The 70,136-nt window shown below is 50.3% G+C and overlaps 2 protein-coding genes and 1 pseudogene across 3 annotated transcripts in view; 2 read left to right on the forward strand and 1 right to left on the reverse strand.

Annotated features, from left to right (window-relative positions):
• Positions 1-6,361: 6,361 nt before the first annotated feature.
• On the reverse strand, positions 6,362-49,063 carry Flt4 (fms related receptor tyrosine kinase 4). 2 transcript variants are annotated; one of them, XM_052195162.1, is made up of 30 exons: positions 48,929-49,063; positions 33,770-33,866; positions 33,051-33,295; positions 32,698-32,810; positions 32,441-32,603; positions 32,108-32,247; positions 31,661-31,829; positions 31,263-31,380; positions 28,077-28,231; positions 27,822-27,984; positions 26,160-26,286; positions 25,012-25,120; positions 23,888-24,250; positions 23,431-23,577; positions 23,202-23,333; positions 22,946-23,052; positions 22,499-22,634; positions 21,880-21,984; positions 21,633-21,746; positions 21,335-21,423; positions 21,054-21,204; positions 20,805-20,899; positions 20,328-20,450; positions 18,380-18,491; positions 16,595-16,694; positions 15,390-15,495; positions 14,495-14,643; positions 12,914-13,034; positions 10,917-11,002; positions 6,362-8,219 (listed from the first exon to the last, which is right to left on the reverse strand). In XM_052195162.1, the coding sequence occupies exons 1-30, from the start codon at positions 48,984-48,986 to the stop codon at positions 8,021-8,023; spliced, it is 4,092 nt and encodes a 1,363-aa protein (XP_052051122.1). In that variant the 5' UTR covers positions 48,987-49,063; the 3' UTR covers positions 6,362-8,020. The 2 variants fall into 2 exon arrangements, with proteins under 2 accessions (XP_052051122.1, XP_052051123.1); XM_052195163.1 differs by lacking the exon at positions 10,917-11,002 and having other exon boundaries at positions 8,142-8,219.
• Positions 49,064-62,684: 13,621 nt separating this feature from the next.
• LOC127694454 (40S ribosomal protein S28-like) lies at positions 62,685-62,956 on the forward strand (annotated as a pseudogene).
• A 3,425-nt stretch (positions 62,957-66,381) lies between these two features.
• Positions 66,382-70,136, forward strand: part of LOC127694456 (uncharacterized) — a 4,963-nt gene continuing 1,208 nt past the window's right edge. Inside the window, 4 exon segments of the mRNA XM_052195972.1 lie at positions 66,382-66,421; positions 68,286-68,572; positions 68,574-69,828; positions 69,865-70,136. The exon segment at positions 69,865-70,136 is cut by the window's right edge and continues 202 nt beyond it. Coding sequence (XP_052051932.1) covers positions 66,382-66,421; positions 68,286-68,572; positions 68,574-69,828; positions 69,865-70,136 — 1,854 coding nt within the window.

Genomic DNA, 70,136 nt, shown 5'->3' on the forward strand with positions numbered 1-70,136 from the left:
AGTACTTGTCTCACAAAAGGAAGGCCCTGGATTTGATCACCAGTGATGAAAAATGGCAAGAACAAAACAAAATTTCCCAGCAACACCCACCCCACCCCCTTCCACTTCCTGACTGAATAGTTTGAGCGACCCCTTTTCTGGCTTCCCATGAGCCTGTGGTGTGACCACGGGCCTTCGCATGCTTGCCAAAATACATCCTCACAGCAATGCAAGTCATCACAGCTCGCCCCACTTTTCCAGCTGTGTGAGGGTCACTCAAGCCTCGACTTATGCCCATCGGGCCCAGTCCTTCACCTCACCCTGGCATATAGAACTGGCCTTGTGACCATCGTCAGTGCCAGTGAGGATAGTTGGGATCTGCCTGCATTGAGGGGCCTGACGGTGCCTCAGAACTAGCTTCCAGAAGTTCAGTATCACTGGGTGTTGGCGCACTCCCTCCGGAGCCTGTGGGAAGGTTCATCCTTGGTTTCATCTCGCTTCTGGCATTCCTTGGCTCTGGATACATCTTTCTAATGCCTGTCTCTGCCATCAGATTGTGTGTGTGTGTGTGTGTGTGTGTGTGTGTGAGAGAGAGAGAGAGAGAGAGAGAGAGAGAGAGAGAGAGAGAGAGAGAGATAGAGAGAGAGAGAGAGAGATCTTTGCCTATCATATGACTACGTGTGATTGCATTTAGGACTGACCTGGATAAGCCAGGAGAATCGCCTTGTCTCAGAATAATGAACTTAATTATATTGTCAACCTTCCATAGAAAGTGACATTCAAAAGACTCGGCAATTAGTTTTACCATGTATCCTTCAATATCGGTGTTGCTTTGTCTCAGCCAGTGGAGCATCGCCAGTGGGTGTCAAGGCCTACCTGGCATGTGGGAGGGAGGGGGATGGACAGGGGTGGTCAGCATCTACTCTGGACTTTCCCACCCAGTTCCTGTATGCCTGTTCCCTGGGGGGCCCAGGACTGGCTATGATACTGAGGAAGTGTTTGGCACTTCTTCAGAAAAGAGGGTCAGTTTGTCCCAGGACATGTTTGCAGGACATCCTATGAGCCAAAACAAACATTCACGCCTTGCCTATCTTCTGGGAATGCAGGAAGTGCTGGATGTAAACAATAACTTTGAAGGCCCTGAGCACGGGCCAGATATCAACCTTGGAACTTGGAAGGGCCATGAGGACCTCCAATGGAAGCTGGGTGCTCGGTCCATGGGACCCTTCAGCAGATGGAGCCATGAAGGGTCCTTCTTGGGTCTTCCTCATGGCTCCTGGTCTCAGGAAGCATGAGGGGAGGTTGTGCTGCCACCACACTTAGTGCTGTGCCCCACAGCACGTTGTTGCCAGCCACAGAGGCCTGTACCATCAACACGCCCTCTGCTGGAAAGACCAGGAGGCCTGATTGTGCTTTCCTCCATGCTGAGATTTCTGTCTCAGCTGACTCTCGGCTTGGCTCCAGAATCTCCTTGGTCCATGCTTGGTGCCCTTCATTCTTGTGTACGCACCTGGGCCCAGAGTGTGGCTGTCGAGAGCACGTAGAGATGGAGCATAGGCATGTAGGCTTAGACAGCCAGCAAAGCAGCTCCATGAGCCCCTGGTTGGGGAGGGTCCCAGAAGGTCTCTTCTTATTTTTTTCTTCTTTTGTATTTGTCAGTCAGCACATCCATCATGAAGACTTGCCACATTCTCTCTCTCTCTCTCTCTCTCTCTCTCTCTCTCTCTCTCTCTCTCTCTCTCTCTGATACTCAGGCTAAGTTCATTATTAATCAAACTAGGGACTCCCCCCCCCACCCCCCAATTCCATCTCGCAGTGAGCGTGTGCTTGCCCTGCCGGAGCAGGTAGGACCAGCTTCTCTGCCCTTCAGACCACAGACCGGGCATCTTGATTGTCATACATGGTGGGAGTTGTGTGGGGGTGGAGGTGAGACGTCCCCGATGACCTTTTCAGTTGTACCCGTGGCTCATTGCCGTGTCGCCTTGCTGTGGACTAGTTAGGTTAGACCCCTGCCTTATGATTATTTTGTGCTGGACGGGTCTTGGATACATTTCTCCTATCTCTGAGTAAAGCACATGAAGGCCAAAGCTTACACATGGGCTGTGTTGACTTTCTTTCATTCTTCCTCCGTTCTTTTCCCACCAGGAGGTGGAGATGGATGGACAGCCTTTGGGCTAAGTCAGTACCCAGCTTCTTCCCAAGATACTGGCTTCTTCTTCTTCCTTTAAAAACATTTTTTATTCATTTTTTTTGGTGAATTTCACATCATGCACCCCAATCTCAATCATCTCCCCTTCTTCCATATCTGCCCTCCAACCTTGCAAGCTCCCCCCCAAGAAAACAGAAATTAAAAATAAGAAAAATAAGAAAAAAGCATCTTGCTGTGGAAGCTGTAGTGTGTCACGGTGTGTCACACAGTATATCCTTCCCCCTAAACAGTTTTATTTGCAAATGCTCGTGGTCTGGTTCGAGGCCTCTAGCATTTGCTACACTATCAATACTGAATCCTCACCGGGACTCTTCTTGATATGCTATTGTTGCGCTGTGTCATGGAGATCCTGCAGCTTTGGTGCTGCAGAGCCTTCCTGCACTCCAGCTGTTTACTGATGGGGTAGATGTTGGGGTGGGCCATCTCAGAGCCCTGGATCCGAGCCTGTGTTGGTCAGCACACCTGCTCTGCTTGGCTTGTGCCACCAGGGGCCAGCTCTACTGGGCTGCCCAGGTGAGGGGTAGGTTAGCTGTCCTGTACTCACGACACTGGGGCCAGCTTCCCCCTCCCCCCTCCCCATGCCACCAGGATCAGCTCTGCTGAGCTGTCTTGACCCTTCTTAAGGGTCCCATGGCAACTTCTGATCTCAGATTCTCTTTCTTCCCACCAATATGGCTTCTTGTCATAGTCCTGGGCCATGACAATTGCATGGCCAAGGGATGTATCCTTCTGTCTCTTGCTTGCTTAGTCACCTCAAGGTCAGGTAGGCACAGCCAAGCTTTACTAGCAGCTAAGATGAAGCCATGGCAGCAGGGCTCTGGACTTGTTTAACACCAGGTATAAGTGGCTTGGGGAAGAAGCCAGGATCTATCGGTAAGCCTGAGGCCAGAGCAGAGAGGGCTGCTGAGCTCTCCTGGAATCCCTGGCACACCTACTAGGTACACAGATGTGCTGTTCCCTCCTCAGGGGCCTCCTTCCTCCTTCCTCATAGCTCAGCCATCTGGGCCCTGGGGTTCCCGGCGGAGTCTCCAGTGTGTCCTGTTAGCACTTGTGTGAAGGCCTCCACTTTGGTCAATATTGATCTGGTTCTCTCAAGCACTTCATTTTTCCCCTCTCCCAAGGCCACCTACAAAGGGCCCTACAGTGGAGAAGGTGGCACAGTACAGTCAGCATGATTCTTGCTGGGGGGCAGGGGGCTCGGGGCCTTGCTGAAGGAGGCAGAATGCTGACCCCGTGGCAAGCAGTAACTGAAGTCTGTGGAAGGTTCTTCCTTTAGTCAAAACTCGAGCCAAGCTCAACTGGTGTCAGCAGGTCCTTGCCTTTTGCAGCTATCTCTCTGGTCCTGTTTTTTCACATTTGTCCTTTCTGTCTTATTCCCAGTACCCTCATAGGACAGGAAGGTCCCATCCACCGGAGTCCTCGGCTGCCTCCACACACTGGGACCCGGGGTCATGTGAGATAGTGGGTTAGATAACTGGAGAGATCCCATCCCAAACCCCAGCCCAGTGTCTTGCCCACATCAAAGAGAGTCATTGCTGTCTCAGAGTGAGACTGATGCAATGGCTTAGAGTGCAATAGTTCAGGAGCAGCCTTTTGGTCACTCTCCTCTCTTGTGGGACACAGAAGGAGTAGAATGAATGAATGAATGAATGAATGAGTTCCAGCCCCCTGAGGAGATGCTATATCCTTTTAGAGGCAGGAAGTGCCCAGGTGTCCTGCTGCACACGGAGGCTCGCAGAAGTTTCCCAACACTGCCTCAGTAGCCAGACAGGATAGTAAGAGCCACGTGTGTCTACCACCTGCAAAGGATTGGCCAACGTTTTCAAGGATGCTCTCCCCAGACCCATTCTAAAATCTCACTTTCTCCCTCTGCAGCGCCCCCAACATCCCGAGTTTTCCTCTACCCCACTTTAGCCCCCTCCTGACGCCTCCTATATTCTCCTGATGCCTGTCTGGCTGTGGCAAACTTGACCAGCCCTAACTGAGTAGCGGAGGGTCCTACATCCCCCTGCACCAGTGTCTCTGATTGCAAGGTGGTGTAGATCATTCAGTCCAGGACAGGGAAGCAGGTCCTCTCCCCTGCATTGGTGGTAGCAATCATTTAATTCCCTCGATCAGAGACACTCACAGCCCCCTTAGCTGCAGGAGCCTCCTAGCTTTGTGCAACAGGAGGACCACAGGTCCTACTGATCTCCATTTCAACGCTAAGCTTCAAAGTCAGGCTTCCCACCGGTCCCAGCAAGGCCCTCTGTTACTCTCCATGGCTGCAGACCCCAGAGGTGTGTCTGTGATTTTTTGAAGGGTCGTTGTGGGGAGATGAGAAACCCGCTTACTCTGATGCAGATGGATAGGAGGGTGGTGACCCCGTGGGGCTTTGTATAATGAACGACTGATGGCGGGCTTGGTTTAAACGCTACATTCCTTCACGGCTTGCAGTTCTGCAGGCGGAAAAGCCCAAGGTGAAGAAGCAGGGACGGTTTTGTGTCTGATGAGGGCTCACTTTCTGATCTGTGGACGTGTTTTCATACGGTGAGAAGAGGGTGAAGGAACTCCCTCTCGGGGTATGCGATCTAACTTTATCCCTTGGTGTGATAAGCTCTCATGTAAGCTCTAAGCTGCTGCCTTACGGCTGTGCCTGCTTGCCGCCATCCTCCTCACCGTGATGGGCATGGACTCTAACTCTCTAAAACTGTGAGCTGTACACATTTTTTTTAATAAGTGGCCGTAGTCACCGTGTCTTCCCACAGTGAAAGGAACTAAGATGCTTGGTTCTTCTAATAAGGGAAAAGCCCCACTGTCGAGGGCACCACTCCTTTTGGCCTGATTCCTTCCCAAAGGCTCTGCCCTCATATCATCCCCTTGTGATAAGGGTCCTGAGGGGCCACAATGGTTCTGCCCATTGCAGACATCTAAGAGATGAATGTGTATGTGATGGATAATTTAATCAACTTGACCGGACTGAGATAATGCCTACAACATGACATTAGTAAGACATGCCTCTGGAGGTTCTATGAAGGTTCCCCCCCCCCAAAGGATCTAAGGATCTAATACGGAATGTGGGGACGGGCATACTCCACAATATGGTCATTTCTGGCACCGTGGTTTTCTCCAGTGCTCTCAAGGCAGCAAGTCATGGGGAGACCCTTAGAGTCTGACCACTGTGGATCTATGCAGGCTCGTCCAGCTTCGGGGAGCCTCATCTGCCCACTCACTGACTGCCCTCTGCCTTGCACAACCCACGCTTGGTCTTGGCTCCTTGGCTAGTGAGAGAGGAGATGCAGGACCCGGTGACCGGCTTCTGCTCTGGGGCTGATTCAGTGGCCAAATGCAACTGATTCTAACACAACATTAAGTGTCAAGATATTTGAATTTCATGCGAAATTTTTTTCTATTCAGATTTAGATGTATTATAGAAGCCAAGACAAAACAGAACCCTCCAGCACTGGGAGCTGCCTCTGCGAGGGCAGGGAGGCTCATGCCACCAGAATGTGGAAAATTTGAGGGGACCACAGGCATCACCAGGCAGGCCCAAGATGTACAGCCGGCCCAACAAGGTGGTGGCCTTCTCTCAGGCCTTTGTTGGGCTCTTTTCTGTTCTCTTGGGGCGAACTATGCTGGCTGACTGTTCGTGGGCGCTTAGGTCCACCTCCAGTCTGTCCAGCTGGCAGGGCTGCTACCTCCCAGTGGCCATCGCTGACTTTCCCTCCTGGACCCCTGGGACAGCCTGATCTGACGACAACCTCAGAGGTCTATTGGCCCTGCTTCCTCCATGTTATTGGAAGAGGAAATAAAGAACTGGTACAGAGGACTTGCCTGGAGCTGAGCTCCCATGTCTACCAACCGCTGGTGATCGGGGTCAACGTGTGGCTTTGGTGGGTGACAAGAAAGCACTGCTTTTCTTTATAGATGAAATAAGTATTACGAGAACACGAGAGCACGTTTGGAGCAAACTGGCACAGACAGACTCCATAGAAGAGTAACAAGTTTCCTGATGTCTCTTTTACGCCCTCTGCTGGCCGTTTGGGGGATTGTGAGCTGAGTTAGGGACGATGGGGATCTGGGCTCTGCAGTGGCACGGTCAGGGGGACCACACCATGTTTCCTTTGAGCCTAGAGGCCTTTGTGAGCTGTAAGGTTAAGGTCAGAATTTGACAGACAGCCTACTTAGAATCTATTCATCATACCTCAAAGACTGGCATCAAATTTATTATTATCTTTCGTTAAATATCTTAGGTCATTTCAGAGAACACTGCCAAAAGGGGCAGAACACGTTTTTTGCTTCCCCAGTACATTTCGTATGTGTGAAGTTACAGGTCAGGAGAGGGGACGCAGACAGGTGATACGTAAGGGAGGCTCGGCAAGGGCTCTGCAGCCCCATCTGCAGCCTTAGGTCCTCTGAGAGAACAGTCTCTACTTCCTTCCACTCGGTAAGCTTGAGACTCAATCCCACAGACAGGTTGGGTGGAGAGGAAAGGGGGTGGGGGCTCCCCAGGGACAAAGAAGACTACAGTCATACATGCACTCAACATATCATAGGAGAGCAATACCCTTGGTGGGGAGGGGCTGCTGAGCAGACCCCTGCTTGCTACGTGGTCGCCTGCCCTGCAAGCATTCTTGTCGGGACGGGGCTAGGGGTCAGTGGAACTCATCTTCACCAACCTTTCTACTGGTGGTGATGGGGGCACAGCATGAGCGGGGCTGGAGGGGTTCTTGGCAGCCCCAGCTTCCATGGAGGGAGGGATCTCTCAGGACAGAGGTTTGATTTGTGTAGGTGTCAATGTCAGGTAAAAGTATAGGATAAGCTGAAGGCCGGGGCTTGCCTCCAAGGGGCTTAGGGACACGGGGTGATGACTGAGTGGCTTCCCCAGCCATGGGGTCCTCTGTGCCAGCCCCTGGAACTTTCCCTGACAGAATCCACAGATCAAGGAAAGACCCCCAAGCAAGAAGGGTTCCGAGCAGCATCTGGTCTCTTAGGTTCTAGACCAGGCAGGTGGAGCCTGGGCGCCTTCGAGGGGCGGGGGGAGTAGGTGAGCTGTGGTGACTGGCATGCTATGTCTGCCCTTCAGTTGTTGGGGACTCAGATTCAAAGGGCTGTCCTTGGACTTCTTTTTCAGATGACTTTTGGATGAGTGAATTCTTTACGGAAGCGCCCGATCTTCTGATAAAAACAAAAAAACAAAACAAAAACAAACCCGGTTCTTCTCAACACTCAGGGGCAGAGGCGTTGCCTCGTTGTGATTAGTCACTGTGAGCAAACATCTACCACGAGCTAGATAGATGTTCAGAGGACTCCTCCTCCTCTGTCCATTCCTATGTTGTGGCTCTGAGATAGAAATAGCTTTCTTCAGCCCTCCAGGGCCAGGAGAAGGAAGCAGGATTAGTTGGAAGTGGCGGACTGTGTGTGTGGAACGGATGGTGTTGGGCCAGGACATGGTGGTCTGGTCTACCTCTTCCTTGATTCATCGTGTGACTCTCAGACATCTGTATTCCTTATGAGAACCCCATCACCCACCAGGGCCACGAAAATGGGTGCTGGAGAAGGATTCTCTGCCAGTGTGCTTGTTCCAGGGCCAGCATCTGTGAAGGCTGAGCTACAAGGCAATTGGATGTGAGGGTGAAGGTGGCTGCCCGTGACGGGCACAGGAGTGGTACGAGTACAAGGGAGCCCTCGTGTCTGAGTTTGACTCTTCCTGGATAGGGAGGCTGTAGAGGGGGCGGGACATAAAACACCTCCAGGGCTGGGGCCAGAGGAGTTGAATTCCCAGCCTGGGCCTTCAGCTCAGCTGTCAGAGCCGGGCTGCAGCAAGGGGCAGGAAGCCTTGCCACGAGTTCCTTAGTAGCTGCCGTCTGCGAAGAAGGCGGAGCCAGCAGACGGGCCGCAGTCACCTTCTGTACACGGCTGGGAGACCTCCCCGTACTCGTTGTTGTAAAACACCTTGCCTCCTTGTGCCCCTTGGGTGGGCCGCCGCCGCCTCCCCTGGGGGTCAGGGTGTCCTCTGGGAATATCCATGTGCTGGCCGGAACCTTTACAGCTGCCAAGACAGGGGGCGTGGTGTTAATGAGTAAAGTGAGCGGGCCCTGGGTCAGGGTCGGATCGAATCACTAGACGCAAGCAGAGCATGACGCAAGCCCAAAGGCTTTGTGACCAACCCAGATTTACATTAGGGACACGGCAGACCGATCTGATGTGATAGTGGCAGTTTTCCTGCCCGAAGCCTGGACCCAGGGCTGTGGAAACGCCAACTTCATCCCCTCCCCGCCCCGCAATCCTGTTTCTGTAGGCCAAGTGATCCTACTTGCCCCAGGGCAGGTGAATCTGTTGTGTCTCCTAATGGATTTTAGGAAAACCAGTGCAGTGCAGCGCCCTCTGCTGCCACTTACGTGGACGTGCAGGGTCCTTAAAGAAAAGTCCGGTTTGTCTTTGAAAATTTGATACTTGCTTCCTTAGGATTCTTACTTTCCCGCCACTTTCTTCTTACCTCACCACAAAGCGTCAAAGGCATAGACAGCCTTTCTGGCCACTGCCCATCCGGAAACAGCTGGGTCCCAAGACAGTTACCCCTGTCTTGCCCATCTCAACAAATGACATCTGTGTTCTCTCTAGCTCAAGGCAAAGCTGTGACTGTGGTCCCTGATTGTCCTCAGCCTTCATATTCAGTCCACCCAGATGTCCCCACTGACACCTGTTTACTCCCAGGCCCCTCCTCTAGGGTAAGGCTCACTGTTGACTCATAGGTAACCCTCCCCGCGTGTCTCTACACCCACTCTCACTTTCCTCTCTGGAAAGCGTTCAGGGGTATCTTTTAATGTGACATCAGGGCCTCCTCTTCCACTCCCTCCAAGGGTCGTCCATCACTCTTGGGATGAAAATCTAGCGTTGGGACTGGGGGAATGTCTCAATAGACAAAATGCTTGCCGTGCAAGGATGAGGACCAGGGTTTGAATCCCCAGCACGCATGTAAAAGCAAGAGCCAGGAGTTGTGGTGGCCAGCCTGCAATTTCCGTGCTCATGAGGGCAGAGATGGGATGCCTGGGGCCAGTTAGGTAGCCGGACTGAGTGATCTGGCAAGCTCTGGATTCAGCAAGAAATACTGCCTCAGTAAGTAAAGTAGAGAGATCAAGTAAGACACCTCATGTCAACTCTGGTTCTCATATGTGTGCACACTCGTGTGCACCTAAACACACACACACACACACACACATACACACACACACACACACACAGGATACATATGCATGCATACAATATGCATTAAAAAAGAGCCCCTAGCTTCTTACTAGAGTCTATAAGGGCTTTGAGGCTCCAGCCCTTGCCTGCTCCTCCTGATTATCCAACCTTATCTCTTATTTTCTTTAAGGTTTTTATAAAATGGCGATTTAATGTTTTTTTGTAACATATCAAGAAAACCCTGATACTGTTTTTTCATTGCTAGTAACTTTGTCTTTCTTTTTCACGTTTATATATTTGTTTAGTGCGTGCGTGAGTATGTGTGTGTGTGTGTGTGTGTGTGTGTGTGTGTGAGAGAGAGAGAGAGAGAGAGAGAGAGAGAGAGAGAGGTGGACTTTAGAGGACAACCTGTGGTTCTCTCCTTCCATGTGGGTCTTGAGGACGGATCTCAGGTCCTCAGGCCTGACAGCAAGTGCTTTAATCTACTAAGCCGTCTCTTGTCCCCAGAACATTTATTCCTTAAAACCAAATTGTTCTAATGGGAACTATCCCAGAGTTTACTCTTCTAGGTCCATCTACTTAGGTACACTTAATTTTCTTAAAGACTTTAAGTGTGTGTGCATGTGCGTGTGTGTTTAATGTATGCAGTGTGTGTGTGTGTGTGTGTTCGTCTGTCTGCCTGTCCGTCCATCTGTCTGCCTGTCTGCTTTCAGAGGTAGGAAGAGGGCATTAGAGCCCCAGAGATGGAGTTACCAGAAGTTATGAGTTGCCAGATGGGGGTGTGGGAAGAGAGCTCAGGTCTTTTGGGAAAACAGTCTGTACTTTGAACTGCTGAAGCATCTTTCTAGCCCCTGGGCAAACTTCTAATCTGTAGATTCATGTCTTCTTTTATTTATTTTTTAAAAAATGAAAGCTTGTTTTTGGCTTCTCAGTTTAAGACAGCACGGCCTGACTCACACTGGCTGCGCTCTCTTTAGGGCAGTCCCCTCCACCCCCCCCCCCCCGACTGATTCTTTCATCTCTTTATTCGGATCAATTTCATTTTCTTGGTTCCTTTCATTCTTCAGTAGACTGTTCCTGGAGTGCCCTGGTCTTCATTTTCAAGAGGATTTATCTCCCACTTACTCTCATGTTGTTACTATGCTGTATCTTCACACTGCCCACTTGTATTCTGGGCTGTTGAATTTCTGATTCTTGGTGCAGGCCTTGTTTCTTTATATATTTTATTCTCATTGGCATACTGGGCTTAATGTCATCTCTTAAGATGTATTTATTTTTATTTAATGCACGTGAGTGTTCTGCTTGCATGAATGTATGTAAAGCGTCTGTGAAGTGTCCATAGAGGTCAGAAGAGGGAGGGCATCAGTTTCTCTCCACCTACAAATGGATGGAGCAGTGATTTGCGTCTCAGAAACATTACTCACTTTCACCACACAAAGAATACAGAGAGGCACAAGATCTTTTGTGTAAGGAGTGCCCGAGCACGGCCAGGCCCAGCTCCTTCAGTAGACTCCCACTCAGGGCCTTCCCTAGGATGGCATGCTCACTATTGGGTCCTTACCTGAAGCTGCTTTCTTGTCTATGCCTGCTTTCTATCTCCTCAAACTCCTCTGAGGCCAGCACCATGCCGCTGTCTGTCTGGTTATCCTGTGGGGAGAGAACCAGCCAAGCCTGTGGACCACATCTGAGGCTTTCCTGGAGGCAGCTGCGTCCCAGCCTGGCTAGGTGTCGAGGAACCTAAGCCTTGCTGGAATTCATGGGAACTGAGTTAGGTGAGTGGTTTCTAGTCCATCAGAATTTGCAGAGACGGTCACATGTCTGACATGAAGGGAAAGACTGTGGCCTGAGCAGTAGGGGGCCGGGGCGGGGGCGGGGGGCTGTGTCTGGCCAGTGACAGGAGCGCAGTGGGCATGCACTCATTCTGAGTCCCCCTAGGAGGCAGAACTAGAATCTCAGCGCTGTTCCGAAAAGTCTTCATTGGTCCCAGAGACATAAGCTTAGGTATCTGTGGTCTGCTCAAGGCTCCCTCACAGGTGACCTCATCAGCCATCCTCCTCGGACCCCAGCTTCCTGACTGGGTCCAGGATCCAGGGCCCCTTCTGGATGGACTGAGGTCTGAAGCTATAACCATTGGTCATCAAAACTCAGGCCTAGGGGCTCAGTCTCTTCGCTTACAAACGGACACACTTGCTGAGCCTCTCTGAGCGTCACTGTTCCTTCAGCTGAGTGGAGTCCTGCAAGCTTCTTGTTCTATACACTGCAACCGCTTCCAGTGACACTTGCACCCTCTGGATTGGTGGTGCCAATCACCACCCTAGGGGCATTGGGGCCCAGGCTGACTGATGCAGTGTGAGTGCTCTCTCTCTCTCTCTCTCTCTCTCTCTCTCTCTCTCTGTGTGTGTGTGTGTGTGTGTGTGTGTCTGTCTGTCTCTGTCTCCCTGTCTCTCTCTCTCCCCTTAACATTCATATATATGCATAGATACGAATATACTTGCACATCGCAGTGTGTGTCTGGAGGTCGGAGAACAACTTGAGTGAGTCAGTTATCTCCTTCCACCAGGTGGATTCTGAGGAAAGAGCTCAGGTTGAAAGCTTATCTACGGAGCAGGCTCACTGGCTCCGAGTACCCCGCCCCCTTTAAAGAGCATGGTATCAGCCAGGTGGTGGTGGCAGCCATGGCTCAAGCCTTTAATCCCAGTACTTAGGAGGCAGAAGACAGGTGGATCTCTGCGAGTTCTAGGATAGCCAGGGCTACAGAGAAAAACTCTTGTCTCAAACAACAACAACAACAACAACAAAAGCAAAACAAAAAAAAAAACCCCAAAAACACAAAACAAAACAAAAAAACCCCACAAAAAACCTAATATCCCACCACCACCACCAAAGCCATGGTCTCTATACAGCTGGGATAAAATGATCAGGGAAGCCAGCAGCTTTGAGGTCACCTTTGAGTGACCACCAAGATGCAAAAGTACTTGGATTCAATATTTTCATGGATTTCCGCCAGGAGACGCCTTTGTGTCCATGGATCGTGGGATGACTCACAATAGACAACCAACTACCAGCCTAGATGTCGTCAACAGAGGACAGAACAGGAGAATGTGGTGTGTGGACACAGTGGGGTTTCATTCTGCCCCAGAGAAGAACAAAACACTGTCCGCAGGTGATAGAAGGAACTGGAGGATGGCTACATTAACTGAAGGGTTAGTTACATTAACTGAAATGACCAGGAAGACGGGTATAGCATGTTCTCTCATGAGGGAGCTAAAAAATGGCTGACATGGAAGTTGAGCAGCCATTAATAGAGGTTGGTTGGGAAGAGGGAGAGGAGGTGGGTGAAGGGAGGCTGGATTAATGCACCCTAGATGAATGTCTTGAAATGCTGTATCCATTAATATGTACAGTGTACACAGTAATAAAAATTAAGTAGAATGCCCTAGAAGTCTTGTTTGCTTCTCTGTTACTTGTGTTGAGGATACCTAATGCTGTCCCCCCACCTCTGACCTTTCCTTGGCCCCGTCTCAGCTGCACAGCCCTCCTCCCCTCTCCTTCCCTTACCACGGAGGCTTTGTAGGTTGTAGGGGTCATGGGCAATTCTTCAAACGTCTTCATCCTGGAGGAACCTGGAGTCTTAGTGCCTCTGGCCAGGCGCCCAGGAAAGGACACACAGTTGTAATATCTGTGGGAAGGACACAGAAGGTTCTGATGAATTCAGAACCTCCCCTACCTCTCAGGCTGTTTCTCTTCCCGATGAGAAAGGCCTTCCGGTGAGAGGCAGAATATGGGTGGGACTTGGGTCCAAGGTCTGGACTGGTCCTCAGATCCCACTTTGGTGCCCATCACACAGCTCACCTGACTTCGGCATGCCCCTCCTGCCCTGCCCTGTGCTTCCATGCCTCTCCTGCACAAGAGAACTCTGAATCTGCTGTGGCTTTGAGGTGGAAGGAGAGTGGGGCAGTCACCCCCAGACTGAGTGTGGCGTGGAACGGAGGCTGGTATGGCTTTCTCTTCAGGGCGGCCATCTTCCTGTTACTAACCACTGACTGGCATGCCCACGTATACACGCGTGTGCACAAGGGTCAGCACGCATGGTTTGTGCACAGGTTATTGTGTGCATGGTAGAAGCAGCCTGGCAACAGCCAGCTTGCTGTTCTGTCCCCAGACATGTCACTGCCCTGAGCACACAGGACAGGAGCCCTGGAGTCCCAGCCTCTCTGTCACGCTTGTGAGAACATGGACGGTACAACATATTAGAGGTGTAAGCTACCAAGGGTAGGAGAGGTTGGGTCCAAAGTTCTAGAAACAGGCCATTTCACTGCGGACTATGGCAAATGTGTATGTGGTCTGCACTGCTTTTAGTCCTTGCCATGGTCCTGGGGACACGCTATGGAGTTGAAACAGAAATCACACCCTGGGAGTATTCTTGGCCTAAACACAGTCTATTTTGTGTCTCCAAAGAGAGAGAGAGAGAGAGAGGGCCCAAAGTGGGTGCTCTCTTGAAACTTCCTCCCAGAGAATTGGAGGAAGCTGGTTGCTGTGATTTGGATTTGGCTAGAGTATATCTCCAAGGTCCATGTGCTAGAAACTTCATCCCGTATGTGGGGGCACTGAGGTAGGGCCTAGTGCATGGGAACATCACCTCAGGACTAATGAAGGTCTCTTGGGACCCTGAGATGTTGTATGAAGAGTCGTAAGGGCCTCTGGCTTCCTCTGGCTTCTGTTCTGGGAAGGGAGACTTGGAGGATATATAAGTTAGTGTGTTGGTGCTCAGCAGGTGCTAGGAGGTAAAGAGATGTACTACCATTATGTTTGGGACAGCATTGCCTGCAGGCTCAGGCAGCCTTTATTCTTCATATACTTCTGCTATCATGATGTCATCTGCCATGAAACTCCCAGAGACAAACAAAGGATAGTGCCATGGTTTTGAATCTTCACTGCTGTGAACTTAATGGACCTCTTTTCTTGATAAAGCACTCAGCCCCAGGTCTTTTGTTACAGCAACGGACTAAAATGCTCATGGGAAGAGATCTCTCACGTCACTGTAAGTTGCTTTTCCTTAAGGACTTAGAAAATATTCCACATCCAAGCTGCTGTCACCATTAGACCCAGTCCCAGACCCCGGGGGAGAGCGAGACTGACCTGGCTGCCAGGCTGTGGCAATGCATGCTGGGTGGACTACCCTCAGCGTCAGCTTCGGTGATGTGTAGAGCGGTGGTGGAGGCCTGCATGAAGCCATCCTCCTCTGAGCTCTGGGAGCTGTGCAGGGCCATGCCTCCCTCTTCCTCCTCCTGGCAGGAATGGGAGACGTTTCCAGGGTCAGAGGCTACCGCAAGCCTGTCAGGAGTCTTAATGCTGCACTCAAGACTACTGTGGTCCTGACCTCTACCATAGGGTCAGGGTGGGTTACATGCGTGACTGTGTGCTCTGAGGAATAAGTGGGGCCATGCTGGGTCCTAGCACACTTTAATGCTTATGGTGGGCCAGGCATGGAGTTTGCTAGATGCCTGCTGGATTAGCCTTGTTTAGTTCCCCTAACGGCCCTTCCAGGTCCAGGCAAGTGGGACAGGAGGGGCCTCTGCTGGGCATTCAGGTTCTAGAGCGTGAGGTACCAGCCCCGAGCTGCTACCATTAGGAAGTACCTCTGGGAAGGGAGACTTGGAGGATATATGAGTTCAGTTTTGGTGCTCAGCAGGTGCTAGGAGGTAAAGGGATATACTACCACTGTGTTTGGGATAGCATTGACTGCAGGCTCAGTGTGAACCAGCCTAGGCCTCCCTGTGGACAAAGATGGCCTCTGACTACCAGTATGGCAGCTAGAGCAGATGCTGGTGGTGTTTGCCCAGCTTCATGTTGACCGAGTTGGAGCTGTGGGAAGTGGGAGGACACGCCCATAGGCCTGAGGCCCAGAGATGTGTGACCTTTCCCTGGTAGCTGACAGGTGACCAGGACTTAGAGGAGTTTGGAAAGACAGACAAGGTGGGGACCCAGGATAAGGGCATGGGTTGTCTCAGGACAGGACAAAGACGGGGCTCACCTGCCAGCCGCCTCCCTGAAGCAGGTCCCCCAGGATCTCCACGAGGTCAGAGAAAGCAGGTCTTGCTTTAGGGTCTCCAGACCAGCAGCTCTGCATGATGTGGCGTCTGTGGGATGCAGATGGCTGTTGGTCTGTGGTCTGAGTGCACCATGACCCTCCCACCAGCCCACCCCCCCCACTCCTGTATCTCCTGGATCACTGTGGCAGTTGGGATACTTAGTGTGCCCCCCCCCCCTCCAAGGTTCATGGATGGAAGCTTGATCCCAGAGTGGTTGACCACTAGAGGTGATGGACCTTCAGACATGGTGCCCACTGCAGGGCCAAGGGGCCTTAGGAATGGACTAATGCTGGTCTCTAGGGGTAGGGTCTCCAGAGAGCAGGCTGTTTTATCTAATTCCCTTGCTTCCTGTTTGCAAAGTGTCCCTTGCATGTGCTCCCAGCATGATGCCATCTGTCATACTGCAATGCAGACAGGAGGCTGTCACCAGAGCTGAGTGACAGAGAGGGAATGCCAACTCCCAGAACTGAGCTAAACAGACATTCCTTTTCCTTATGATGTGTCCTGTGCCCAGTACGTTATAGGAATGCAAAACAGACTCAGACTTCTGTCCCTCATACTTGTTCTGTTGTCTCCACTTCAGATTTAACACTGGCCATCCCCCTGCCTGTCTCCCATCATCCTCTAGCTGTCTTCAGTCCTTCGAGTACCTCCTCAGTGTCCTCTCTTCCCCTGATCATCTGACTTTCTAGTGCTTATCAGGTGCCCCCAGGGTGTCTGTGTCCCATCTCATAATGTGACTACCATTTGTGTATCTCCTCCAAGGAGGAGGCCTGGCCTGCTTTATGGGCACTGGACTTCCAGGGGATGGCACAGCAGTGAGGTTCAGGATTGGGAGCATGCTAGTGGATGAATGGATAGGATCAGTGTTGGAATGAGACAGTGTCTACTATGTGTGTTATACCCAAGTGCTATCTCCCGCCTGCCTGCTCTCTTTCCAGGGCTTGAATTCCATCTCCTGCCCCACAACTTCATGACCCTCTTCCACTGAGTGTCTCCATGCCTGCCCTGAGGGCCTCCTCTGTGCACGGGGACTTCTCTGTCTTCCATCTCATGATCTGCACCAACCCTCTCCGTTACCCGTTACCGCACAGTTCTCTCTCAGTGCCTGGTGCCCAACAACTGAGCGGCCAGCCAGGAGACTCACATGGCAGGAGTGGCCAGCTCCGGGGCTCTCATACGTGTGCCATCCTTCAGCCGCTGACAGAACTCCTCATTGATCTGTACCCCAGGGTATGGAGAGGCCCCTGATGGAAGAGAGGGGGTGGGGTGGGTGGGGGGGAAGTCTGCCCCTTCAGCCTGGCCTGTCTTATCCCTTCCTCTTTTGTACATTGCTACCAGAGTTAGTAGGCTGTCTCTACCCAGGAGCTGGGCTAGCTCCCTCCTCTATTCCAATTCTTCATCTAATTAAAAGAGGCTGATGGGGCTGGAGAGCTATCTCAGCAGTTAAGAACACTTGCCGTGCAATCATGAGGACCAAACTTCTGATCTCAACACCTATGTGACAAGCTGGGCATTTGCCTGTAACTCTAGATTCAAGCAGGGCAGAGATAGGAGACTCACTGGGGATTGTTGGCTTCTAGAACAGCCCACAAGGGGAGGAAGAGATGGCTTGGTGGTTAAGAGCACTCACTGCTCTTCTGAAGGTCCTGAGTTCAATTCCCAGCACCCACATGGTGGCTCACACCTGCCTGACGCCGTCTTCTGGTGTGCAGATGTACACACACAGTACACATACACATAAAACACATAAATAAATCAATCTTAGGATAGCCAAGAAAATGCCAGCCCCAGGTTCTGGTCGGGTACCACGCACATCCACAGAGGCAGAGTACATTTGTGAGACTAGTTACTGAGAAGGGCATGCAGCCTCACAGAACAAAGTCCTCCTGCATCTCCTGACCACTCTGCCCATAGCTGTGGTCACTTATAACTTATGAGGATCACTGTCCTGGTGTCCTCTTGCTCCTCCCGGGCCACTTGCCTCCCTATTACTTATTTGTGGATTATGTTGCGAGAGACTGAATGCCCCAGTGCATGCTAAGCCCACTGAGCTTCTCTCTAAGCCCTCCTCATGTGACCCAGCTCCTCCCCAGTCCCTGCTGCTGCTCACCCAGCAGCCCAGGGGCCCCCGTACTATACAGAATCTTTCTGTTCCTGTTTTTAATAACTTTATCATGGCCGCTGTTTGGTGACATTTATGTTTTGTTCATTGTCTTCTTTTACCCTTTATAGGGTCAGTTTGTGTGTGGGGTTTATGTAAGCAGGTGTGACTGAATGAGAATCGCTCCCGGCAAAGGCTCATGCACTCATGTATTGGGACGCTTGGTGACCAGGGAGTGGACATATCTGAAAGGATTAGGAGGCGTGGCCTTGCTGGAGGGTGTGATGCTGAGGGTAGCCTTTGAGGTTTCAAATGCTCACACCAGGTTCCAGTCTCTTTCTCTGTCTGCTGCCTAAAGATCAGGATGTAGCTCTCAGTGACTTCTCCAGTGCCACATCTACCTTTACAGTCCTTGCTATGTTCTGTGCCATGACAATAATGGACTGTAACACTGTAAGCGAGCCCCAAATTAAATGCTTTTCTTTATAAGAGTTGCCTCAGCGGTGGTGTGTCTTCACAGCGATGGAACAGTGACTAAGACACTGCATGAGCACTGAACTTTCTTTGTGACCCGTGGTGAGTGAAGAGACTGCTCTGCTCAGCATCAAAGTGTTGCCAGGAGAGCAGGGAGCTTTGGGAGGCTGTGTTCTCTGGCCAGCTGGGCCAGGCTGGGCAGAAGCAGGTGAGCGGTGGGCTTTCTGTGATCCACCACTTGCCTCAGAAGGCCCTGGGCTAATAGATCCAGGCACAGTTGCAGTTGTGTGATCAACCTCTGGAGACAAGCGACCCCCTCTTCTCTCCCTGGCGGGCTCTTTGCTCTCTACTTACCCAATGAGAAAATCTCCCACAGCAGCACGCCGAAGGACCACACATCACTCTGCGTGGTGTACACCTTATCAAAGATGCTCTCGGGGGCCATCCATTTCAGGGGCAGTCGGGCCTGGGTGGGCAGAAAGAGATGGCCCACGGTGGAGGAGAGAGAGCTAAAGTCAGACACCAGGATACCCACAATCCTCCGTTCCCTCTGTGAAGATTGAAGGTGTCTTCCCTGTAGTTGTCCTATCTCTCTCTACCCTGCTTCCTCTCTTCCTCCCTCTCTCTTTTCCCTCTCTTCCCTCCTTCCTCCTCCCTCCCCTTCCCACTTATATCTTCTCTCTCTCCCTCCCTCCCTCCTTCCCTCCCTCTCTCTCTCCCCCTCCCTCCCTCTCTCTCTCTCTCTCTCTCTCTCACTCACACACACACACACATCTATTCTTTGTTCCCAGTTATCTTTGTTCCCCCTTCCCTACCTCCTTTCTTTTATCTCTGTCCCCTCTTTTCTGTCTCTCTCCCCCCCTCTTCCTCCTCCTTTATCTTCCCCCTCTCTCCTCTCTCCTTCTCTGCTTCCTCCCTCAAGCTCTTAATGAGGCTTCTCCGCTATCAGTCTGCCTTCACCTTGTGGTTTCATCTGAGAGCCCTTCCAGACCAGTGCCTCCAACCCAGTGTTCCCAGTCCTCTTTCTTGAAATCTTATTGGGGGGGGGTGCACATCTTCTCTCTACCTGCATTTATCTCCCACAGCTATCAGTAGCATGAAGGACACAAGCCTCCCATAGGGTGGCCACTCTGGGCCAGGTGATCATCGCATTGCCCGAACTCACTGTGATCATTTTCTCTCTCCAACAGTCTTCCGTCTTCCTGCCTCTCCCTGGCATAAGCTCTTACTCATCTCTGCTCAATCATGCAAACACCCTCCTGTGAGCCCTATCACAGCCCTGACACTGTCTGTGGACCTGTTTGTAAAGGATTATCTACAATAGGCTAATTGAGATAAGAAGTGCCAGGCCAAATGTGGGCTGTCCTAGTCCATGTATCCCAAGCTGAACAGAAGGAGACCAAGAAGAGAGAGAAGTCAGCCAGACACTGAGCAATGGAAGCCAAGCTGAGGTGAGGAGAAGCATTCATCACCGTCTCCTTCCTGACAGACAGCCTATGTGATGCTTGGTATATGCTTGGCCTCGGGAGTGGCACTATTAGGAAGTGTAGCCTTGTTGGACTAGGTGTGTCTCTCTGGGTGTGGACTTTAATACCCTTGTCCTAGTTGCCTGGAAGCCAGTATTCTGCTAGCAGCCTGCAGATGAAGATGTAGAACCCTTAGGTCCTCCAGCACCATGACTGGCTGGATGCTGTCGTGTTCCTGCCTTGATGATAATGGACCAAACCATGTAACCTGTAAGCCAGCCCCAATTAAATGTTGTCATTATAAGAGTTGCCTTTGGGCTGGAGAGATGGCTCAGTGGTTAAGAGCACTGACTGCTCTTCGGAAGGTTCTGAGTTCAAATCCCAGCAACCACATGGTGGCTCACAACCATCCATAATGAGATCTGACACCTTCTTTTAGTGTTTCTGAAGATAGCTACAGTGTACTTACATAAAATAAATAAATAAACCGTTTTTTTTTTTTAAAAGAGTTGCCTTGGTCATGGTGCCTGTTCACAGCAGTAAATCCCTAACTAAGACACCCTAAGAGCTGCACCCTCCTGTTCCGGACACTATGCCATCTATGCTATGAGTACTGCATGCTCATTCGGTCAGGTGTTACATCACAGCAATAAGACATGGAACCAGCACACTCGCTGAGCTCCTCAGAACAGTGGGTCCCCCAGCAGCTGGGCATGTATCCTGGCAGACCAAAGGTTCCTGTCACCGTGAGCCAGTGTTGCCCAGAGGACAGTTGGCCTGTGGTCTCACTCTGCCCGTCCACCCCGAGTCCCCTGCGCCGCATGACCTGTACTCACACTGCCCTTTCGGACATAGTCAGGGTCTTTGTAGATGTCCCGAGCAAGACCAAAGTCGCAGATCTTCACTATGTCGCTTTCTGACAGTAGGATGTTCCGAGCAGCCAGGTCTCTGTGAATGCACTAAGGGTGGAGACAGGGCGGTGGCAATGAGTTTAGCTTTAACCTCCAGGGTGACATCTTAGCCTAGAGATCTGAGGTCCCCTAGGTATACCCTGCATCTTGCTCATTTGGAGAGAGAAGAGTGGAGGACATAGAAAATTGGGGGCAGTGCAGCTAGTTAGGGACCCAGCCAGACTGATTTGATGGTCACTGTTTAATGTAGAGAGGTGGGGCTGAGTTTCCCCTAAAATGGGGCAGATTTGAATTGATATTAAGGCCTCTGTGGGGTAAAATTATGACTGGGCATATCTATGGCAAGGGAGGTGTACCCTTCTCCTCTGAAAAGGACCTACCTGGTAGGGTGAAGGGACCTACCTTGCGGGAAGCCAGGAACTCCATTCCCCGGGCCACCTGGAAGCTGTAGCAGACAAGGTCTTCCATGGTCAGCGGGCTCAACCACAGGTCCTCAGCTGCACAGAAGGAGGGGAGCTCAGGAGGCATCTCTGCCAGAATTCATCTTCCATCTCAGCTCCAAATTTTAACATTTGTGAACCCCACCCTGGCCAGGTCCCTGGAACTCCAGACACTATGTGCCCTCACCATACCTGTTACCTCCATGCTTACCTTCCTGGACAAGTGGGGCTCGCCGTGCACTTCCTTTGCCCATCAGGAACCTTGTGAACAGGGCCCTGTCGTTGCTTCCAGGTCTCCTCCTATCAGCCTTGGCACCTTCTACCATCGCGCGGAAGCGCCTGCGTTGCTCCGGAGACTTCTCCTGCCAAAGAAAAGTGAGGAGCTGGCCCAAGGTGACCACCCTAGCGGCACCCTGGATCTCCATCCCAGACAACCTAGTGCCCACCCATTCTCTAACTGGGCTCCTGCAACGGGCTGGGGTACCCACTTACCGCGTAGGGGTTGAACGCCTCCCGCTTGACGCGCAAGAAGTTGGAGAGGTTGCCGTATTTGCAAAACTCCACGATCACCATGAGAGGGCCTAGGGCACCACGGAGCAGAAGTCAGGCACTCAGTCGGTGATGCCAGCTGCGCAGGGGCAAGGCGCTTCTACCTCTCTGGTCTATTCTTCCTACTCTCCGCTAGGCTCCAATGTAGCGCACCCCAGGATCCACATGGCTCCTCCCACTCGTAGTGAGAGTGCCCACGCCCACTGCCCAGTCCTTTCCCCAGGGCATCTCATTTTCATACCGTTGGGCTTGGTGCACGCCCCTAGGAGGTTGACCACATTGAGGTGGTTGCCAATGTGAATTAGGATCTTGAGCTCAGACATCAGGGCACGGTGCTCGCTGGCAGTAGCGCCCTCTGGAGGAGACACAGGTTCGGTAGAGGTTTGGGTCCGATTCCCACCATTCAGGTTTCCCTTCTTGCTCAGTCTCCCCCAGAGTTCATGACACCCCCCTCGCTGCACAGAGCCTTCTGCCTGTGAGCCCCGTACCTTTCAGCATCTTCACGGCTACGGTGTCACAGCTGCTGCCTTTATTGATGCCAAAAGCTGAGGCTTCCACCACCTTCCCAAAAGCCCCGTGGCCTAGGACTCTCCCTGTGGAAGCAGGGGGCCAGTTCCAGGTGAGCTGTGCTGGGGGGGAGGGGAGGGCTGGGGAGTGAGGATGGAGAAGGGTGGACAGCAGGAGTGACCTGTCCCAAGAGCTTGGGGCAGGAGGAAAATGGAAGCCTCTTCTGCCAAACAGGAAGGGGACAGGGAGTGGAGTCTTAGAGAGGGAAAGTTGGAGAGGAGAGGAGAAGAGAGGAGAGGAGAGGCAGACAGGAAGATCCCAGCATCCTCTCCAGGCAGGTGGGACAGGTCCACCCTGCTCAGAGCAGCAGGAAATGACCTCGGGGGTGGGGGCGGGCTGGGAACTGGGAGTCCTGGCTGTGGTTCTGGGGATTCTGGCCCAGCTGGAACTGCTCAGGCCAGGTGGGGACCAGGAGGGCCATCCGGGCACAAGTTCTGAGTATGGAAGGATCTCCGTTACTTCAGCCTGCCTGACCCTGTGGCAGCTGAAGTGCTGCCAGGCAGTGAGTGCTGGGTGGGGCAAGCTGGGTGCTGGCCTCACCGAGGTGCAACCTTTCCCTGGGGAACTCCCACTGGCTGGCGTCATAGGACAGGTATTCACACTGCTCCTCCAAAGGCACCTCCCCGGGGTCCATGATGATGGACAGGTAGCCCGTCTTGATGTCTGCATGGGCAGGCTGGGGGTGGGGGTGGAGACAACTCATTGATTTGGACATACCACTGTGGCTTGGATATATTTTGCCTAGGACAAATGACCTTTGCTTCTGGGTTCTCAGTCAAGGAGAAAGGGGCAGGGCAACAGACAACTTCTGCTCCAGTTTGGAGCCAAATATGGGAGAGCAGGGAGGATTCCTAGGGCAGGAAGTTGATAGGTGAACCAGGATGGGAATCTTAAGGGTTTGCTGGGTTGAGAAGGGGGTGGGGACACAGGAAGCCCGATTCAGCACTGGAGAGAACCTCTGCCGGGGTGGGGGGGGGTGACCCTCACCCTTTTCATGTTACAGAAGATGAACAGGAGGAGGACCCAGAAGAAGACTGCGATGACGCCAGTGCCAATGAGTATCACAATCTCCATGCTGCCTTTATCTTCAGAGCCTGGGCGGGTAGACAGTGGGTACATGAGAGGGAAAATGGACGGAACAGGAAGTGCCTCTAGTGCTTGGGAACTGCTTCATAAAATGGCTGCAGGACAGCACCAATTGGGTGTGTGAGGTGGGGTTGAGCAGAGCCAGGCAGGGACGCACCTTCCACTGCCACGCTGGCAGAGGAGTTCACGCAGCCTTTGGCATTGCACACACTGCACAGGTAACGACCCGCGTCCTCCTCGCGCACGCGCTGAATGCTCAGCCTCTGATTGGAGTCTGCCAGGTCGATTCCTGCAATACAAGGTAGGATGCCGGCTCCAGCCCAGGTTGGTATAGGGACATCAGGCTTGCAGACCTCTGGTCTGTCACCTAAGACAACCTTCCCTACCCGACTCTTTCTCCAGGAGCCTTTCATCTTTGTACCACACAATACTGGGCACATGCGCTCCGGCCACCGGGCATCGCATCTCCAGAGAGTCACTCACGTTCACCAGGAGGTCGGTCAAGTTCTGCGTGAGCCGAGGAGCTTCCAGGGCTAGGGCAGGGATGGAGAAGGAACTACATGAAGGCACAGAAACCAAGAGGGTACCTCGGGATGGGGCGGTGAGGGGCTTGAAGTAGGGATAGGTGCAGTGGCGGATGCAAGGGTGGGACAGATGGCATAGCGCGGAAGGATGATCAGGGACTGAGCATGCGAAGGACTTCAACGGCTAGGCTGAGCCGCAGGGGTGCTTCTGAAGACCCAGGCTTGGGATTCGACCACCCAGGGCTGTGCTGGACTGAGTGCAAAGGTAGAGGCTAAGAAACGTGGCCCCGCCCTCTCCGGCTTGCCACGCCCACCTCACCCTGCACGGACAGGTACTTCTTGTGGCAGTGCTTGTCCTGGCTGCGCCTATCTTGCACCTCACACACGTAGTCACCCTCATCCTCGGGCGCCACTCGGGGAATATTCAAGCTGAGGGTGGCGTGGCGGGCTCCGGGCTCTGCCTCCTCTAGGTTGGCCTCTAGGGGCGTGGCAAACAGGTGCACGTTCTTGCAGTCCAGCAATAGGGGGTTCCCTTGAGCGTCGTGCAGTGTGGAGAGGTTGAGCCGGTACCAGCGCAGATGCTCATACGTGTAGTTGTCCGCCCGGCAGCTGAGGCGCACGGACTGGCCTTCTAAGGGATCCTCAGAAGGTTCTGATTCGATACTGAAGCCGTCCGGGATGGCTGAGAAGGGGAGAGGAACCCGAGTGACACTGTCTCCGTGTTTACTGCCGCAGTGTGGGTCTCTCTCGTCACCACTCAGTTCTCAATCAAGGGTGTACATAGAGGGTAGCCAGCTTTTCACGTTGTCTATAACCCACACCCAATCCCGATTCTTCCTCTCCCGATACAAGCTAATCTTATCCCCTCCTGTATTTCGTTCCCACACTCCAAGCCACAAGCAGGGAGCTGTCCACAGGCTTTCTGCCACCCAGGTCCTGGAGCTCTTATCCCCAGACCCAGGTGTGTGTGTGTGTGTGTGTGTGTGTGTGTCGGGTGGTGTTGGTGGTCCTAGTTCTCTTTTGCTACTGACCACACCCTGACCCTGGCTTCTTCTTGGAATGATTTAATTAGCTTTTGTCAGCGCCATTCTCACGATTTCCACCCTGCCCTTTCAGGTGACTTCATTCATAGTCCTGAACCCAGTCAAGGATCTCCTCCTGTGACCCCTGACTCTCTAGAGGTCACTGACCTATTTGAAAATCTGAGTATATGATGGGAGCAGGCACACACGAGCCACGGGACTCTAAACTGAGAACGGGTGCCAGTCTATAGGCTGAGAATCCCTAGCTTTATCTCTTCCATTCTATGTTGAGGTCATGTGGCGGTGTTTGTTCCATGGGCTGGGTCCTCCCATGATCACCAGAAATCCAGTGAGCTCATTCCTGGCACCCAGGCCTGCCGAGGTGAAGTGGCACTCCCTGGGGGACAGTCTGGTTACTCACTGGTCACGTAGAAGTAGATGAGTCGCTCGTCCTGGCCCACTTTGTTGAAGACCACACACTTGTACATGGCTGACACATTGGCGTCCTGGATCACCAGCTTGCTCACCGTCTACCCGGAATAGAGGCATAAAAGCTCCATTGTATACCCGGACCGTCCTCCTCTTCAAAGAGGTTATTGTGCTCACTAGTGATGGGGGAAACTGAGGCTTGTGCTGGCGATGACCAAAGTCTAGAGCATTGTCTGGAACAATGAGGCAAGGTCCTTGGCAGTAGAGAGGCAGCATCCCAGAAAAGCCAAGAAGCAATGTATAGATAGCTGCCGGCCTAGGTTGCAGCTGAAGCTGGGAAGAACCCATAGGCAAGACCAGGGGACTTGTCTGTGCCATGTCTCAGACCGTAGCTGTGTGGAAGGGTCAGAAGCCAGGATGGCAACTCGGCCTGTCTAAGCAAGGGTTAAAAGCCAGGCTGTAATGAGTCACATCAGGGCCAGCTACTTCTGAATTGTGGCTTAAGGTCAGTAGCTGGTCACTGTTCAAGTCTTTGTGATGTGCCCGCATTAGTCCGAAGGCATGTAGCATTTGTTTAAGGTCCAGCGTAGTGGAGGAGGTGCGTATACGTATGTGTATGGAGGTCTCCCAAGGTTCTAGAAAAATTCTGCTCTCAGGGACTAGGAAGTTTGAAAAGTAGGGGAGGAGAGAGGTCCATAGGCCCTGCCTATCATCTAAAGACCCCCACCCCCATCCCAAGCCGGGCACTTCCTGGCCGGGCCTGGAACAGGAAGAGGCTCTGGAGGTGTGTAGGAAAACAGGAAGTGACTGTAGGAAGTGGGTGCCTTTGTTCAGTCCCCCTCCCCCTCCTGGTCAGTAGCTCACCAGCCTTCTATGGAGACCTAGTCAGCCCCCAGCCTCATCCCCTCCCAGCCTTGGGACTTGTGGGCAGCTGGGTTCTCCTGGATCTCGGCTTCCTTGTCTGGGAAAGCCCAGCTCACGTGCAGGCAGGGGAGCTGAGGTCCAGAGATGGCCGGGAAGTCACCTGCCTGTCAGCTGTGGTCCCCAGAGCCCTGCAGGCCAGATGCAATCTCATCACAAGCAGGAGGGGCCTCATTCTCTACCCTGATTGCCACAGCTTGTCTGGACCTCGGTCTGTACCTTATTCTTCCCCTCCACAAACTCAGTCCAGCTGTCCAGGCTCTCGATGGGGTTCACAGCGTCCTGAGCGGTCACCTCCTTCCAGTCTCGGCACTGTGGCATGCCATCCCGCTGCTGCCGCCTCCGGCTGCCAGGGATGAGGAGGGACAAGGGTAGGTCAGGAATAAGGAAGGGAAGACATAATGGGGGACGGGGATAGGGTGTCACACCTTTGTTATGTCAGACGTCTCACACCACAGAGGGTAAGAGATCCCCCTTAGGTCTGGGACTAAGGACAACGAGGGGGTAGAACATTGTTATAGCCCTGCAATCCTTCCTTCGCACAGACACTGTTCTGTCTGCCATGTGTCCTTCCTGCAAAGTCCATCTGGGATGTGCTCACCCAGCTTCTGGGAGGACCATAAGTCCCCCATCACTCTGCCCCATGAACCCCATCCCAGCCTTTTCCTCTCTTTTCTCCTAGGCATGCTCAGTTCTTCAGTCTTCTGCTGGTATGGGGCTAGACAAGATCTTGTGTGCCCCTATCTGAAGAGTGGGGAGGGGACATCCCAGGACTCAGTCATTTGGCTCGGAACGTAATAGTGGACCACTAGAAGGGGCAAACTTGGAGGTGCCAGTGTGAACTCCAGGCTATGTCTTTCACAAGAGTCTCTTAAGAGCCTTGAATGCTTCAGGCTGGCTCACAGGCCACTTCTCCTGAGCCTCCCCACTGATCGCTCTGGAGCCACTGCCCCTGGGCCAGCAGGTGGAGCTAGATTCCTTTCCGGCCTGGGTTCCTGGCTTCTGTTCATCCCCTCGCATGTAACCACAGAATCTTTCACTAAATGGCAAAGCTGTCACTCTGCTACTTGAATGTCCTTCATGGGTTCTGTAGTGCTTTCAAAGTTCCTGCTCATGGGACACCCTCTTCCTCCTCTCCTGTTCATTTTGTGTCTAATTTGTCTCTATCTAGAATGTCCTTCCAGGTTCTTTCTTTCTTTCTTTCTTTCTTTCTTTCTTTCTTTCTTTCTTTCTTTCTTTCTTTCTTTCTTTCTTTCTTTCTTTCTTTCTTTCTTTCTTTCTTTCTTTCTTTCTTTCTTTCTTTTTCTTCCTTCCTTCCCTCCTCCTCCTCCTCCTCCTCCTCCTCCTCCTCCTCCTCCTCCTCCTCCTCCTTCTCCTCCTCCTCCTTCTCCTCCTCCTCTTCTTTCTCCTCTCCTCCTCCTCTCCCTCCTCCTCTCCCTCCTCCTCTTCCTCCTCCTGTTCCTCCTGTTCCTCTTCCTTCTCTTCCTCCTCCTCCTCCTCCTCTCCTCCTCCCTCCTCCTCTTCCTCCCCCTGCTCCTCCTCCTCTCCTTTTCCCTCCTCTTCTTCCTCCTCCTCCTTCTCCTCCTTCTTCTTCTACTGGTTTTGGATGTATGTAGCTAAGGATGACCTTCCTGACACCAGTGCCTCTACTTCAAGTGTTGGTACGCACCACCACACCTACCCAGCTCCACTAGCCCTTTTGACTTTGAGCTGGGTGCAGGGAGCAGGTCTCATTTGGGCAGGCTTTATTGCTTACAGCTTTGAGCTTGGGAAATGTGTCTCCCTTCTCTGGTCCTGTTTCCTCACCTATAAAGGGATGCCATGGTTGAGCTAAGATCTTGTGTGTAGAAGAGAATGGGATGTGGTGGGGACAATACTCACAGACTGCGCTGGGCAAACGTCTTGCAGGGTGTCCAGGGCCTCCAGTGCCATTGGACACTGAGGGGTTGGGGTACCCCATAGGCGGTGCAGGTGAGGGTCTGGCGGCTGTGGCGGGAGTAGATGCTGGGTGAGGAGGCTTCTTTTTCGTGGATGTGAGGAGGCACTGTGGCATAAAGCAAACATCCAGTCAGCTGGTCCCTGTCACTAACCCCCCACCCTGGGACCCATCCCTTCCCCCATCATTCCAGGCTATACCATTCACCACCAGCTCCAGACTGATGTTTTGCCTCAGACCAGCTGCAGAGTTCCACAGGGCGAGAGTGTAGACCCCTGCACTGGCCTCGGTCACCTCTTTGAGCACCAGAGCGTGTGGACTGTGGCGCCCAGTCACTGCCTTTTTGTCCTTGTACCTGGTGGAGGAAGGGAATTCAGAAGCTATGGGGACCAAATGCTAGCTTTAGGCTTGAATTTTCAGGCCCTCCAGTGAGAGTAGCTCTCAGTTTCCTGTTGGTCACCAGAATCTTTAATGATCAATCTAAAATACCTGATGGCACCAACAAGAACAATTTTGTCTGAGGATGCCATAATAAATCCTATACTTTGCATGCTAATTAAAAATAAAGAAACCAAGACAAATAGAATCCCAAATACCCAATGCTCAAGTCCCTCCTATAAAGCCACATAAACTTTTCCACATAAGCTATAACACCTCTCTATATACTGTAAAATCATCTTGAGATGACATGGAGTCATCTTGAGTATCTTGAGATACTCATATGTTATATTTCATAAAACCTTGTCATCTTCACATGCTCAGGGACTGTGCTAAAAACAAAAGGTCCAGATACGTTTTAGAGGATATTTTCCATCCAAGGTTCATTGACCCTGTGGTTGCAGAATACACTGATATGAAGGGCCACACATACTGCTGTAGATAGGAAGAGAAGGCCATGTTGCCTTTCTTGATAGATCAGGCTAGAGGAAGAGGCCTCTCCTGTGCTAGACCAAGAAGGGCAGCAGGAGTATGGGATGGTGGACAGAGTCCCTGGTTTGAGAAAAGACAGATAAAAGCTCTGGACTGGGCTGACTTATGTGGTGAGCCCTGTCACTGACCTTCAGGACCATCATGAAGTGGCACTTCAAGACTCAGCCCTAAATCCTCTGACACCCTCCTCCCCACCAGTGCACACCCTTCGGGCAGCCACACCCTTTTCTGTGATCTTGGCCTAGGAACTAGGGAGGCAGGTTCTCAGTTCACCCCATGGAGTTTTTCCACACCTGCTGGGTGAGCTTCAGCTGACATCAACACCCTCAGTGGGCCCTGTCTACTTTCTCAGTGTATATCGATGAGGGAAGGAACAGCAACAGCTTAGCACAAGGAATGTTAACTGCCTGCATCTCTGACACCTGCCTCTGGAAGCTTCAGTGAGTTCTCCAGACCTGGATCCTTCACACTGCCTGCCCACCTCCCTCCCTCCCTTCCTCCCTCCCTCCCTCCCTCCCTTCTCCCTCTCTCCCTCCCTCCCTCCCTCTCTTCCTCCATCACTCTCTTCCTTCCTTTCTTTAGATCAAACCCAGGACCTACACTCCTATCTGGAACACTGGGTTTAATACAAGTATCTGTTGGTTGATTATCCTCTCTCTGAGCTGTGAGCTTCAGTGAGGACAGGGACAACTCACTGCTGTATCCTGTTTACATAATACCCCACTGGGCATGTGTGATCACTCTAGGTCTCTGCTGCAAGTGTAAGCAAACGCCTCATACCCTAGACTCTTCCTGCAGCCTGAGTCCTGGGCTTCCAGGCCCGCCCGCCCCCCATAGGCTAAGCCTTGACTCTGTGTCCCTGAAAAGGGACATCTCTTGGGTAAAAACTCTCCTAAGCCTCAGTGTCTTTATTTGACAACTGTAGGAATTGCAAAGGCTCGCTGAAATAGTGCCTGCACCTTGCTGGGTACGCTGGGCTAAAGACCCAGCCTGGCTGTCTGTCCACTAGACCTTCCATTCATTGACTCAGAATAATCCCAACATGGAGCCACTTAAACCGTGGTCACCTGTGAGACTGTGATGAGTCCACACGCGCTGGGACAGCTGCACACTTCTGAGAGGAAGAGAAGAGTCAGAGAAGGTAGATATGTGACTGTGGAAAACTGTGCTGAGAGAAAACTCAGTTCTGCTGGCCTTGGAGGTCAGGGGACTCTGTGACTCTCTCTCTCTCTCTCTCTCTCTCTCTCTCTCTCTCTCTCTCTCTCTTTTTTTTTTTTTGAGACAGGGTTTCTGTTTAGCCCTGGCTGTCCTGGAACTCACTCTGTAGACCAGGCTGTCCTGGAACTCAGAAATCCGCCTGCCTCTGCTTCCCAAGTGCTAGGATTACAGGCGTGCGCCACCACCGCCCGGCCTCTGACTCTGCGACTCTTAAGAGTTGTATTTATGCTAGCTCCATCAGTGTCTCTAGGACTTCCCTGTAGGGCTCTGATACTGTGCCATGTGGTGCTATATGGCTCAAAGCTATGACCTTAGATGGAGGGTTTGGGGAGCCACAGGCTAATAACTGAGCCTTCTCAGAAGCCAGCTTCCAACCTATGGCCCGTGGGTTCTGGCTGAGGACCTTTGGCGCCTCTGTTTGTCCTGGCTCTGGAACCTGTTTACCAAGTGTGAGGTGCCTCATGCTTGGAAAGGCAGGGCTACTCTGGGTTGACAGGAAGAGACAAAACAGGAGTTCCTGCCAGGAGACCTGGGGCTCAGGTCGGGATGCTTGTACATCTTCTGGGCCATTTCCTTATCTGTACAATGCAGACAGGGGCTGCAGTAGGATTAGAGCGTAAGGGAGGCCTGAGGCTTTGCACTGTCTTTGGGAGAAAGGGTCCCCTCTGTGCCCTGGCCATACCCTGTAGGAAAAGCCCCACTCTCAGTTCTCCCACAGGCCTCTCGGTACCATCTAGCTCAGAGCCAGGCTCCATAACAATTTATCGGTCTTATGATATCTCAGATCTGTGTTTCAGAAGGTCCTCAGAGAGGAGCTTTTATAAGAAGGGAGCCCAGAGGACTAGCCACTGCAGAGCAGGCCCCGAGTTTGCTCCTGTGTGGAGATCCAGCTAGCAGAGCCTTGCAGAGTCTGAGGGGGTGTAAGAAGCAGGAATATAAAACCCCACACTGACAATCACGCCCCACATACCAGATCTGGTGTGTAAAACATTCTGTGCTTTAGCTGCTCCTGGGCTTAGATTTTCCTAGCCGAGTATATGCATTCCCTTTAGGGGCTCCATTTAGCGAGGGTCCCACCTGAGTTTCAGGGTACTTAGCCCCTGATGAGCAGGGATAAATCCTCTTTTGAGATTTAGCGCTGCTGATCTGATGGGGAAGGACATAGCCCTTTTCATTCTTTGGCCAGTCCTTGTGTTAAGCCTGGCAGGGCAGCAAGGGGAGGGGGCCCAGGCTGTTACCATTGGAACTCCGGTGGGGGATAAGCTGCCAGCTTCACAGGCAGCTTCACCAGCTCGTCGCCAGCTGTGGCCTCCAGGACCGGCCCTTTGAGCCACTCGACACTGATGAAGGGCTTTTCTGCCAAACAGGAGACATGAGTATAAACTTGGGGCTAACCTCCGCCAGGCCTTCCCAGCCTCTCCCCCTGCAGTCTGGAGCTTCGCTGGCTGTCCAGCTGGTAGGAGCTGGGCAGGGCTTCCCCTCAGAGCCCTTCCTTCCTTCTGGCTGGCCCCTGCTGCTCAGGTGCATCATGACCTCTGACCCACACTGCATAAAGACCCTTGCTCTCCAGGTTCCATGATTCTGGACCCATCCCATCCCATGCCGAGCGCAATGACCTCAGCCTCCCAGGTCATACCGTGCACAATGACCTCTGTGCTTTCCTGGAACTGTTGAATCCCATTGTTGGCCTTACACACATAGGGGCCCAGGTCGTTCTGGCTGACATTGTGGATGGTCAGGATGCTGGAGAGTTCTGTGTGGGTCTGCTGGGATCGCCGCTCAGGTACCCACTTAGCCCGCTCTGCCTGCCACACCCAGGGGGAAGCCCAGGGTCAGCAGGCAGGCAGGCAGGGACAGACCTAACCTGGCAAAGGCACACACCCCTGCCCAAACATAAGCAGCTCTGGATGCCCAGTTTCAGAGTTTGCTTTGGGATAGGAAACTTCCCCATCAATCACTTGGGTTCCTGAGTCTGTATCTCCTCCACACAGAGGCACAGGGAGCATGGACATGGTGACTCCCAGGGGTGACACTGAGGACAGGGCTATGGGAATAAGGAACCTGGCAGAGCAGCCAACCTTACCTGCTTCCCTGGATAATCCCAGTCGAAGGTGACACCCGAATCGAACTCAGCCCACACTGTACAGTTCAAAACCAGCTTCTCTCCAACCAATAACTCCAGTGACTTCTTGGGGTACAGCTGGATGTCATAGAGCTCATTGCCTGGTGACACACACAGTGTCACCTCCCACACTCCTCATAGGCTAGTACATGCAGAGAGCAGTGGGTGGTAAGACTGTCCATGATACCAACAGCCCCGTGACTGGGAACTAGTACAATGAGGTCTTATGTCTACCCTGTTCTTCTTGGGGTACAGAGAATGATGACTAGGTGAGATAGAACTAGCGCCCCCTACCTGTGATATGCACGAGGAAGGGATTGGAAAGGAAGTCCTGGCCTCTCCACGTGGTCTCGCACTGCAGGTACAGGGCATCGCGCAACAGTAGAGTGGGCACTTGCATGCCCCGGCGGTCATCCCACAACACCTCCTGCCCATCAGGGTGCAGCACTGAGTTTTGCTGGAGGGACATAGTGATGGTCAGCTGCCTTTCCCAAGGATGGCACAGGAGGGTGTGGTCCTGGGGTCAGGCAGGGGTGGGGAGGGAATATTACCGAGCGCAGTGTGATGTTGAGGCCAGGAATGGACACCAAGCAGGGCACCCACATGGAGTCCTTCCTGTTGACCAGGAGCGTGCCAGGCTTGTTGATGAAAGGCTGTGCAAAGTCTGAGGAGATGGATTAGGAGCTGGGTAAGGAAAAAGCTCAAGGAGTCTCTGGCTCGTGCTGGGGGTGGGGGAAGAATAAGGGAGCCCTGTGGGTCGGGGTGGTGAAGGTTTAGCTTGCGGCTTCTGTGTGGAACAGAGTAAGGCCCCGTATTCACTCCTGCTAGCCTGGTGTCAGCGGGGTGGAAGTGGGGTGAAGGCCCCAGGTCCTCCCTCCAGGACTCTGCCCAAGATAGGCCTTACCTCTTACGAACACATAGGTGCTGGCAGCTGTGGTGCCCTCAATCCGGGCCTTGATGTACTTGTAGTAGCAGTGGTAACTGCCCGTGTTGTTGACGTGAGTCTGGGCCAGCAGTAGCACCTTGCAGTAGGGCCTAGCTTCTGTGCCTTCGCAGTCTTGCACAACCCTTGTGTCTTCACTGTCCTTTCCACCCGTGCTCAGTATCTTCTGGGCCCCTGGCCAGGTCCACTCGAGGGGGTGCTGCCCCCTAGCAGAGAATAGGAGATGTCAGGGTCTCTCCAGATTTTACCTAAGCTTCCAGGGTGTCTCCCTTGAGGGCTAAGAGTGTCCACCCATCCTTATCTCTTTCCAAGGAAGAGTAATCCAGGATTAGGGTATACCCCCCAGGTCCACACCCCCTTCCCCCCAGCCTTTGACTCTCTGCCTGGTTCTTGCCACTATGAATGAATAGGCTGATAATATGGGCCTCGGCTAACAGCTGATACTGTGAGGAGGCCCAGGGCTAGTGACAGGTGGCTGGGAATGGATGTAGGTGACTAGAGGAAAGGGAAGGCTAGGTGAGTGCAGGGTGTCTGTCTGTACCTCTTCTGGGAGAGCACACCCTAGGACTTCTGCTCAGCCTCTAGGGCTCTCTGTCCTGGGGAGGAGTGGCCTTCTGTTTCTTCGGCCAGCCACCTCTTGTCCTAGTTTCATGAAGTGCAAGGTGGGGAGGAGCCAGTACCTGCAGGATATGGATAGGCTGTCCCCGGTGTCAATCACATATGAGTCCTCTGTGATGTTCAGGATTGGAGGGGTCATGGAGTAGCCGTTTGCCAGGCCTGGGGTGAAAGACACAGTTACTAAAGAGCTACGTCATGGGATCACGTGACAGCTCCTTCCCTGTCCAGGCACAGTTGGGTCTTCTGGGATACTGCCTCAAGGCAGGGCCAGCCTAGTGTCTTTCAGTCTGCATAGCCTTGTCTCCCTATGTGCAGTTTGACCACAGCCCCAATCAGAAGGTCTCATGACAGCTACCGATCTCCATCACAAACTGTTCCTTGCTCTGGTCAAGGCCACCAGTCCCCATCACCACCCTATTGCTGGCTACAGACTGAGTCCAATCTCAACTAACCATGACTGCTTCCCTGAACTTTGACCCTAAGTGAGCTGAACTGCTGGCAGGAAGCAGGAAGAGGAGGAACCTCCAGGTTAATTCATATGGGATGAGGGAGTAAGGGATTGGGGAAAAGATTGAGTGTGTGGAGTGCCCAGAGCCGTGCCTGAGACCCACCTCCCTCCTGAATCCCACATTTATACCTACTGCTTATCACGAGTTCATGTATCCTACCTAGACCTGCACCCTACCTTGCCCTCTCCCAGGTCCCTGACAGTTCCTTTCTTCATAGTTTTTAGGCTCTGCAAGCTTCTCCTTCCCCTGCCTGACTGTCTGAGCCTCCTTTGGGTTCTGCCTGCCTCGGTCTCTTCCACGCCCTCAGGCCTCCTCATGGTGCTTCCCCCAATATGCACAAATGAGCCTGCTTGAGCTGGTGAAACTCACCTTCAGCATCCCGTGACTAGGCTGAGTAGGTGAGGCTCTGTAGCTCACATGGTTCTGTACCCACCATCCATCTCCCAGTAGGGTGTGTACCTACACATGCACATGCGTGTGTCTGAATGTGTGTACAAGAGAGGTCTTCAGTGTAAAGGCATCTCTTTGTATCTCACTGTGCAGATATGCATGCCTTTCAGTCATATGTGCTGCTTAAGCTCTGTGCACAAGTGTGCCTGATTGTGCATCTCTGACATGTTCTCAGTTGCATATACATGCCCTTGATGGGGTGGAATCCTGATGGGGGGTAATGGGGAGCATGGCCTGGAGGAGGTCTGGGCCTGGAAGTTCAGCAGATGCATCCTGCCAGGATCATCCTGAGACAACAGGAAGGGAGGACTGTGTGGCTGGAGGCCCAGGGCTGTGTCCTGTTCCTCCCCATAGTCCCTGTCCTCCTGGGGTGATGGTCACAGACCACTCTCCTGCCCCTAGCCTCCTTCAGTCCTTTAGGCCCTTGGGGTTTGGAGCAGGCTGTTTTGTTCATTGGCCAGTGCTGTGGTTCTAGGTTCTTGCCTTATAGTTAGTGGGGGTAGAGGGGCAGAGCCTAGATTATCTCACTTTGCATGGTTCTATGCACCCTGATCACAAGCCATCTGACCGAGTGGTATGGTGCCAGGAAAACACACTCCACACACCATGGTCTCATTTTAGCATTATGCACACAGCACGGCCTTCAGTCAATGCCCACTGGTCTTCTGGTTACAGTTTGTAGCTATTTCCCCTCTTCTGCCCTAGCACCTCCCAGGCAAACCTGCCTGGGGCCTTATTAATTCCATAGTCCCATGGTTCAGTCAGTGAAACTGAGGCCTCAGCTGGACTGAGGTACTGGCCAACCAAGGTAGCTGCTTCCCTGGATAGCCACTGTGACTGCTGCCAAGGTCTCCCTTTTGTACTTAGGTCTTGATGCCCAGGCCAGCAGCCCTGGCCGTGGGACACAGCTTGTTCTGAGGTTCTGAGGTGAGACATGTCTGGACTCTTCAGACTGCTAAGTGGGTACCTGACCTCTTGGACATGTCTGAGAAGACTTCTACTGTTGTGGGACAGAGCTTGCAGAAGGCTCAGCTTCAGGGAAATCAGGGAAGAAGGACTCCCAAGAGGGCCTCTGTGGAGGCAGGCTCTGTCTTTTCTAAGGTTCTACAATACAGCACGGGGCAGCCCACCTGCTGGTCGCTCCTTGTCCCTCTGGCTGTAGCCTAAGGGGCACAGGGCATCGCAGCTAATCTGTTTCTCTGTATAGCCCTGGCTGTCTTGGAACTTGCTCTGTAGACCAGGCTAGCCTCACACTCAGAGATCCCCCTACCCCTGATTCCTGAGTGCTGGGATTAAAGGGGTGTGCCACCACTTCCAAGCAGCTACTCTGAAGTAAAAGGAGGGTTCCTCCCCACCTTGCTAAGCACCAAAGAAACAAATAAGGCTATCCTAGGTAGACAGCTGGGCAAACATGTAGGTGATTGAGTGGATGGTGGTCTATAATCTGAGCTACAGAAGGAAGTTGTGTCTTGGGCATGGGTCATGACCTGTGGGAAGCGAGGTCAGGGTGAAGGTGGCATGTGGCATAAGACGAGAGCTAAAATGGCCACTACCCATCTACCTTGGTCCCATCTAGGAGAGAGGGCATTCCCCCAGCGATGTTGGGCATGCACATCTGTGTGCACTCCTGGAAACTGCTAGTTGGTTGCAGAGCTGTGGCAATTGGAAGCCCAGCTTTCTTTGGTGGCTCTTTTGCTTCTACAATACAGCACAGGGGCAGCCCACCTGCTGGCCGCTCCTTGTCCCTTTGGCTGTAGCCTAAGGGGCACAGGGCATCACAGCTAATCTGTCCTGCAGTCTGGGACATTCCCATTTCCTTCCCTTCTGGGGATATCCCTCTTTAGTCTAGTTCAATATTTCCCTTCCCTAGGGAGCAGTCACCATCACACAGGCTTCCGCCTTGTCCCTCTCAGGGGCTCCTGCTGTTGGAACACTAATTAGCTTTAATTGTGGCTTTCATTTTTCTAAACTCCAAATAGGAGATGCACAACAAAGCTCCAGAAGATGGATTTCAGAGTGGCTGGTGGATAGCAGACGGAAAGAGGATGAGACAGAGGATGGGTCGTCCGGTGAATAAATGGGATGGATGGGAGACTGAGCTGATGGATGGATGGAGTGTGAAGATGGATGGGTTGAATGGATGGGTCAATGGAAGAGGGTGGGTAGACAGATGGATGGAAGCAAATGAGGCTGTAGCAGCCTCTTCCCCATCCATACTGTATACCCCAGAGTGGGAATTCATCCTAATTAAGACTATCCATCCTGTTTCCTCTGGCTTATATGAAACCTGACTGAGGACATGGCTTCCTCTGCTGGGTTCTCCAACCCACCCCATATCCCAGGTGGAGATTGCCTCTGGGCCACTCCCCCCTCCCTCTAGCAGCCCCTGGAGGCTCGTGCTTTTGATGGCACCAAGTTCTCCCCACTAAAGCTGTCATCAGCTTCTCCAGGCTCATTTCCTTTCATTCTCTGCTGACTACAGCTCCTGGCTCACCATCCTCCCCACCCCCAACTCGCGCCATTCTCCGTGACTTCAACATCCACAGGACAACTCCCTCTCCCTCAGCTCTGAATCCTCTCCTCCTCTCTCCCTCAGCCTCTGGCTTCCGGGGGCACACCCTGGATGTGGTCACCACTCGAGATCGCGCCATCCCCGGATGCCTGTTACTCTGTTTCCTTCCTTTTCCTTCTTCCTTTCCTTCTTGCTCAGGTGTCCTTATCCACCACTGATAAATTTGTCACCTTCATCAAAAATATCCACCACCCCATGTCTTCTCCTGGCTCCGCCCTTGTCCGGGTGCAGTGGAGACCCACAGCCGATCACCCGGATTGTCCTTTTGCCTATAATTCTCAGTTTGTGGATACCACATTCCAGAGAAGCTCAGCCTTGCTTCACAAAGCCCTTCTTACTGGCCATGTCCCATTCATTTCACTCCTTGCAGACTGAGTAGTCCTTGTTAATATGGCCCAGAATGTTCTTTCCTTCCTCAACTTTGAGCATTCACAAGTAAAGATGGGATGCTTTACTGTCCTTCATCTGAAGCCCTCTTAGAAGAACCTCATGGGCCTCTCCACACCTGCTCTCACAGCAAGCTCTCTGCTGTACCCCAAATGCTAATGCCCTAGACCCAAATCTCACACAATTCATTTCTCTTCTGATTGTCAGTCTTTATGGGAAAACATCCCATCTTCATACAAGAAATCCAGCAAAGCAATTCTCCGCTTGCTTCTGGCTACTGTTTCTTTTTAATATTCCCTCCCTTCCTCACCCTGTTTGCGCCTCTGGAGTGCAGCCCACCATTAGTGACTCCCACACCACAGATATGCTGGCATCCAGGGTGCGTGCCTGCTCCTGTGACCTCACTCTTTGTCTTCTTTATTGTCCTCTGCCCATGGCTGCCTGTTCCTTTTACTCTCCCTTCCCTATGCTCTCTCTTCTAAAGGTCCAGATAATTAAAAGAAAATCTGTATCTTCAGCTCAGATCACTTCTCTCAACTCAGCTAAAGGAGTCCAGATGCACAGTGGGTTTAGCCCTGCAAACACTCCAACTTTCATGTTCTTCATCTAGAGCCAGACTTAGACTCCTTCATCCCCACCAGAGGCTTCTTCTAGAGTCTCAGTGTCTCCAAATGGGGACACCATGAATGGCCACTTCTCTCTAGGATGCATACCATAATGCCTGGTATGTCCCATGCACTACAGTCTGTGCTCACCTCTGGGGTCCTACTAGCTACATTTGTCCCCCCCAAATGGCATCCTGGGCATGCTTTTGTCTTCCAAAAGATTTCCTCCATGCATTTGTTATTAAGACACACACACACACAGACACAGACACACACACACACACACACTGAGAGGATAGAGAAACAGCTCAGTGACTAAGAGAACACTGCCTACTCTTCCAGAGGACTAGGTTTGATTCCCAGGGTCCACATAGTGGATCATAACCACCTGCAACTCCAATTCCAGGAGATCTGATATGTTTTGGCTTCTGTGGGCACTAGGTATGCAAGTGGTGCACAGCCACATGTAGGTGAAGCACACAAAGACATAAAAATCACACACATACACACACACTCACACACACATATATAAAACATAAAATATACTTTATAATATATACTTACATTGTATATATACATATACATGTGTGTCTCACAAGGAAGTCATATCACATGTGTACTTGAATCTGTTCCTGTGACTTTGTACTAACTTTCTGGGAAAATTCCTGCTGGAGACCTAGTGTCTGCTCACCTTCGCACACACAGCCAACTCCCACCTCACATCCGCATCCTCCAGCCTCCGTCTTGTTCAGCAGCACACCACACTCATTCCCACTTTATGGCCACATCTGTCATCCACGCAAGTTTTCTCTTTATTCTTTGTGTATCTCCAGGCCACAGCTGAGATGTGACCTCCTCGCTCTTACAAAACCCAAGTTCCTTTTTCAGGCTCCACTTCAGCCTCATGTTTGCTATGAGGGATTGCAAATGTTTGCTTGTCTCTGCCTTCCATTGTCCTGCTCCATTAGCCGTAAGTTTCAATGGGTAAGGACCAAGTAAGTTCTTTCTATTCCCTGCTGAAGCCTAGTTCAGCACCTGGTATAATAGATACATGCTTAATAGATGGGTGGGTGGAAGGATGCGTGAATAACAGGACAAGTGGATGGATAGATAGGCTGAGGTGAGGAGAGATGGATGATTAGATGGTGGTAGGTAGATAAAAGATTGTGGGAATAGATGTGTGGATAAACTGGTGAATGGAAGGACAGACAATGGATTGATAGGCATAGTTGGAAGGATGAATGGATGGATGTGTTGATGGATGGATAGATGGATGGATGGATGGATGGATGGATGGATGGATGGATGGAAAGATGGCTAAACAGATTACATTGTATTTATTGAGCCTGGAACTAAGTAACACCTTGTTCCATTGCAAAAGATGCTTCCCGGTAGAAGGGTCAGGAGAAGCTTGAGATTACTCAACATCTGGACCCATTTGGGCCTGAGGGCTGCTGTGTTCAGAGGCTCCATGCCCGCCCAACCCCCACATGCAACCCTGCAAAGGGTGCATCCTTCCTGCCTGGCTGTTGTCTGTCTCTGCTGTCCTTCCTTTCCCGAAGCAGGAAGCACTGTCATCCTGGCCTCTGCTGCGCTCCCCCTGCCTTCCTGTTCCTGACTCGGGAATTGGCTTCTTCCTCTCCGAGGCCAGCAGAGCCCTGGCCCCCAAGGTTGCAGCAGAGCAGTAGAGGCCGGCGCCAGGCTGGGGTCAGCAAGGCCAGAGCGCACACCTCCTCTTCTCTGTGCTGTCAGCAGTCCTGGGGGGCACCTTCCATCTTTGAGTCACGGAGACCTTGGTGTCAGGCTCAAGAGACTGCAATGCAGCCACTCCCAGGGCAAAGCTGGCTTCTAGCTGCGGGCCAGGCAGGTGGCATGGAAGACTTTTGGCAGATTAAGGACTGAGCACTGGCCTGGTCAACAGCATCTCACTTAGTAATCACAAGAGCCTCAGAGGGAGGGGAGGATCCTGAGTCCAGTCAGTAATGGGGAAACTGAGGCAGCAGGTAGCAGTTTTAGGACAGTCCAGTCTGAGCCTAGATCCATCCCTGCTTTGGAGCCTAAGGCAGTAGGCAAAGATGCTCAGGCCAGAAACTGTGTCTTCCCCTCCTCTGAATCCCTCATCTAAAGCCTTAGGGACCCCCGCTCAGATGGAAAAGCCTGTGCAGGAAGCCATGTGGTCCTGAGCTGCAAGCTTCCTCCCTCACTCCTCTTCTGTTTCCTGTTCATCTATTTATTTAGTTTGATGGCCCAGTTTACAGCTAGTAAATCCCATTAAAGGGCTGATCACCCCCCCCCCTTTCCTTTTCAGACAGGGTTTCATGTAGCCAAGCCTCGCCTTAAATTCTTTATCGTCTTGCCTCAGCCTCCCAGGTGCTGGGATCACAGGCATGTACCACCATACGCAGACAAGACACATTTTCAAAAGCATCTTCCTGGAAAAACAGGGAAAAGACAACCTAACCCAAGAACATCTGGGAGACAGTGAGGATTCTTTCTCTATTGTGGATGTCTCTGGACTGGGTGTGTCCCTTAGTCTTACCTGGGTGGTCCCAGAAAGAGGATGGAAAGGACATATGAAGGATGTCTATAGGAAGAGATATAAGACAAAGAAGCCGGGAACCAAGGGAAGGGATGGTCATCTCCTTGATAAATGAGTCCAGGAGCTATGCTAGGACTCCAGTGGGTAAAAAGTATTGTTTTTTTTTTGTTGTTTTTTTTTTTTTTTTTTTTTTTTTTTTTTTTAGGGCAGGCTGGAGGTGTTTGGGGGAGCTGCTACACAGGTTCTGGGGTGGGCCAAGGCATGACAGGGTACACCTTTGATGATCTTCCTCACTCTCACCCTAATGTCTCTCTCTCTCTGTCCCCTTTTGTCACTCTGAGCACGTGTCTTACTCCTCAATGCCCAGAAGCCTCCATGGCCTTTAGCCCACTTCTAAGCACAGAGGGACATTGCTGCTTCAGGACCCTGTCCCTGGCTCCCATAGGCCATCTGGAGCTGTGGACGTCCTCAGTCTGGCTCTATTTCCTGAAAGGTCGAATTTCTCCACTGGTCTGTCTGAGTACATCAGGCTGGCCCATCCCTTGCCTGGCTTCAGGCAATGTCTTCTGGCTGCCTTGTCTACACCTGGAGGATTACCGCTGCTCCACGGCCTGTACAGCTTCCCTGAAAGGGAGGCTTAAAGTAACCCTTGCAGCCCAGCCCTGACCTGCAGCTTAAGGATGGCTTGTGTCATGCGATAGAGCCTAGAGTTGAGATGTTAGCAGCTCACTTCTAGGTCCCCAGGTCCAGTATGGCTGACAAGGAATGCTAGCAGGAGCTCTGCCCCTGGGCTGACTTGGAAAACAGGCTTGCCGGTGTTAGAGCAACATGGACTCTCTAGGCAGCTATGCCCAGGAGGACAAAGATGGTCAGGCTGCAGACTACAGACAAGCTGTGACGGAATGTAAGGAGACATAGCTGGCTGGGTTGAACTCAGGTTCTAGGGTGTTGCTCTCAGGGCTGCCTCTGTGTACCCCCAGCCACTGGGCCAATGAAGACTCTTGGCAGGGAGATGGCGGGAATGTTCTAACCTAGAGTCCTGAGCTGACCGACATTCTGTGCTTCTGAGCTCAAGGGTCAAGTTGTCATCAGTGTCCCATTTCCCACCTGTAGGACAGGAGCTGCCAGGGGTAGAAGGTGCTGCCTTGGCGGGTATGCTTGGAGCTAGCTGGTTCTTCACCACAATTGGACCAGATTTCAGTCCCTCCCCTGACTCCCTCTAAGCTCCATATTGTCCCCTTGTGAGGTACAGATTCCTCCAGAGATTACTATGAGTGGCAGACCACAAATACCGCAGGGCATTGACAGAACCACTACGAGTTTAGAATACGTAGTGACTGACTCATGGCTACTATCTCCTGCTGAGTGCTTGGCTGTGGCTGCTTTGTTGGCCAGTCTTTCTGTGTTGAGTCAAAGCATGCAGGGAGGGGGCTAGGGACAGCCTTGCTCCACGGGGACCAGGGAGAGTGTTTTTGTGAGCTGATCTGGGGTTCGTAGACCTATTAGGAAATGATCTACCCATATGTAACTTTGAAAATCAGGTAGATGGAAGAGAGAATTATGTGGGTGGCAAAGTCATAGAAAAAGGTCCAGGCCCCATCTTCTCTGGTCAGTGGCATACCTTGGGGACTTCAACCCTGTTTTGTGCTCCATGGTCCTCCTCTACTGCTCTCCTGCCTTTCTGTCCTGGTGGGACCCTTAGCCCTCAGACCTAAACCATGTCTAACATCCACAGGACAAACAGGAGCCTGGGAACACACAGACGTCCACTCATCTGATGAACAAGAGTTGAAAACACGCACTTCCTCAGGTTGGCAAGGATGTGGAGAAGCAGCGGCTCATGCAGCAATAATAAAAAATGTTCACACACTCTGACCCCCCCAAATTCTGCTTATGCTGATACATCCTGTTACAACAATAAAAGCAAATGCGTATTTAGCACTTTCTGTGCACCCAGGGGGGAGGCGGCACCATGCTGCTCACACACCCTATTCCCATCTATATGCTCATCTTGCCACTTAGGTACTATTACCATTACTTAGGTACTCCACTATTGCCATTGTGGAGAGGGGAAACTGAGGCACTTGCCTGACAATTCATAGCTAGTAACAGATCAGATCGCCTTTGGGGTCAGGGTTATGCCACCTTCATGGATGTCAGTATTACTTGCATGTCTGCGAGCCTTCTCCTGCTTATCCTCCATCAGCTTAGGCCCGTGGCCCAATGACAGCTGTTCTGCCAGTTGTCGGTAACCACGCTCATCTCCCACAGCTAATGGGTCTCTGTATCATACCTGTTCTCAGAGCTAAAATAGGCTTTGTAGACCTAGTAGGAACTTGCTCACTCAGGAAGAAGGCAACGAGGATAGAATGACAGGAGCTCTAAGTCCAGTCCCTCCTCTCCTTGTCATGTTGACAGTGAATTTTGAACACACAGTTCAGATACCTTATAGAGCTGGACTCTCTCTATTCTCCCTCCTGTCCACTCGGTCATCTGGACTAACTCAGGGCACTAGCCCTGAGCCCGCATCTTTCCATCTGCACAGCAGCCAAGGTGATCTTGCTGGAACACAACTCCCTCTCTGGATGAAAAGGCCTTTTGCTTCACTACGGCTTGGATGCAAAACAGGCACTCTTAGCTTCCTGCTCACCCACGTTGTCCCTCTCCAGCCCTGGAGATGGTGTCTTCCCTGTGTCATCTTGGTGTGACAGTCCCTTCCTCTACTTTGAGGCATTAGCCCAGTGCCTCTTCCCCACTGAAACTTTCTTCACAGCCCCCCCCCCAGTGCCCCCCATATTTGTTTGCAGCTTCTTGGTAAGTTTGGTTTCTCAGTCTTAAAGTTCCTTGGTTTAAGGTTGGGGACTTTCAATTTTGTTTCCAGTGTGGTGGCTTCAGAGTGTCCCTGTGAGACAAACTGGGTTTTTGATTAACCTCTGGCTGGCTTTGGGGGAACAGTATGTATTCTGTAGGTATCTGCAGAGGGGAGGAAGTGGCACCTGGCACAGTGAAGGGGCTGTCCACTGAGGTGAGCATGCACCTTAGGTCAGAGCTAGACCTGGGAGAAATATAATGCCCATCACTGTTTGGGACATGCTGGGACCATCAAGGTGACAATGTCCGATGGGTCTACCTTGCCTCCTCCCCACTGCTGTCCTAACTGCCCCACTTGCCCTTTATCTCTTTGGTCTCCACGTTGTTTTGGAACAGACACCTGCTATTTTCTTGTTATAGCCAAATCACCCTGGCATCTAGCATCTCGTGAGCCATTTCACCCTTTTGGCTTTACTTTCCAAATCTCTAAAATGGGCACAATGATGTCTACATCTCAAGAGTAAGCTCTCCATATGCTCTGATGCGAAGCAATTTGATGAATCATTTTATACTGCATTGTATGGCTTATTCCTAGACACACCGTGTGTGTGTGTGTGTGTGTGTGTGTGTGTGTGTGTGTGTGCGCGCGCGCGCGCGCGCGCTTTTGGGGATGTGACTTAATCTATATGAACCTCAGATAGGAAAGCTTTGAATTTGTATGCTGGGTTCTTCCTAAGCCCTCCTGGAAGTCTGGAATCTGTACTCCTGGGCACACAGAGGACAGGAATGAGACCACACACTCTGGCAGACCCCTGTAACCCTCCAGGGGCCTATCTGAAGCAGGAAAGGCTCATACTGGGTTAGGAATACAGTGGGTGTAGGCCAGGCGACTGCAGGGTTATGGGGTGCCTGTGAGATTAAGTAAATGCAATCTGAGACTTGTGGGGCTGGGTGGGTGCAGGCTGGGTATCTCTTAGGCTAGGATGCCCTTGGATTCCAGAAGGAAGGGTCTGCTCCACTGGCTTATGTTTCGGGGTTTCTGGGAAATTCAGATCTGTGTTTCAGAGAGGCTCTTTGAGAAATCTTCATGGCAAACATCTGGAAGGTGCTGGACATCAAGGGTCAGGCATGGGGGCAGGAGCACAGGCTGCCTCTATACTCTGTTGGGGTGCTGGAGAGGATGGAGGGGACCCTAGCACGTGCTGAGCTGTGCCAGACAGTTGCCCAGGACCACCCTTGGGGCTAGGGCTTTGCTCATCAGCTGGCAGGACAAGCTACTTTATCACACAGCCCAGCTGGCTCAGAGGTGGCCCCCCAGCGCTGCTAAATCGGGGCCACCAGCTCCTGCCTCAGGAAGAGGGAAATGCAGGCAGGATGTCCTCTTTTGTGGCCGACAAGTCCTTTCCCATGAACCCCTGCTGACCTTGCCGTCCACGTGGCAGGGGGCTCCCCCACTTGCCACCAGGACTTGTGTCTGCCCAGGGACAGGGTGGCAGGCTGAGAAAGACTGGCAGGGGGTGTGGCTGCTAATGGCACCGCCCAGTGGGGCAGGGCATGAGCTCTGAGTCTCTGAGCCTCCTCCAGCAACGAAATACCCACACCTTCCTGCTCCCAGACGTGTCCCCTCAGTGTGACCGGAAAACTGAGATCCCAGAGGAAGCCAGTGTCTGAAAAGGACCGAAACTCAGCAATCCCTGGCTCCGGTTGGGACATGCTGGCTGCTTCTCTATCAGAGATGTCCGGACAGAGTGCAAGAGGATCTTTAGGGACATCTCCCCACTGCCTTTCCCTCCCAGGAGCGTCCGAAAAGCTGTCAGGTGAAAGCCAAGCCCTGACTACTGAGCGGTGGCGGAAAATGCCAAACCTTAAACTAGACACAGCGATCTTTTTTTGTTTCCTCCTCTGTGGTTGCCCTCCGGTCCCCACACTTCATTCCTTCCTTATCTGACCTGGTCGCGTGAACTGGAATCTTCAAGAAAGCCCACTTGATATGAAACATCTGGAGACCATGCTTCTCCACACCAGTTCCTTCCTCTCCCTGGGGTCCTCCCCAGGTGGATGACCTTATCATCCACCTGTTTAAGTCAGAGTCCTGGAGCACAACCTCCTCCCTCGTACTTCCCAGTGTCCACTTCACTTGTAGATTCCTGCCTCGCCTGGACAGTCATCTATGTCACCCCTACCAGCTCTTCTGTCACTCCCTAGCCAACTACCCCCAAGATCTAGCTAGCCTCATCTGACCATTCACTTGTCTCCATCTGGGCATTCCTGTCTCTGGGCATCATGCGAGGTGCTCCTCACCTTGCTCAGAATACCCTTTGCTGACATTCTGCAGACACCTTCTAGAAGCCACTAGATCAGTGTTTCTCAACCTGTGGGTTGTGACCCCTTTGAGGGGGTGGGCTCTGACGACTGACAGGGGTCACCTAAGACCATCTGCATATCAGATATTTACATTACAATTCACAATAGTAGCAAACTACAGTTATGAAATAGCAACTAAAATTATTTTATGGTTGGGTGGGGGTTGGGGGAGTGGGGTGTCATCACAACACGAGAAACTGCAGTCAAGGATCCGCAGTGTTAGGAAGGTTGAGAATCACTGCCTTAGATGGAGGTGACAACTGGCTTCCTGTGCAGCCCACGGGCAGTAGCTGGGTGTCTCTGAGCACGTTCATCTCCATGCTACAGAAAGCCAATGCCACATCAGACTGGCCCTTGGAAAACCCCTGCAGGATGGGGTCATGCCCCTGTCCTTCCTGCCATCCTGAGCAGGTGATTGTGTCTGTGTGTGTGTGTGTGTGTGTGTGTGTGTGTGTGTGACTGTAGCTGTGCAGAGCTACATTCTCTTTCCCTGATGGGCTGGGAAGTGTGCCAGACTGTTCACCACACTGTCTCAGGCCTGACTTTGATGAGGGATCAGGGCCCCTTTTGCTACACTGCTTCTGAGAGACCCTTACATTTCAGTCCCCAGAGCTCTGAGCTAGCACTGGAAAGCCACAGAAACCACTAGATCCCGTTCTCCTGAGCCTGGATCGTACCTAAGAGCAGGAATATCAGAGAGCTAGGCTGCCATGTTTGATATAACCACGGCAAGGCAAGACCATCATTAGATGAAGCCAGCAGACCCCTCTGTGTCACCTGCTAGCTTCCCTCCGGACTAAAGACCTGAAATGGAGTTTCTTGAATCTATCATCTGCCCTTTTCTACAGGGACCCTGCTGGGGTCAGATTATAGAACTAGATCAGGACACTAAGCGCTGAAGTCCAGCCCAAGTCCAGGAAGCCCCTCCGTGCCTATCCGCCTGCCCACCAGACACACATGGGAACACTGGTGCTCAGTGGGGAATGGAGATCTCAGGACATACATACCTTAAGGACTTCAGGCCACAGCTAAGACTAACGTGTGAGTCTGATGCCTCCTTTGAGGGCTTCATTTTAGGGTTCCCAGGCTTTACACAGGTCTTCTACTCCGATTTGCCTGCTCTTAGGGGGTTTTCTTTCTATACCCTACCCCGGAGCTATACATCTCCTCCTCTGCACTTAGAGGTTTATGTTCCTGTGGTAGCAGGTAGCATCCCCCACCAGGCTGGGAGCTCCTGGATCATCTTTCACCCAGGAGTGAGTGGGTCCAGGCTCAGGGAGGCTTGGTCTCTATTGACATTGGCAGCCCCCACCTCTACATGCCCGCCCACGCTAGGGCATCCTATCAAATGATCTCCTCTCCTTCCCTTCACAGCCCACGCGGTCATGGGGGCTTACTTCGAGGAACACATCCGCCTGTCCACCTCCCTTCGTTTCTACGGACCTCTGCTGCTCCTCACATCTCTGCAATGTACCTGTCTTCCTTTCAGACCACTTACCCCAGGATTCTAGCAATGGAGAGGGGGAAAAATTCGCACAGCTTACATTCCAGCCAAGCCAATGAAACCTCCTGGAGCCTCAGATACCTTTCTTGGCTGAATGTGGGAGGTCTCCTGGGCCCAGGGAAGTCTCATTCCTCATCCATCTTGTCCAGCTAGAGCTCTGTTTGCTTCTCCCACACGTTCAGTCCCTTAACAAACACATCCTGAACACTGGTGAGAAGTGTCATCCAGGGTTGGGGGCAGCGGAGCAAGAAAAGGGGCAGTCATCTTTCAGGGTCTACACAAAGATTCAATCCCACCTCGCTCAGCTCAGCTTCGCTGTTTGACGGTACAGGGTGCAAGCTGAGAGCGAGGCTCCAATGTCAAAACTTGCATTAATTAGTTCCCTTCCAGCCAGCTCTGCTCCCGAGGACACGTTTCCCTTATATAAAAAAGATTTCCCCCTTATATGTCATACTCTGTGGGACTAAAAGATGAAACATGCAAAGTCAATTTCCACGGCATACAAACATGCAGATTTCTCTCTCTCCGAGGTCTTTCAGCACGTCTCCATCAAGCATCAGGGGCTCTGTAATGACCCCGTCACCCTGGATTTCCAGGGACAGCAGCGGATGCCCGTCTCATCCCCTGCCTTATCCCCAGTGCTTCCTTCCTGGCCCCTCCACACAGCGCCTCTGCTTCCAGAGACTCTTCAGCACCGCAGAACCAAGCTCTCGACACAAACTGGAACCCCCTGTTCCCCGTTTCCAAGGCTTAACTTGCAGCCTCTGCTTTATGGTTCAAATCTTCTATCCTTTCTAATCCAGAGATTCCCCTCAAGTCCCCCGACCCCTTGGCCCTTCACCTTGACGTGGATCGATCTGGAACTAGGGACTCAAGATTTGACTTAGGTTTCAAACTTGAATCTAGGATCACTTGGGACGGCGTTAGTGCCGGGTTCCTGCAGTGGGGTGCGGGGTGGGGTGTCCCAAGTCTTCAGTCCTAGCCCAGAAGGTAGACGCCTGTCCGGAGCGCCCTCTGGGGGACCTCGGGCTACCGATCTCCAGTGTAGACGCAAGGCGTCGGGAAGTGCGCACCCAAGTGCGGGGTCGGGTGTGGATCAATGGGGAAATGATTCACGCTGGAGGATCGGGACCCAGAGGTGGTGAGCTCTGGACTTCCTGCGGACTGAGTAAGGACCCGAAGGATCCAGGCTAAGCATGCATTTCACTCCGAACCGTAGACTTAAGACTGGGACCTGGTCATAGCCCTGCCACCCTGTTCATGACCCGGCTGCAGTCCCCACTCGTTCTTTCCTGCTCCCCGAGATCCCGGCTTCCCCGACTTCCCTGGTTCCTGTGGACGTCCGCATACCCAGGTTCCCAAACTGCCCCGTTCCTCCGCCCGCCCCGTCGGTGCGGTCTCACCACTAGCCGCTGGTGCACAGCGGGACCCCGGGGTGGTTAAATGGGGGCGGGGGTTGGGCTGTGGACCGAGCGCTCACCTTGGAAGAGTCCGAGGCAGAGCCACAGGCGAAGGTTGAGCGCAGCGCCCGGCTGCATCTCCGGCCCCTGGGCGCGGGTGGGACCTGCGCGGCCGCAGCTCTGGGCTGGGAGTGAGAGCGCGCGCGGAGGCGCCGGCGGGGCGCGGACCGGTCAGCGGCCCGGGGGCGGAGCTGAGGCGGCCCGGGGGCGGGGCTCCGGGGGAGGAGGGTCACCATAGCTTCAGCCCGCCCCTCGCCCCTCTCGGTCCCTTCCAGCTTGCTCCAGGAGAATCCAACCCCAGTAGGGAGAGCGCCCACTTTGTATAAATAAAGGGCTCCCAGTTCCAAAGCAGCCGCCACCAAGCACAAACTCCAGGACCACTGCGGGTGGGCGAGGAGCGCAGGGGACTGCCCTGTCCCACCCGTGCGCTTTGTGGAGTCGGGGAATGAACAAAACCGGGTAGCAGCGTTTTCTGCATTTCCCTTCAGTCAATAAGCAAAATGACAATGAATATAACGTTAAAACAGCTGGACATGAAATCTTAGCGAGCGCTCTGCACAAGCCTCTCTCTCCATCGTGTGAATGGAGCTGGCACCTGGGCTCCCACCATCCTCTGACCATGAAAGACAGGCCTTCGCTTTAGCTTCCCCACCAAATACTTTTGCTCTGAGCTCATTCATAAGTCTTTTTTATCAGGTGACACTTCACTTTCTGTTTTGGCAAACGCGCTCGCACAGACTTCCTTTCTCTTTGTGGTTCCTTTGCTAGAATTTTCCTATTTCAAAATGTATCCCAAATGACAATGACGATTTCAACTTTTTCTGCTTTGATGTACTCCGTTCGCACTGTTCCCACGATCCCCACCTACCAGCCCAGGCTCATCCTTGCCAAAAGTCAAGGCCAGGCTGTTGTTGATGATGACTTTTTAAAAAGTCGCCAACTCTTAACCACAGAACAGGAATGAAACTCCTAGGTATGTATGTCTTTAACATCCGTAGACAGTGCTGACTAGTTTTTCATTTTAGTTTGTACTGAAATCACATTATGGCTTTAATTGGCTTTTCCCTAACTGCCACTGAGGCTAAGCGCATTATTTATTTATTTATATTTATTTATTTTTAATTCACTTTGCATCTCCATAACAGCCTCCCTCCCCTCCTTCCAGTCCCATCTTCCAAATTCCCCCCCCCCCCCCCAACGCATTGTCCTCTCCCCTTCTCCTCAGAGAAGAGGGATTTCCCCTCATTTTGGGTACCACCTACCCTGGGACATCTAGTCCCAGCAGGACTAGGCACATCCTCTCCCACTGAGGCCCAACGAGGCAGTCCAGGTAGGGTGAAGGGGATCCCTTTGCAGGGAACAGAGACTGAGACAGACCCTGCTCGACTTGTTAGGGGACCCACATGAAGATCGAGTTACACATTTGCTACAGATGTGTAGAGGGAGCTCCTGCATGCTTCCTGGTTGGTGGCCCAGGCTCTCTGAGCTCCCATGGTCCCTTGACTCCATGGGTCTTCTTGTGGTGTCCTTGACCTCTGCAACCTGCTCATTTCTATCTCCAGACTCTTCCATAAGACTCCCTGGGCTACACTTGATGTTTCACTGTGGGTGTCTGCACCTCCCTCCATCGATGCTGGATGAAGCCTCTCAGGAGGCAGTTATGCTAGGTTCCTGCATGCAAGCATAACAGTATCATTAATAGTGTCAGTAGTTGGCTCTCTCACATGGGATGGGTCTCAAGTCATTGGTTGGCTGTTTCCTCAGTCTCTGCTTCATTTTTGTTTCTGTATGTCTTGCAGGCAAGACAAATTTGGGGTTGAAGGTCGTGTGGATGGATTGATGTCCCCTCCATTTTCTGGAAGTCCTGTCTGGCTACAGGAGGTGGCCGCCTCAATCTCTATACCCACCTCTGGTAGGAATTTCAGCTTGAGTTACCTCAATAGACTTTCTGCATCCTCTCCCATTCCTGGCTTCCAGTTAGTCACCAGAGATGCCCCTCCCTCTGCCGATTTCTATTCTCTTAGCCCTCTCAGATCACTCCTCTCCCCACACCTGGATAGCATTCCTCCTCCCGTCCTGCCCTCCTCTCCTACCCAGTTCCCTCTCTCCATCCACCTCCCATGACTAGTTTCCCCTTTGGAACCTTCTTATTACCCAGTTTCTTTGGGTCTGTGGATTGTAGCATGGTTGTCCTGCACTTTATGGCTAATGGCCACTTATAAGTGTGTATATACCACACATGTCTTTCTGGCTTTGGGTTACCTCACTCAGGATCATATTCTCAAGATCCACCCATTTGCCTGCAAAATTAATGATGTCCTTGATTTTAATAGTTGAACAATATTCTATTGTGTAGCGGTACCACATTTTATCTATCTTTAGTTGAGGGACATCTAGGTTGTTTCCAGTTTCTGGCTACTGTGAATAAAGCTGCTATGAACATAGTTGAGCAAGTGCCCCTGTGGTATAGTGGGGCATCTTTTGGGTCTATGCCCAGGAGCGCTTGAGGTAGAACTAGTCCCAGTTTTCTGAGAAACTGCTAAATTAATTTTCAAAGTGGTTGGATAAGTTTGCCCTCCCACCAGCAATGGAGGAGTGTTCCCTTTGTTCCACATCCTTGCCAGCATGTGCTGTCACTTGTGTTTTTGATCTTGGCCCTTCTGATGGCTGAACTAAGCACTTTTTTTTTTCATAACTGACCATTTGGATTTCAAGTCTTTTGCGCTAGTGCCTGTTTGTTTGTTTATTTAATCCATCTGCAAGGAGGTTCTTCCTTTCCCTTCCTCCCTCCCTCCCTCCCTCCCTCCCTCCCTCCCTCCCTCCCTCCCTCCTTCCCTTCCTTCCTTCCTTTCTCCTTTTCTTTTTTAATAAATTCCGTATGTAAGTCCTTGGTCAGTCCTGTTTGCTGTGGATGTGTAATAATTTACTCCAAAATTTGAGGCATGAGGTAGCAACTCTTTTTCCTTGGCTTTTAGAGACAAGGTGTCTTTGCATAGCCCTGGAACCAGCTTTTTAGACCAAGTTAGCCTCAAGATTAGAGATGTGCTTACCTCTGCCTCCTGAATGCTGCAATTAAAGGTGCATACTAACATCTAGCTGTGAAATGGCAACTCTTACTTAATTCTTGTTTGGTAAGTCAGGAGATTTCGAGAGGCATCTCTGTGTCACATTTGATTGGACTTTTCCAGGGTTGCTGTCAGTAGTCTGAAGGTACCATTGGTGGGAAGGCTTCGGGGATTGCTGATGATCCCTGGGAATTCAGGTGAGGCTGTTAGCTGGCACATCCACCCAGAACCTTCCCCCGGGATAATCTAATACAATGGCTTCTCCTAAGTGAATCACATGGTCCTGAAGAAATAGAGCCCATGCACAGGAAGATCCCCTTACTTCTTGGTAGGGCAAAACAAATATGTAGGGAGAGAGGTATCATGGAAGCCATCTTTGAGAAATACAGGTGGCCACTGAGGAAGCAAATTCCTCCTCCCATTCATTCTCTCTTTTTGAGACAGAATCTTGCTCTGTTACCTAGGCTCGCCTCGAACTCTTGGGCTCAAACAGTCCTCCTGCCTCAGCCTCCTCCTGCCTCAGCCTCCTGAGTCGAGTTGCTGGGACTACAGGTGCATGCCATGGCCCCAGCCCCACTCTCTCAATAGTATCTTTGGACTGGGGAGGGAAAGATGGCATTCATTTAAAAGAGTGAGTCGCTTTTTTGGGCCAGTGTCATTTATATTCATTCAAAGAAACATTTTTCTGTCTTGATATCACAAAGGCATCTGCTACCTTTGCCACTGACAACTTCTCAGTTTTTTCTTTGATGTTTAGACCCCAGGCACCTGTAATGGTGAAGGAGAGAAGAGTCCTGCTTACCTTCTTTTTCTCCATAATCATCTGCGAAGAGACGATTCTTTCTGCACGGTTTTCCTTTATACGGAAGTGAAGCATCTTGTTGGAAGAGACTGCTTTTGGGGCTTTGTCTCATTATCCAGTTTTGTGCATACTGTGATGCACATATACACATAACTATAACCAAACCAAACCCCTATACATATAAGATGAGAATAAGTAAATGTTAAACTTTTTAAATCTTTATTTTTATTTTATATAAATGGATGTTTTGCTTCTGTGGATATCTGTGTACCATCTGCATGAAGTGCAGGGGAGGCCAGGTGTTAGATGCCCTGGGATTAGAGTTAGTGCTGTGAGTGCTGGGGATTGAATCTGGGTCTTCCAAAAGAGCATCCAGTGCTCTTAACCACTGAGCAATCTCTCTCACATATAAATAAAAATTAAAAAAGAATGCATTTTGCATAGCAGAAGGTTTTTTGATTTTTGTTTTTGTTTTGCTTTGTTGTTTGTTTTTTGGCTTTGATGAGGTTCAGTTCATTGATTTGTTATGTTTTGGATCATAACTTCACATAGGTTTCATCTTCTTGTTCCAGATAGTCCCCTTGTTCAGAAAGCTGAAATATCTGTAGACCTACCCAACATGTAGAAGGGCTTGCCTTGTGGTTGTTCATGGCAGAAAGGAGAGTGTACTCTGGGCAAGGTGTGTATCATCTCGCTTTGCTGTTGTTTGTATTGACGATTGGCTAGTTGTTGGGTGTATACTCTGCTTTGAGGTGCCTTCTAGACTCTTCTGACCATTTTCTACTGTGGCTCTGTTGTGGATCCTCACTCAGTGATGCACTACTTAATGATGAAGAGTGTTCCAAGGAACATGCTGTCAAGTGACTTCTTGTTCAGATATCATGGCGTAGACTTGCACAAACCTACACATCCAGGATTTAGGATGTATCCAGAGCACAGTATTTCGCCCTTGGTCACAATACCCAAACAATGAAAGATGAAATCAGACACAAGAAACTCAAGATGAAATCATGTATTATGTGGCTGCTGGTTTAACAAGCCTATTCACTGTTTCACAGTAAATGCTTTTTTTTTTTTTAACAGATTTTAGGGTTTTTATTGCTGTGATGAAACACTATAACTAAAGCAACATGGGGGTGGGGGAATGATTTATTTGGCTTATGCTTCCATGTCACAGTTCTTCATTAAAAGAAATCAGGACAGCTGGGTAGTGGTGGCTCATGCCTTTAATTCCAGCACTTGGGAGGCAGAGGCAGGTGAATTTCTGAGTTCGAGGCCAGCCTGGTCTATAGAGTGAGTTCCAGGACATCCAGGGCTACACAGAGAAACCCTATCTCAAAAACAAACAAACAAAAAACAAACAAACAAAAAAGAAGTTAGGACAATTCCAGCAGGGTAGAAACTCAGAGGCAGGAGCCTATGCAGAGGCCATTGAGGGGTGTTTATATAAAAAATTGCATTTGGATGTTCTAGTCTTTAACAACTGGCTTTAAAAAGGTGGAAATGGGAAAGCGCAACTTTCATTTTTTAAAGCCTATTTTTATTAATTTATTTTTATTTTTTAAAGCCTACTTTTAATGATGGCTCTTAAACAATTTAACCTCCCTTCTAGCCCACCACCCACCAGAGGTAGTGGAAAAGAAAGGATACGGGAGAAGTGGACTTGTTCAGAAATTGTTTTTTGTAGTAAATCCCATCTGTGTTGTCAGGAAATCAGCAGTTAGGTTCACAGGTTAGCAGCTCCATCCACTCACACATGGATACACTTCATGGATATACCAGCAGTCCAGTTTGTAGTGTAGGGATAGCAGCAGTGGTGGCATGACCTAGCAGGAACAGCCAGGCCTCAGCCAAATCTGCAGAGTCAACAGGAAGGACCAGGAGTGACTCCAACTGTGGGTCTCTCAGCAAAGCAAAGATCAGCAAAGACTTGATACCAATAAACCTTGCACAGCTAGTTCTACCTCCAAGCTCAGCCTCCGGCACTGTGTGTTGAATCCTGGTTATACTCCCTCCCTTCAAACATCATGTGTTCTCTGCGGGTCTTGCCTCACCATGTGCCTTGCCTTAGCACATGCTTCTGTCTCAGCTGATATCCCACTGCCCATTGGCCTGAGTCCATGGAGGTAGCAAGAAGCCACAGCATACCACTGCAAGATTTTTGGTGTGTTTCTCTCTATGGAGTCCCGACAAAAGGAGCTCAACTATATCCTGTAAGGCAGACCAATACATGCACATTGATAGGGATGAGTCCTTCATGTATCCTTTCACATGCTTGCTTTAGCAGAACGGCCTTTCACCTGTGTCTGCTTCACCAAAAAAAAAAAAAAATATTTTTTTACTAGTCTGCGTTTGCCTTTCACCACTTCAGTGAAATGTGCCTTTACCTGTTTGCCTCAGCAAAACACCATCCAACACAACTGACTTTCCAAAGAACCCATAAGTTTCCACTTCAGGAAAATGAAGGAGGGAACATGCCACCTGCCTTAAAACACCCTAGAAGTCACAGCAAGGGCTGGGGTTTGCAACCATGGATGGAGGTGATAACCACCACTGCTCTGTCTGCTTCCCTGATTGGATGGGGCTCTCAGTCTGCTAGGACACTCCTCATATATGTTTGTGTCCTCCTTGGATCCGAGAACTGCTGGTAAACTGCTACTGCAGGAATGTGTGCATAGCTGCCTACCTCACGGCTGAGCTAGGAGCTGAAGTTTGCCTTTCAGGTTTTCTGTTGGATGTTGCCATCAGTAGACTCTCAAGTTCCAAAAAAGTGGCATTAGCTGAGCTCTGCCAGTGAAGTGACCTAGGCAGGGGGCAGATTTCTGATGCTTATCTGTAATTCATCTCCGTAAAACCTTGTCCTGAATCAATTAATTTTTTGACAAGACTTCGAAGGTCCTTAACTTGTGTGTGTGCGTGTGTGTGTGTGTGAAATAACCTCAATAAATGGAATGGGTGCCAATGGATAATCATGTGCAGTTAAGTTGGACCTTTATCTCACACAATCTACAAATATTCATTGAAAATGGGTCAATTGGCTTTCTCTAAAAGAACAGAGTTGATAAAATGAATATATTAATTAAATAAGTTAATTAAATTAAATTAATTAAATAAATATATTTATAAAAATGAATATTTGAATTAAATGAAAATATAACATATTATATATACTAAAAGGGGATGTACTATATTTTTTCTCTTCTGTTCATTGGGTAGATTTCAAAGATGACCTCTACTATCACTCCTTATTTCTCTCATGGTTACTCACTGATATGATGTAATTTTTACAGTATCTCCTGTCGAGTGTGGAAGGTGATTTCCCGTTCCTCTTAGGATGAGGAGGACTGCTGCCTTATTTTAGCTAAGCCAATTCAGCACAAGTGGCATCAAGAACATGTTCCCCTGTCACCTTTGCAACTCAGCAGCCAACATGAGAGCTATACATACACCTGAGGCAGCATGTTGGAAGTTTGGATTAGGGATGCTGATCTCCAAGAAGAAATCATCCAGCCAAGAACTTCAGGTCAAATGTTTAAGAACACAGACAAAAAAAAAGAGTAAATATCTTAAGTGCTAGAAGCATTTTGATTAGAGCTTGCTAGGGGGTGCTTTATGGTTTTGGTTTGAACTTTGGGAAAAGCCACGCTTGAAAGGACTAGACCACAGAGTTTATAAAATGAAGCCACGAAAGTAGGTTAGGAAGGAAGCAGCTACTACCAAAGAGCTCCCTCCTTCCCTGTCTCCCCTGTCACAGGCAAGTGGGAGGATGGGAATGAGGCAAGACCTGAGTCTCTGAGTCAGATGAGGCTTACATCTCAAAGAGACTGGGAATCCCCAGTGCTCAGACCCTGGCTCATGAAGAGACAGACCAGGAGTGGTCATGGGAGGATATCCCAAGGTATGGAGGCAGCACCTTACTTCTGAGGGAGCTGCCAGAAATAATGTGGGCCTTGTAGAAAAGATCATAGGACCAGCTAGCCTGTGGAATGGGCTCAGAGAGACAATCAGAGTGACAGGCTCAGAACAGCTCTGCAGAGAGGGCTCTGCTCAGTACAAGTTAGGAAGGCTGAGGAGAAGTCCCTGGACCAGTTCCCACAGTATTCCCAGCAGATACGGCTTGGAGGAGCTGCAGTCATCATGGGAGGCTTCAGTAGAGCATAGCTCCAATCAGCCAGGCACATACCAGCGGTCAAAAATAGAGAGCCCAGGCTGTGGGGTTGCTGTTGAGGTTGGAGGAGGAACTTTGTGTAGCCTTTACAACAACATCCACATGGGATGGATGTGCGGGTGGCATTTGGAAGACCCAGCACTTACCAAAGGGAGCCAGGGTCAGCCAGGGAGGTTCAAATTTAACCTATAAATGGCTGAAGCTCCAGTCTTCATAAATGGGAGAATGGTTCTTGGCTGTAATTTCATTCAGTTATGAATAGAAAAATGTAATTCTGTACCTGTGAGTTGTGTGTGGATATCAAAACCTCCACATTTACATGTGAGGGAAACCCTAAAACAGGATTTATTTGAATAACATAGTGAAGCCCTATAATGGTTAGTCCTAATTGTCATCTGAGGATTGTCTGTATTAGGTCGGCCAGTGAGCATGTCTGTGAGGGATTGTCTTGATCGCCTTAGCGAAGACGCAGCCTGAAATAGGAAGCTCCACTTCCTGGTTTGGGGCCCCTGACCTGTGTAAGAGCAGAGAAATCTAGCTGAGCACTGATCACGCACACACTCATCTCTTTCTGCTTTTGTCTGTGGATGTCATTAGTTGGTTCAGATTCCAGTTCCTTCAACTTCCTGTTATGATGAACTTTAACCTAGAATGGTAAGCTGAATAAAGAGTTTCTTTCCCATGTTGCTGTTGATCGGGGAATTTTATTATAGCAAGGGAAAGGGAGTTAGAACAGCCATCCAGAGTGGAATACCAGGTAATAGGATTAGACTTTTATGTACGAGTGACATGAGATGTCCATGAAAAAAGGAAAGTGGAAATGTTCAGTGTAATTTATTTTAGGTAAAGGAAAAAGAGGCATCTTTTAGTGTATTTTCGATATCTAACCCCCACCCCCAAGACTGGATAATTTATAAAGAAGAGAAGTTTATTTGCCTAGCAAGTCCAGGGGCTTGGTAAGGGTTTTTGTGGCTGTTTCATGCCATGGTACAGGGCACCATCCTGTGATAGAAAAGAGTAAGTGCGCTGGGTTGTGCATCTTGTCTTTTTCTAGAGACACCAGACTTGGGCAGAGGCTCCACCTTGAATATGTTGTCTAATCCTCCCACACTTAACATTATCACATTAATTTAAGGATTAAATTGTAAATATAATATATATATATATACACATATATGTATATATACATACACATATACGCATACATATGCATATACACACATATATGTATACATGTGTATATATATGTATATGTGTATATATGTATATGTGTATATGTGCATATGTGTATATATGTATATATGCATATATGTATATATATGTATATACACACATATACATATACACACATATGAGACAGGGTCTCATGTAGTCCAGGATAGACTTGAACTCACTATTTAGCCAAGGATGACCTTGAATTTACAATTCTCTCGACTTCACCTCTTGGGTGCTGAGATTTCAGGCATGAGACACCATACCTGATTTACGTAGCGCTAGGGTTGGTATCTAGAGCTTCATGCATGCTCTACCAACTGATATGCACCCCCAGCCCCTCAATACGTGAACATTTGAAGGACAAATTCAAACTGCAAATAGAGGAAAGCAGGAAGGGAGATAGGTAGGCAGGCAGGAGCTTTTCTCCACAGAGAAGGGAGAAGCCCTTCTCCTGTGGAGCTCGGCCGCCCAGCCTCCTGACCCCCTGACCAGGCCACTTGCTTGCTCACGTTCATTCATTATGCACAGTGTGGAGGCATATTTGTTTTAGGGAACCTCAGAGCAAAGCCCTAGCCCCAAGGGTGGTCCTGGGCAACTGTCTGGCGCAGCTCAGCACATGCTAGGGTCCCCTCCATCCTCTCCAGCACCCCAACAGAGTATAGAGGCAGCCTGGGCTCCTGCACCCATGCCTGATTCTTGATGTCCAGCACCTTCCAGATGTTTGCCATGATGCTTCCTCAAAGAGCCTCTCTGAAATACAGATCTGAATTTCCCAGAAACCCCGAAACATAAGCCAGTGGAGCAGACCCTTCCTTCTGGAATCCAAGGGCATCCTAGCCTAAAAGATACCCAGCCTGCACCCACCCAGCCCCACATCTCAGACTGCATTCACTTAATCTCACAGGCACCCCATAACCCTGCAGTCGCCTGGCCTACACCCACTGTATTCCTAACCCAGTATGAGCCTTTCCTGCTTCAGATAGGCCCCTGGAGGGTTACAGGGGTCTGTCAGGGTGGGTGGTCTCATTCCTGTGCTCTGTGTGCCCAGGAGTACAGATTCCAGGCTTCCAGGAGGGCTTAGGAAGAACCCAGCATACAAATTCAAAGCTTTCCTATCTGAGGTTCATATAGATTAAGTCACATCCCCAAAAGCACACACACACACACACACACACACACACACACACACACACACACACACAGTGTGTCTAGGAACCTCAGAGTTGGCTCAGGACTCCCAAGACCAAGTTCTCAGCACAACGAGATTTATTTGCTCCAGAGGGACAGAAAGCAGGGAATAAGAGACAGAAGATATAGGATGTGGGAGAAGGGACAAAGGAGAGGGAATGGGCATTTATTTGTCCAGGTGGGGACAAAGGATTGCTTCTGGATAGAGAGGAGACCAATATGGCACATAGGAAAATGGTGGTTTGTGGAGGCAGAGGGGGAAGCCTTGGGTTAGGACGAGGTGTTTAATTTTAATTGGACATGTTAATTAGGTGAGCCAAGGGGGACTTTTCATTGCTGGGCTTCAATACTTTGAGAGCTGAACTTTGGTAGTCAGCCCCAGGAGAGGAACTGGCCAAATTAGGGACTAGAACTTTGCTTTAGGAATGCAATCTAACAATTTTTAGCAAGGCAGAGAGGGAGAAGGGAAAGGCCCGGCCGTGTTTGCTGTGCTTGGCCTGATTAGAGTCCCTTCAGCTGTGATCGGGCTGGCATTGAAATTGTCCCACATGAGGACAGTGCTCCACATCTAAATATCTGAAAGGATGTTGGGAAATGGGACTTGATTCCTTCCACCAGGATCTGAGAGGCAGGTCTAAGAATGATGCCTCAAAAATTTAAAGAGGCTCTATTTTATTTGAAGTAATATATTTCTAAAGAGTACATATTTGAGCTAGAGAACATCATACTAAGTGAGGTAACCCAGACTCAAAAGGTGAATCATGGTATACACTCACTAATAACTGGATATTAACCTAGAAACCTGGAATACCCAAAACATAATCCACACATCAAATGAGGTACAAGAAGAAAGGAAGAGTGGCCTCTTGTTCTGGAAAGACTCAGTGAAGCTGTATTCAGCAAAACCAGAAGTGGGAAGGGGTGGGTGGGAGGACGGGGGAGAGAAGGGGGCTTATGGGACTTTCAGGGAGTGGGGGGGCTAGGAAAGGGGAAATCATTTGAAATGTAAATAAAAAATATATCGAATAAAAAAAGAAAAAAAGGAAAAAAAGAGTACATATTTGTCAGAATAGACATCAAGACTAGTCTCTCCTCTCTCTCCTTCTCCTGTCTGTCTGTCTGTCTGTGTGTCTTCTTCTTCTTGTTCTTCACTTCTTCTTCTTCTTCTTCTTCTTCTTCTTCTTCTTCTTCTTCTTCTTCTTCTTCTTCTTCTTCTTCTTCTTCTTCTTCTTCTTCTTCTTCTTCTTCTTCTTCTTCTTCTCCTCCTCCTCCTCCTCCTCCTCCTCCTCCTCCTTCTTCTCCTCCTTCTTCTCCTCCTCCTCTTCTTCTCCCCCCTCTCCCACTCCCTCTCCCTTTCTTGTCTGTCTGTCTGTCTGTCTATCTCTTTCTCTCTCTGTCTCTCTCTCTGTCTCTCTGTCCCTGTCTCTCTTTCTCTCTCTGGTTTGGATGTGTACCTGTATGCAGATAAAGTAGGAAGAAAGCCTTATATATGTGTGTATATACCCTTTTTTTTTTTTGGTTTTTGAGACAGGATCTTGCTCTGTAATTTAGGCTGGCATGAAACCCCCTATGTAGTCTAATTTGGTCCCAAACTCACAGAAATCCTCCTGCCTCAGCCCTCCAAGTGCTAGGATCACAAACACATGCTGTCATGTCTGTCTATGTGTTTGTTCTTGGTGCCCATATCTTTATGGCTGTTGGCCTTGCATATCCACAGTCTATGTCTTCTACCTCATAGACTTCTACATATCAACTTTTCTGTATCTCTCTGCTCTGGACCCTATCTCAGGGATGAGAACTTTAAAACAGGGCATTCATCAGCTGAGAATACTCACATCCAAGGCTGAGATGCTGGTATGTAACAGTCTGGCTTGTAAGTCACTCAGCAATGATGGCAGAAATCTGTTGCCAGCTCACGTGGTGCCACCATGTGGCCATATTTTGTCATAAGGCACTTTGTACCTTAGATGGGTCATCTTTAAAATTATCCCTCCAATTTATTTTTCCAAGAAATTGGAGTGATTCATGTTATGCTTCCACACTGCGTTTAGTAAGGCCTTAGTGAATGCATTTAGCATTCATCATTTGTCCTGTCAAGACCACGGTGCACTGGAACAATGGAGCTGACTAATCAGCAGACAAGCTATTCAGACACCTGTGAGATTCGAAGACCAATTCCTTCCTCCCTCCCTTCCTCCCTTCCTCTCTCCCTCCCTCTCTCCCTCCCTCCTCCTTCCTTCCTTTCATCTGTGCTGGGATGCCAGTGGGCCCAGTGAGGTGGTCACACTAGTCAGATGCCCCCAGCCTCTTGTGCTAAGTATCTACAGCACTTGCTTCTCCACTCAGCTGTCAATCACATGCATCCCGTTATGTGGCAGGCACTCGGGACATAGATATGAACAAGCAGCAGGTTCTCACTTTGGTTGAATCAACTGGCCACGTGTGATATGTCCCTGATAGGCTCATGTATTTGAACACTTGAGTCCCAGTTGGGGATACTGCTTGGAGGACATTTTAGGAGGTAGAGCCTTCCTAGAAGAAGTATGTTCCTGGAGGCGGGTTCTGAGAGCACATAGCGTTTCTCCTTATTTCTAATTCAGGCTGTTTCTTGTTTGTGGTGAAGATGAGATCTCTCAACTTCCTGCTCCTGGTGTTTTCTGCCATGCTTACCCCGTGACTATGGTCATGGCATTTTTATCACAGAGACAAAATAATACACAAAACTACTACTATGTACTTAGGTACTCGGAATGTTTATCTTAATCTGAGTATTGAGAAAGTGAAGTGCGCAGAGGCCAGCACAATCGCCCTTAGAGCAGGACTCCAGAGGACTCCAGGGTTCATGGTTTGGGGGTGTTTATGCGTCCAGTGGTTCCCAGTTGAGAACATCTCTTGAGGGGATGAATCATATAAACTGAAGGATCACACATGAATAACATTGCAAGATGCGTTTTAAAGTCATCTATGAGCTAAACCTGTCTCTTGAGTTCTCTGGCCTAGTCCAAGGTTTAGTCACCTTTGTGCCAGTACCCAGACACCTTAAAAGGATATGGGTCTGGAACAAATCCTCCATTTGCTCCAGCAAACTGTTATCTCTTTATTCTCTCTTGAAGTGTCTTAGCGATTCCAAATAAATAGTGTGTTGGTTTAAATATATGTTTTATTATTCATAATGCCTGTCGTTGGAAGTCAAAGACTGTCACTCACAGATCCAAGGAGGGAAACATGTAACTTGGTGGGTGGGTGGGTGGGGGCAAGAGAGCAAGGAAGCTCTCCAGGGCTGGTCAGAAGGATACTTTGTGTAAGAACTGTTAGCTCTCCGCCAGATTACCACCATCATGGACACAAGTCATGTGCAGCCCATCAAGCTGGCTAGGGTGACCAAAGTGCTGGGCAGGACTGGTTCACAGGGTCAGTGCACACAGGCACATGTGGGGTTTATGGGTGACATCAGCTGCTCTATCATCTGAACATCAAAGGCCCCGTTCGAGAGGGTGATGTGCTCACCCTGTTGGAGTCAGAAAGAGAAGCTGAGAGGTTGCACTCACCTTGCTGCTGGGTCCTGGATATCCACCACTTAGCCCATGGGTGTCCTGCACCTGTTAAGTAAAGCATTTGTATAAAAAAGCTGTTAGTTATTATGATCTTTGTCTCCATAGGTAGGGAGGGATGAGACACAGTAAACAGTCTTGGGATTGGCCAGCTTGAAGGATTTTAGGTTGGCTCTTGGGTACTGGGCGATCCCTGCTTGTCTGACAGCTGGTGTTAGAGTGCTTAAATCAGGGGGTTAGTGGTCTAGAGGAAGAGAGCCTGAAGATAAGGGGGGTGGCTGTAGGATCAGTTGGTTTATGTTTACTCTTTTATTTTCTCCCCTGGTGCTAAAGATAGAGTCCATGCATTTTCTCTTGAGTGAATTGTTTATTCTTTCTAGGCTTTGGCTAGCCCTGGAAAAGCCAGTCTATCTAGGGTTAGCTAGATCTTATCTTAGACAGTGAATTAATTACTGTTCTCTTGCTGTGAGGAGACACCATGACCAAAGAAACTTATAGGAAAATGCCTTTGGTTTATAGTTTCAGTGGGTCAGTTTCGTTATCATCATGCCAAGGAGTGTGGCAGTGTGTGTGTGTGTGTGTGTGTGTGTGTGTATGTGTGCTGGAGAAGTATCTGAGAGCTTATGCCTGATCTTTAAGTTGTAGGGAGAGAGAGAGAGAGAGAGAGAGAGAGAGAGAGAGAGAGAGAGAGAGAGAGAGAGAGAAGACAGAACCTGGCACTAGCTTTTAAAAGCCTCAAAGTCCATCTCTAGTGACACACCTCCTCCAACAAGGCCACACATGGTCCAGCAAAGTCACACCACCTAATTCTGTCCAAATAGTTCCATTAACTGATGACTAAGCATTCCAACACGTGCCCTGTTGGGAGGATTCTCCCTCAAACCATCACATTAAAAGGGTGTCTATCATGGTGTACCACCTGAAATATGCTAGGGTAATAGTGGCACAGAGCTTGTAGGAGTAACCAACCATTACCTGATGGGACTTAAGGCCCACTTCTCAAGACCAGATCCATTTCTGATGCTTCTTGGATAACTAAGGGTGAGACTAGATAACCCAGGGACCTAGGGCAAATAATACTGGTCTTTTAAAAATGTAGAAAAATGTAGCAATAAAATGACCCCCTAATGACAGTCTGCTACACTCATAGACCGGTGCCTTGCTCAGCCATCGTCAGAGAAGTTTCCTCCTGCAGCAAATGAGAACAAATACACAGACCCACAGGCTGGGATTACACAGTGAGTGAAGGTCCTTGAACCACTCAGCCCTAAGTGAGATGTCTCTATCAAATCCCTTCCTCAGAGCTCAGGGAACTCCACAGAAGAGGAGGCAGAAAGAATGTAGGAGCCAGAGGGTAGAGAGAACACCAACAAAACAACATGAGCACAGCTTTTATGAATTCACAGAGTCTGAGGTGGCATGCACGGGGCCTCCGTGGGTTTACACCAGATCCTCTGAGCTGACATGATGGCTTCTAGTTTAGTGTTTTTATGGGACTCTTGAGCATGTGAGCAAGTGGGTTTCTGACTCCTGCACCTTTTCTTGACCTCCTTCTTTTCTGTTGGCCTGTCTTGGATGTCATAGTTTTTGTTTTATCTTATTTTGTTGTGTTCTTAAGACTGAATGAATAAATGAATGTGAACCTAGACACTAGGATAAAGGTTAACAACAGACCTCTCATTTATGTCTTCTGAGAGATGGAAAAATCAATTTTTCTCCAATGCAATGACACTGGGTACGTCAGCTACTCCAGGACAGGACTCGTGTTCAGGAATAACTGACTAACATGTCATAGACTATGCAATATTTTTTTGTGTGTGCTTGTGCTCTATTTTGGTTAGTTTTTTCCTTTCTTTTTGGGTGATATGTATTTTTCTAAGTTTGGGGCATTTTGTTGTTGTATTGGATTTTGGTTTGTTTTTTGAGAAGTACTTAAAATTGGGTAGGTAAGGAGGAGGAGAGGATCTGGGTAAATTTGGGGGAGGGGAAGAATATGATAAAATAGATTTAAATTAAAATATTTTAGTAATATAGTATGTACATATATATTTATTCCTATATATACATGAATGGTTCCACTAGGACATTTTTGCTTCCTGTTCCAGACCTTATTTATGTTAAATTTTGGTTCCAGACAGGGGAGCACTCCTTCCGGGGATCACCCCTTCCTGGGGGACACAGTAAATATTTCTTCTCCCTGGCTACCAGGTAAGAAAGGAATAACAATGTTAGGAGGAGCAACTGATTGGAATTATCCAAGGAAATGTGGATTGCCTTTCCACAATGGAGGTAAAGAAAATTGTATCTGGAATACAGGAGGAGATCCTTTAGGGAGTCTCTTGGTGTTGCCAAGTCCTGTGATTAAGGTCAATGGGACATGACACCAACCTCATCAAGGCATTAACTGGATCATTTGAGGTAGGAAGACTGGCCTTAAATCTGGGTCACCCTTTATCATGGTGGCCTATATAAAGTGAGTGGAAGGAAAAAGCTTTCCAATTTTGCCCACCTGGCTTCGTTCCCACATACACGTTCACAGATCTTGCTGTTGAGCCTTGCCTCATGGGCATTAGAGACAACTTCTCTGGGATTCCAACACATACGGAAGACATCCAGCTTCGTGGGCTAAATGACTCTTTTGGGAGACTGCCACTGTTGGACTAGCTGGACCACAGCCTGCATTGTATCAGGTTTGTATCATTATGCTTGAAGAAATGATAAAGCAGTTAGTGAGGTTTTAGATAGAGCAGTTAGTGAGGTTTCCTTACTCAGGGAGTCCCAAGGGATTAGGCTGGGCAGTCCATTTATTTATTTATTTATTTATTTATTTATTTATTTATTTATGCATGTGAGTACACTGTTGCTCTCATCAGACACACCAGAAGAGGGCATCTGGTCCCATTACAGATGGTTGTGAACCACCATGTGGTTGCTGGGAATTGAACTCAGGACCTCTGGAAGAGCAGTCAGTGCTAACCACTGAGCCATCTCTCCAGCCCTGGGCAGTTCATTTAAATATGTTAGAGAGGCAAGAGACAATGAAAAGCAGAGAAATATTTAATCCGTGTGGCCTATGAGGAAGAATAGACTGGGTACTGATAGGAGCTTCAGGGTTAAACAGAGGACGAGTTGAAGCAATGAGTGAGTGAGGTGTGCAGTCCTGGTCAGAGTGCTGCATGGCTCTTCATGATCTCAGGTCTTTCTGCAAGGCCTGAAGAAACCAAAGGAACTAGCTTGTTATGAGATGCCTGCTTCTGCCTGGTTGGTGTTCTCATGACAGGGTGATGGTCTGTCATCTGTTATATCATAGTGTGTCTTACCTTTCAATATTATCTGTATGGGCCATATAGATTAAATAGCATCTTTAAGCATCAAGTGTACAAAATAGGGTGATTCAGTGCATGCGTGTGTGTGTGTGTGTGTGTGTGTGTGTGTGTGTGTGTGCACCATTCCTGGAATCCAAGGGGTCTGAAGGTTTAGGACAATGACTTTTGGGGGTCTGGAGCAGGACATTGTAAAAACAGGTAGGAAGATAATTTAGTTCTTATCTTTTTTTTTTTTTTTGGCTCCAACCATGATGAGAGATGAGGTTGGTCAGATGTTTTAGACCTTGGCCTTTCAGACAGCCATTCCTGGAGTCATGAACAAGCTTCTGTGCAGAGTTAGCAGGTGACTGAGCCAAAGTAGAGGCTATATGCAGAATTAAGGTAGATGCCAAGCTTTTGATTTCCTTGTAGGCCCAAATGAAGAACAAGCCCTTAAAAGTGTTTTTAGGCTGGGCAGTGGTGGCTCACACCTTTAAACTCAGCACTTGGGAGGCAGAGGCAGGTGGATTTCTGAGTTCAAGGCCAGCCTGGTTTACAGAGTGAGTTCCAGGACAGCCAGGGCTACACAGAGAAACCCTGTCTTGAGAAACAAACAAAAAAGTATTTTATTCAGTCACATATGGTGGTGCACACCTTTAATCTCAGCACTGAGGAGGCAGAGGCAGGTGAATCCCTGGGAATGGGAGGCCAGACTAGTCTGTACATAGCGAGTTTCAGGACAGACAGAACTACATAAAAGAGAGAATCTGTCTCATTTTTAAAAAGAAAAAAAATGCTGGTTCTAAGTGTTTGTTATCAAGTCATGGTTAATAAAGGTTAAGAAAGTGTTAAGTACTTACTTTTAAAGTTATCTGTAGTAAAGGTCTGTGTGATGTATTGTAAATATTGTCAAATGTGTAGATGGTTGAACCAGCTGCTATGATCAGCATATATGATGATCTCTGTCCCCCAGATTCCTCCATGTGACATTTTGTGTTTCCCCCCTTCTTTCCATGTTTTATTTCAATCCTTCCTCCAGCTCTAACTCCTGGGAACCATTGATTTATTCTCCATCCCTGAGAATTCTCCAAAAAACGTTGTACATATGAAGTCCTCAGGTAAGCACATAACTTTGTGGCTGCAGTTCATTGACCTAGCACAGTGCTTTTTAAAAAAGATTCATCTAAGCTATGGTATTTATCAATAACCAGATTTTTTTTTAATTAAAAAATATTTTATTTTTTATTTACTTATTCAGTTTACATCCTGCTCACTGCCACCTCCCAGTTACCCTTCCCCACAATCCTTCCCCCACTTCCCTTCTTCTCTGAGTAGGCGGGGCTTCCCTGGGTATCCCCCTCCTACCCTCCCCCTGAACATCAAGTTTCTGCAATCCCCTCTAAGGCCAGACAAGGCAGCCCAGCTAGAAGAACGCATCTGCTACACATGGGCTGGGATGGTCTAGACCGTGTATGTTCTTTGGAACAACCAGATTTTGATGTAGAAGTTGTTTAACCATGAACTTTAAATGATAAAACTCTTTGAACATTTCATTTCTTCTGGCTGTTGATTGACGGGAGGGTGTGGCAGCGCCCACTCAGACTTGTTTCCTCCTGTATCTGCCCACTTCTACTAGATGCCTGGAGCTTGCTCCAGCCTTGTTATCTCACTCAAGGTCTGGATGGCAGATGAGCTCTGCTTCTGAGTAGTTGTTCCTCTACTTCAGAGAAAGTATGCTGCGGCCTCCAGGGCATGTTACTGAGCTAGGAGTCCCTTAGCCCCAGAGTTCTTTAGCTGGGGGAGCTCAGCGTTGCACAGTTCCAACAGTGGGGGCGGAGCTGTCTACTGGCCTCTAAACTAGAGAGGCTATCCTAGTGTTCATCCTAGTGTCAGCAGCGGGAGGTCCTAGTGCGTGCCCTTCCCCCCGCGTGGCTCTTGCTCTTGTGCCCATTCTTCGCTCACACGTTCCACTGCTGCGTCATAAGGCGACACACCCCACAGTGTATGCCTTACGGTGGGCTCCTTCGATGCTAGGGACGCGTCTCTGAGCCGTTGACTCCATTTGGCGGCTCCAATTGTGCAGAGCTGTCCGGATACCTGGGCCGGGTTCGTCCTCTCCCTTTCCCTCTGCCCCTGACTGTGTCCACTAGGGACCTGCAGAAGAGGCCCTCACCACCGGGCCACCGTGTTTCCCGGTCTCTCCGGGTTAATTCCGTAGATGGGTGTCTGAACATGGCTGATAGTCTGCCTTTTGAAGATGGCGCAGCTTTAGCCCATCCTCAGCAGTACCCTGAGTGCGTTGTGGTCGTCCACGCGCAGCGATATCCAGTGGAGAAATTTTCCTCTACGCTCTTAGGTAGCCAGCACAAGTCAGTCAGTGCTTTCTAGTTCCAGGATGTCCCGAAGCTTGATGATCCTGAATGTGTTCTCTAGTAAGGGCAGAGACACACTCCGTTTTGTTCTGGGGCAGCCGGTCCTGATTATATGGTCTTTTCTTACTGGCCACCTCTTGACTCAGTCTAGGAAGGAGGCACAGATTAGTACTCTCCAGGAGAGCAGCAGTCAAGTTCAAATCAAGAAAAAGAAAGATCTCACTACCTTGGGAGAAGGTGGAGAAGGATTTGCCAATCAGGAGGACGGCTCCCCAGTCACCGAGAGGCCTTGTGATCAGGGAAAGGGCTCTGATCACAGTGGGAGCGCCTCATCAGCTTTTACACGTCTGTTTGTCAACGGTGTGCTCTCTTCGTTTATACCCAAGCCAGGACCTCTGGGTAGAGATACCTGTTCGAAGAACTCAGGAAAGAGCTGTATTAAGGAATACCAGATCGCTTTCAAGAGCTCATGCAAACGAAATGCTATTGCCAGCTCCTACAGTTCCTCGCTAGCACAGTGGCCACCAGAGAGAATTTGCGTGCGTGCTACCAGAAGGGCTGCACCTAGGGCGACTTCCAAAGCCGCCCCTGCACGTGATACCAGAGGTGCTGTCCCAGGTGCTGCTCCAGGCGCTGTTTCTAGTAGGGCTGCAGGTGCAGCCCCAGGTGCTACTGCGTGTGATACCCGAGGTGCTGTTCCACGAACTGCTCCAGGAACTGCTGCAGGCGTTGCTCCAGGTGCTGCTTCTGGTGCTGCTGCACGTGCTGCCACAGGTGATGCTTCAGGGGCTGTCACAGGGGATGTTGCATACAATACCACAGGTGCTGCCCCAGGAGCTACTTCTGGTAATGCTGCAAGTGCTGCCCCAGGCGCTGCTGCAGCTGTTACATCGGGTGCTGCTACAAGTGCTGCCCCAGGTGCTGCTACATGTGCTGTTGCAAGTGTTACTTCAGGGGCTGCTGCAGGGGCTGCCCCAGGTGATGCTTCAGGGGCTGCCGCAGGTACCGATGCACATGCTACCCGGGGTGCTTTAAGAGGCACCACTGCACGTGCTACCCGAGGTTCTTTGAGAGCTGCTGCTGCACGTGCTATCCGAGGTGCTTTGAGAGGCACTGCAGCACGTGTTACCCGAAATTCTTCAAAAGGTGCCATTGCACGTGCTACCCGAGGTTCTTTGAGAGCCGCTGTTGCACATGCTATCCGAGGTGCTTCAAGAGGTGCTGCTGCACGTGCTATCCAGAGTGTTTCAAAAGGTGCTGCTGCACGTGTTACCCGAAGTTCTTTGAGAGGTGCTGCAGCACGTGCTACCCGAGGTGCTTCCAGGGGTGCTGCTGCACGTGCTACGCGAGGTGCTTTGAAAGGTGTTGCTGCACGCGCTATTCGAGGTGCTGCCAAAGGTGCTCCTGCATATGCCGCACCACTCCCAGGTTGGGCCCAGTTGCAGGTGCTTGCTAAGAAATGCAGGGAAAAAAGCCGCGAACGTAGCTCTTCAGGTTGTACGAAAAAAAAGAAAAAGAAACACAGGGAAGCAGAGCAGGCAACCACGACAGATGATCCTCAA

Source organism: Apodemus sylvaticus, chromosome 10 (assembly GCF_947179515.1).
Source record: "Apodemus sylvaticus chromosome 10, mApoSyl1.1, whole genome shotgun sequence".
NCBI lineage: Eukaryota > Metazoa > Chordata > Mammalia > Rodentia > Muridae > Apodemus > Apodemus sylvaticus.

Coding starts and splice junctions, on each gene's coding strand:
- Flt4 (XM_052195162.1), bottom strand. CDS start 48,986: ATGCAGCCGGGCGCTGCGCTCAACCTTCGCCTGTGGCTCTGCCTCGGA. Junction 23,053..23,201: donor TGCCAGCGTGGCAGTGGAAG/GTGCGTCCCTGC, acceptor CTACCCGCCCAG/GCTCTGAAGATAAAGGCAGC. Junction 8,220..10,916: donor AGACAAGAAAGCAGCTTCAG/GTAAGGACCCAA, acceptor CTGTCTTGGCAG/CTGTAAAGGTTCCGGCCAGC.